The following is a 72,089-nucleotide window of genomic DNA, read 5'->3' as shown; positions in this document are numbered from 1 at the left end:
AAGCATCTAGATGACTGGCCAACAGGCTACACAGCTCCTTTTCCTGGGAAGGAGATAGGGAGGAGTTGATCTTTAACGTTCTCTCAGGGCCGAACTCCACATTTTTGACTCTGGGAGTGACAGGGTTGGTCGCACAAAGGTCCACTAAGGTGCTGGCTTGGGCATCCTCCACCAATTTATCTAAGGATAGTGCACTGGGAGGTGGATTCTGGATCAAGGTCTCAATCAAGTCATCCTCGGTTGGGGGGTCTCTTCTAGTGGTGTCTAGGGTGCATAAAGGTGCTGAGTACACCTCATCCTCTTCTCCTTCCTCCAACCAAAGTGGTAAGTCATGCTCTAATGAGGGTTGGGTAGGAGGGTATAGGACTAGCTGCTTGGACATAGGACCATTTTTGATGGTCATGTTTCCTGCACGACAGCTTATGTAAGCATCTGCAGTGGCTAACCAAGGCCTTCCCAAAATAAGAGGGTATCCAGTAAGCTTTGCCTTTGGTTGCAGAACCAAGAAATCTGCAGGGTATTCCCAAGAGTCAACAGAGACCAAGACATCCTCCACAATCCCTTCGGGAGTCACGGTGGAGCGATCTGCTAGTTGTAGGACTGTCGAGGTCTTCCTCAAGGAACCCTGAAGGTTGAGTTTAAGCATAGTATCCCTGGTCATCACATTAATGGCAGCCCCCAGATCAATCAAGGTGTGAGGTATGATGGTGCCATTGATGTGGACATCTACTACAGGACTCCCAGGATCTAGATACTTAGGGCAGATGACTTGTCCTAACATAAGGTCAGACAGCTGTCCTAAGACATTGATGGTTGAAGCATCTCTCTTTCGCCTGCCTGGGTGTCTGAAACACTTTTCCTTAACCAGTTTGTTGTATATCGGTACATCTTTGATGGCTTGGAGAAGTGGAATTTTTACACACAACTGTTTGAGCTCTCCCAGAAGCTCATCCTCCTCTGGGTTGGGTTGTGTGGTGGTAGTTAGTCTCTCAGGAAAGGGTGGAATAGCCTTTGGTTCACTTTCCTGTTTATCTTCCTCATCCTCTGGGGGAGGAGGTTGGCGATCCAGAAGAGTCTTTCCAGATCGAAGATTGATCTCCTAGATCTCCACAACATAGGTAGGGCATGATGTTTCCCCAGTATATACCTGTTGGGCCTGTCTGTTGTTGGGGTTCGGGTTCGGTTGAGCAGGTATTTGAGGTTGCCTTGGAGGAGCAGGAGGTAATGGTTGTGGTTGAGCTGGTGGTGGAGGCAGAATGGCGGGAGGAGTGTTGTATTGGGGCCTCCACCCCGATTGAGGTGCATTCCACTGAGGTTGTGGCTGGGCATGTGAGTGATACGAATGAGTAGTGGGTTGAGTATGATACTGAGGTGGGTAAGACCATGGAGGAGGCATAGACCAGGAAGGATGAGCAGGGGGACCCCAGGAAGGCATAGGAGCAAATTGGTTGGGGCTGTAATAAGCTTGGGGTGCTCCTTGCATCCCCTGCTGGTAAGGTCTAGGTCCTTGTGGCCTCCTTTGGTTGAGGAAATAGAGAGGTTCAGTGGGGGCTTCTGTCCCTTGATACATGGCTTTAAGCCCAGGTAAGGTTGGACATTGGTTTGTGGGGTGGTCCTCCTCACAAACAAAACACACTTCAACCGAATGTAATGGACATTCATTCTTGGGGTGTTTCCTTGTGCACCTAGGGCAAAAGATAGCCAAGGCCCTCTCAGCTTCTTCTTTCTTCTGCTGGATCCTGAATGTGTCCAGCTGCATGGCAATGGTCTGTCTCACCTCACTCTTGAGATCTTCTAATTGATTTGCAAACTCATGTTTGGAGAAAGGAGTACCAGCTGAGAAGAGGTTTCCTCTTCCTCTTTTCCGGGCTTCCCTAGAGTGGTTTCTAAATACAGTCTTTATATCCTCATAAGGCAGTTGGTAAATATCTCCTCCAGCTAACATGTGAAGGGTATCTAAAAGGTCTTCAGGGACTCCTCGGAGCAGGACCAACTTGAGGGATTCAGGGTCAAGTGTACACCTGGCCCGTTTATAGCTGAGTTGGAACCTTTCCTCGTAATCCTCTAAGGACTCATCATTTCCCATGGTCATCCGAAAGATTTCTCCCTTGGTTTCCTTGGACCTACAATAGTCCCGGTACTTGGTGTTGAAAGCTTGCTGCATCTGAGCCTAGGTGGTGATACTGTTCCCAGGTAAGCCCATGAACCAACGTAATGCTGCATCCTTAAGGGTTGAAGGGAAGAGTTTCAGCTTCTGCTCATCTTCAGTATAGTCATAGGTTCGACACAGGACAACAAACTCAAATAGGAAGGTATCAGGATCTTCAGTAGTCAGCCCATGGAAGTGAGGTAAAGCGGAGGGGCTAATATTCTTCATTTTCATGTCTCCATTGGTCTCTCGGATGGGGAAGGCACCTTCTATTCTCTCATCTTCTTCCCTATTGTCAGCCATAGCTTCAGATGGAATGGTCTCTAACTCTTCTTCTGCTATAGGATCTTTGTATATCTCAGGAGGTTCACCTATAGGTTCTTCAGGATCACTATCACCAAAGAAGAGAGAAGGGTGACTCAGTGATGTGGTGGGGGTGTTGGGTAAGAATTTGCCTGTTTTATCACAGTTCCTACGAGGCATAAAATGGAAAGACTTTTTGATTGCTTTTGCTTTTTCCCCTGGTACCTGCAAACCTAAAACAGATTGATCTACAACTATCTACTTTTGCTGAAAGGAAAATGCAGAATTGAAATGAAAGCAAGAAAGAACTAATCTACTTTGCTCAAATGAAATTGCAGGAAGTGAAATGCTAGTCTACGCTTGCAGAATTGAAATGCTAGTCTATGTTTGCAGAAATGAAATTGCGGAATTGAAATGTTAATCTATGAAAGCAGGAAATGTCTATGCTACTTTTGCAGAATGGAAATGAAATAAACTACTTAGAGGAATAAGAGAGTAGGAAAATAGAAGAAAAGCAACAATTACTAATACTCTGACGCTTCCCCGGCAACGGCGCCAAAAAGATGGTGGGCTCCAGTATTGTAGCAATAATGCTACAACTCCTGGAGCTTCCTTCTCTAGTTTTATCAACCCGGTAGTTCGTAACAAACTTGGAAGCGACAGTGCTGTATGCACAAGTACTAGCTCTTGTCGCAGCTGTCACTTGGTCAGCTGGCACAAGTCCGCTAGGGCTCAAGCCAACTTCTATATGTGCTCAGAAGAAGCTTTTTAAGTGATGAACGAAAGCTATCTCAAAGGAAAGTAACCTACTTTGCAAAAATAAACTGAAAGCCAACAGAACATGGAAACCCTAGTAAACCCTAATTCTACCTAGCTTAATCCTTCTGGTGCAATGGTGGGAATGCAACTTCTAAAAGTGATGTTATTACTTCTATTGAGATGATATGCATGTGTCTAAACTACTTTCAACTGAAGAGAACATGCTTTTGTATTTTTGCTCAAGTGGTTGGAGTTATTATGACTGTGCTTCTTACTGGGTCTTTGACTGTGCAGGGGTAAATCAAGGGAAGGAAGGCTTGGAAAGGGTCAGGAGGACTCTAAGAGGGTCTAAGGGATCCCTCACATCACCCCAGAGAAGTTCACAATGTTCAGATGCATGGCAACCGTGTTTGCAAGCTTCTACAGGATGTCTGCAGGGGATTCTACAGGAAGTTCAGGATTTCTACAGGAAGTCCCGTAATTTCTACAGGATGTTCTGCAGTCGGAATCTTGGGTGATGGATGAGCGAATGAGCTGTGTGGGAGGATAGGGAGGTAGGAGAGGAGCATGTGATGGCTTATGGACAGAGTGATGGGATGGAGAAGATGTGTGCAAAGCTGGTTGGTCTAGAGGAGGGTAGTAGTAATGGAAGGTCAAAAAGATTGAGCAACGTGGACAGTAGAAGGGTTGGAAGGCAAATGAGCTGAACAGAGGATGAGTAGGTGGCTTAGGCACGACTTAGAAGGATAAGAACACGATGAAGTGGTGCTGCGCAGTGTAAATGAAACAAATCACCCTTATCTTGCATGTAAACGAAAGTTCATCAACCTATTCTAACTGTTTTATTAGGAGCCAAAGAACAGCAATGTAAGTTAAAGGAAAAATCGTACATGGTGTTGAAACAAAGAGTCATTGCTCAAGATATAATCGTATGGGCACTTCTTCAACTGAAAACATTACATCAATACTTGCATGAATATGTAAAACAGTGTTTTTGGCAGTTGGCACGGTCTACACTTCCGGTCCCCAAACAGAGGTGAAAGTGAGCATGCATTCAACCTTTTTTTGGAACTCAATGTAACTTCAATCTCTCTACGCTAATTCTGAACTACTGAAACAACTGCATTCATGAAACTAACCTACATAACCAAACTGAAACAGTCAACTCAGCAAACTGTGTTTTCCAAGTGCATGTAAAGGAAAGAAATGCAATGCTAAAAGAAAGACAAGTAACAATACAAAAGAAGGAAGCCTTAGGCTCTCAGGTTGGGCCCAACCCTGAGAGCTTAAGCTCCTTTAAGAACTCAGAGCTGCCTCAAATCTGCCTGCTTATTCATTAAAAGATAATAGTCAAAAGTTTGATGACATGCCAAAAATGGCTTACAAAAAGCAATACAGAGCTATAGCTCGTAGTTCAAAATATGCAACAGAGGTTCAAAAGTTCAAAAAGCTCCCATCGAAGGCTACAGCCTCAATATTTATACATTATGAGGGCCAAGCTGGCCTCCTAAATTAGTGGAGCTTGGCTAGCCAAACTAAAAGAAAACTGTTGTTCCTTCAATACTTTGTTTGGCTGCCTTCTAGCTCGGTGGTGACAGCTGTTGGAGCTCGGAGTTGTGGGTGGAGAGCACGAGGAAGGCCATTCAATGCCATGGGCAGCCTTCCTACAAAACCCCAATGCCACCTTGGCTGTCTCTTAGCCTTCATTTGCGTGGTTTGCTCCATTAATTGTCAAAAAACCTGAAATAAACGTGTGTCAGCTACCTAGGAATAGTGTCTGCCCTTCATTCGTGCAAATAACATAAATATACTAAAGAATGATGCAAAAGCTATGAAAAATGAAGGGTTAAGCAAAGGTAGTGAGGCCAAATGAGCCCAAAATGTTACCAAATTTGGGGCTCATCAACCAGTAGATCAAATCATCACAAAATCTTTAGACATATGACCCAAACATTAAAGAAGACCCACCAATTGAGATAGAAGATGAGACTTCCTTGACCAAGACTCTTTTTCCATTAACCATTAAACAAGATAAAAACAACATCAAGACCAGAAGACCTCACAACCCAAGAGTGCGCAACTAGACAACGAATTCAACAACCAACACTCATCTTGCCATGAAAATGACCCAACATTTCAGGACCCCCATAATTCACTTCAAATAGGACTCACAAACCCCAACTTAAGCCTTAAACCCCCCAAAAAAAAACAAAACCCAATTCCAAATTAATAGATTGCTCCAAATAGAATCCTTAGACCAGAGATGAAAATACATACACAAAGATTTGTTCCCTAGAAACACATACTTAGACCCAATGAAACACCTAAATAAGGAAATCAAGAATTTTAGATAAATAACGTGGGATTTCACGCTACACTTGAGACTAGAAGCCCCCAATAACTCTTCTAGAAAGTAATCTCTTAACATCCATGAGAAAGACTAGGAATCCAGGGAACCCCAAGCATTCAAATTTCATTTACACTAGCCAATATGACCTCCTTTCCAACCTTCGAAACACACTACAACCCACAACACCAAGATTCTCACACACTCAAAATGAATGGAGGAGCTACACTAGGAGGCCAAGGACTTTACCTTGGTTCCTCTCCACTCACCACATAATGTCTCACCGCCCATCAAAGACCTTAAATAAAACCACCACCAACTGTGATACTACATGCACATTCATGCTGGCTGCACCCTCCCTCTTTAAATGCGTAGTGTGTACTCGGGGTGGTGGGCATAGCATCCTAGGCCCCCGCTCCATCTGCATTTACACTCCCATCGGGGAGTATATAAAATTTTAAAAATAATGATAAAATTGAAATCAATTTAGGATATCTTCACTATAATAACAATGAATACATTGAAATTTCCATGTAACCATCTCCCTCCCTTTCTCATCACATTTGAGGAGGGGTATGCATTTTGTCTTTGCTCATTGACTTGATCCTTTAGGGTTATGAATTTTTTTCCATTTGAACTATCTGTCATTGTGTGGACCAAATACCATGTATGGTTCCATTTTCATGTTTTCATTTGGCCCTTTTGAAAGTTTAAATAAACATGAAATTAAAATATTAGTCATATGATACAAATAAATACATAAGATTATGACCCATGGTTTCATATCTGAAGATGTCTCTTCAACTTCTCATGACTCTTTATGTTCAGTTGCGGCTTTTCAATTTCCACGCAAGTTATTACAATTTACATAATCCCCTATGGATTATGTTTCCAACATTCACGCCCACCCTAGCCTTGTATTAATCCAAAGGGTGTATTTGAGTCCAAGAAGAGAGCTAAAATATGAAGGTAAATAACAACCAATGGCTAGATGTGATCTATAAATCTAGTGGTTCAAGGAAGATAACAAATCAAACAGGGTAGAAAAAATTGCAATATTCTACTAGTGGTTGTTTAAGGAAGATCACAAATAAAAAAGGTAATAGAAGCCAAAGTCTTCTATCAATAGTAGTTTAAGGCTAGTCACCAACTGTAGAACTTGGCTTGATTCAATTCCTAGAGTAATTCCTAACCTGGCTAGAAGTTGATGTATTCTACTAAATGGAAGTGCTTTTTGATAATGGTTTAAAGATAACCACAAACTATTGAAATGGTGGTTTGAAGATGACCATAAGTTATATAGAAGAAGCAGTAAGTATTCTCCTAAGTGGTGGTTTAAGGAGGACCACAAACCAACATGTGGTTTTGGGATGACCACAAACCAAATTGTGTTCATGGAACATGAATTTGTCTCTAGCTACATCTTATACTCTGATTCTGGTTGACTCTAGCTCTAAGCTTTAACTACTAGCTTTGGTTCTGACTATGGCTCAAGCTCACTTAATATGACTTTGAAACTAGTAGCTGACTATAAATTTCGACCTTATCGGATACAAGGTGTGAGTAAGTGCAAAAGAAAAGTATGTGATTTGTAGCTTGAAGAGGAAGTTCTTATACTTTTTAAGGTTAAACACATCGTATGAAACATGTCACTAATTTTTATATTTCTTTGAGAAATCTATATAGCTAATCTAGTATTTATGCATGGAAAGTTTCCATTCTTAGAAGACAATGTGACGTGATGCAATCCAAGGTCTTGTAGCAGCCAAACATGAATTACAAAACCATAATTTTTGTTACAAAGTGCACAACCCCAACCATTTGGTTTTTGATACTATATTAAATTAATTCAAATTACTAAATCACAAAGCATAATAGAAAGTGTTTTAAGCCTGCACATGAGAAATCAAAATAGACTTCAGTGACTCATCCTTAATGACTCCTAATAACCGTTGTTGTATGCAAACTCTACCAAATGGAGATACTCTTCCCACTTTCGCTACTGATGCATCACATACATCCTCAACATGTCCTATAATATCTTGTTGACCCTCTCTGTCTATCGATCTGTCCGCAGATGATAAGTTGTGCTGAAGGTCAACTCTATGCCCAAATCTGCAAATAACTCCTTCCAAAACTTGGAAGTAAATTTCACATCCCTATCTAACACAATATTCTTAGGAACACCATTCAACCTAACCACATCTCTGATGAATACCTATGCCACATCACTAGCTGAGAAAGTAGACTTCACTGGAATGAAGTGTGCAACCTTTGTTAACCTGTCCATAATGACCATGATGGAATCATGCTGCTTCACTATCTTCGCAACCTTGTGATGAAATCCATGGAAATAACCTCCCATTTTCACTCTAGAATCGCGATCCACTGTAGCACTCCACATGGATGTTTACACTCTTCTTTCACTTGCTGACAGCCAAAACACCTCGCTACAAACTCTGCTACATCCCTCTTCAAATTCGGGCAATAGTAATATCTCTTCATTGTTGTAAGTGTCTTCTGATAACCTGGGTGACCTGAATATGGTTTAGCATGAAACTCCCTCAAGATCACCTTCTTGAGCTCACTGTTATCTAGTACATATATCTTGTCTCGAAACCTGACCAATCCATCCTTTGTAAGACAATACTCCATGCCACGTGCACATGCACCTATACTTATACTACCACCTGTACCTGTACCACTACATGTACATGTACCTGCATTGCCACCTGTACATGTAGCAATATATGTACCTGTAACTGCAACCTGTGCACAATCTCCATATACCTGACATCCTACTGCCCTGCCTGCAAGGTCCTATCCTGTAAGTTTGGCCCATAGGAGCTCATAGCTTCCAAGTGATGTACCTTTACGCGTTTACTGAGAGCATTTGCCACCCTATTCTCTTTAGCTTTAAAGTACTTGATCTCGAAATCAAACTCGCTGATCATGGCCAACTGTCTAGCCTGCCTGACATTCATATTTGGTTGGTCAAACAAATACCTCACCCCAATATGATCACTCATCAGTACAAATCCCCTGCCATGAAGATAGTGTCTCCACATCTTCAATGCATGTCTAATCACTGCTAACTCAATATCATGTGTTGGGTAGTTCTACTCGTGCTTGTTTATTTCCCAAGACTCATAACATACCACTTGTCCATCCTACATCAGAACTCAACCAAGCCCTCTCTCACAAGCATTTATGCATACCACAAACTCTTTGTCCTGATCTGCAATCTGTAGCACTGGTGCATGTGTCAAAAACTACTTAAGCTACTTGAAGCTAGCCTCACACTCCTCTATCCATTTGAACTTCTTACCTTTCCTCTGCAATGATGTAATGGGATAAGAAATCTATGAGAAGTTCCTGATGAACCTCCGGTAATAGCTTGCCAGACCCATGAAGGACCTCACCTCGTCCACCCTCTTAGGAGCTAACCACTCCACTATGGCCCTTATCTTCTCTAGATCTACTGCAATGCCCTCCTTGGAGACAACATGTCCCAAGTAGTGTACCTTGGTCTGAAAGAAATTACACTTGCTGAGCTTAGCATACAATTGATGCTATCTCAAAAACCTCAACACTACTACTAAATTCTCGGCATTCTCTTCCTCGTTTTTAGAATATACCAGTATATCATTAATGAACACAATAACAAACTTATCCAAATATGGACGCAACACACTATTCAGCAAACACATGAATGTAGTTGGAGAATTAGTTAAGCCAAATGGAACAATAACAAAATCATAATTCCCATACCTAGTCCTGAATGAAGTCTTGTAAATGTCCTCCTCTTTGATACGTACCTAATGGTATCCATATCTCAAGTCAATCTTTGAGAACATTGTTGCTCCCTTCAGCTGATTGAACAAGTCATCAATCCTCAACAAAGGGTACCTGTTCTTAATAGTCACTATGTTCGATTTCCTATAGTCAATGCATAATCTGAAATTACCTTCTTTCTTCCTTACAAATAATACCAGTGCGCCCCAAGGTGATACACCTAATGTATCCCTTTTCCAACATTTCCTTCAACTATAGATTTAACACAACTAACGCAGTTGTGCTATTCCTATAAGTTTCTTTCGATGCTGGAGCTTCCCCTTGCACTAACTCAACAGAAAATTCTACCTCCCTATGAGGTGGAAACTCTGCAATGTCCTCAGGAAACACATCCTTGAACTGTTGTAAAACTGGGTACCTGTTCAATACATCTACATCCTCAACCTCCTTACCCTTATCACTAGAAATGTGTACTACAAATATCTTGAACCCTTTCCCGTGGTTGCGCTTTTCTTGCATAGCTATCGCCATCCTAATTGATGTGTCTTTCTTCTTACCCTGTAAAACTCTTGGTTCCCCATTGTCATCAACAAAATCAATAGTTTTTTCATAACAGTCTACCTTGGTTCTATGAAGATACAACTAATCCATGCCCAACGACATATTGTATGAACCCAATGGTAATACATTCAAATGTGTTGTGATAGGCATACCATTTAAGTCAAATGCACAATATCTTACCCAATTATGAACTCACTTCTTTATACATGTAGCCAAAGCTATATAAAATTGGCACACAACCTAGTTTTTTTATGCCAAGACAAAACATATTAAAACCATCATAATTTCTGTGAATAAAGGATACACTCAAATGAAATTGAATTGATATAATGTAATACAAATGATAATGTGGTAGTGTTGACATGGCGAATTTTCGCTATACCAACAAGGGGAACTAGCTCGATCACAGACCCCAATTAGATCTGCTTTCGTTTGGAGTGGCTAATTCCAACAGGTTTTAAAGGACCCCGTGAACTGTTATAGGTGTTGAGAGATTGCTTCCTGGAGGAAGACTTCAATTAAATCAACAAAAGGAAACAGCTAACCTATATGTATCAAATCCTATCTATGCTACTTAAGCTAGTCCTAACTATCCTAATCTATCGTGCAGGAGCATAACAAAAAGAGGTTAAACATCATATATAAATTCCAACTCCAAATGAATCAATTACTGGTTCACATAAGAACAAGGCTGCATTAAATCAAATTGCAATCCAATTACTCATACAGGAATATAGATTCCTTTTCATACAAATAAATATTGCAACTGATGTCTAACATAGTTTCAAATCAAGGACTGCTCATGAGTTAACTATGATGAAGAATTACATTCAAACAACCAAGGTTAATCACAAGCTATATCGTTATCAATATGCACAAAAACAAAACACGTGTATTTATGCCAGCAACAACACCCTGTTTCAAAACACATAAAAGCAAAGGAAAATAAATCAGAAACCAAAGGCTCCTCATTCAACCAAACAGTCTTCTTTATTCATAATAAATCAAAGTTGTTCTCCTCAAACAAAAAGCCTTTTCCTCATCTACGAAGGTAATATTTATGCCTCTGGAGATGACCTTCCGTCTTTCCTTTCACCTTTCCCCTTCCACTTGGTGTTTTCAGTATACAAATCAAAATATACAGAGATAGAACTATCAGTGTAACTGCTGACACGCAAAAGACATATCTTCTGGAGCGCTTCATTTCCTGGGGAAATGGACAGATGTTAATTAAAGGGGGTGACTATGTTTCATCTCCCCATGATGAAACCTGGGACAACTTTGCCTTTAGAATACACAGGCTATGCGTGGAACCCTAACTAAGAACGCCCAAGGCCGGAGCTTTAAACAGAACATACCTGCATACTTGAACTCTTCAAATCTGCTCAAGTGTCTTTTAATCCTCGCCTACAGAGACGATTAGCATTAGCTTTATGATTATGAACATATGATAGAAATGCCCAAGAACAACTCTTGTCATCATTGAAACTTTAAAAATGATAAGGCGTAATGAAATCAAAAGGAGCGAGTGCGAAAGAATTGGCCTCTGGCTCAGCCAAAGTTGTGCTGCGACCGAGCCACAATTGCACATCTCAACGAGAAATCATATGCAAAATCACCCCTATCGGATATCCTTTGAAAACCCGGACCACGACATTTCATCGAATGCACAAGAAAACACAGGAAAACCACGACCGTACCCTAAGGCGGACTTCAAAAATTATGTACCAGATCTATAACCATCGTCAGGTCTGCCATATGGTATCGCACCTTATGCATGAGCACTAGACTTCGCCATTAGCGATTTGCAATGGGGCGGGGGTGGACCCGATAATATATATATTATGTTTAATAGGATCAGCGGGTTCTCCATATCACATATCGCAATATGCACAGGCCTAGGGCTCTGCCGATTGCGATATGTGATTAGGCCGGACTCGATATATATATATGTTATATTTAATAACACGGCGGGTCTGCCATATCACATTGTATTTTGTTGGGTTGTGTTATATTCTTTCCACGACTAGCCCACGTAGTTAACTGGGGGGTTAGAAGGGGGGAGGAGCCCCCCCTTCGTTGCACCGATTGTGTAGCAGGGGGAGTCACAGGGGGTTTGACGGGTGCAGGTAACCCCATTATATCTGGTCCGGGTTAGCGCCCCAGAAAATTTTGGTTTTGGACCCTGTGTTAGGTTGGGCAGACCTACTTATGGTTGTGTGGATGATTTTCGCACATGTTTTTTGGATGCGATGGTTTTCGGTCCATGGTATTGGATGCTTCGGCATGTATAAATATGTATTGTAACATTCAAAGGAACATAATGAAAAATCACACTGGTAGTCCTGGTTTTGGGATCCAGGGGAAAATCTCTATGTATATGTGTTTTATGTGTTATGCTCTCGCATTGTTTATTTTCTGTGTTTTAGAATTCGTATGCAGGTAATTTTTGTACAGGGTTAAAACCTACATTTGGTATCAGAGTTGTTTTGGCTTCAAGGGGACGCCTTTGTTGCTGAGGGGTTTCGCTCGGGCCTGTGGTAGACCCTGTTCAGTGGGAGATCTGCGAGATCGATTCTAGTGGTGAAAGAAGATGGCGAGTAGTGGAAAGATAGAGATCGAGAAATTTAATGGTCAGAGTTTTGAGTTGTGGAAACTCAAGATGGAGGATCTAATGGTGGATAAAGATCAGTGGATTGTGGTAGATCCGGGTACTAAACCAACAAGAGTGTCTGATGAAGAATGGAATAAGTTGGATCGGAAGGTAAAGAGCACAATACAATTGTGTGTCTCAGATTCAGTATTTTTGAATGTATCAGGGGAAGCTACGGCGAAGGCTTTGTGGGTCAAGTTAGGGACTTTGTACCAATCTAAGTCTCTAGTGAATAAACTCTTCCTACGGAAAAATTTGTATAGCCTGAGGATGAAAGATGGAAACTTGGTGACAGAGCATCTAAATGCGTTTAATACTGTGGTAAGCCAGCTATCGTCCGTTGATATTAAAATTTCAGATGAAGATAAGTGCATTAGTTTGTTGTGTTCTCTACCAGATTCGTGGGATAGTCTGGTTATTGCAATAGGTAGCAATGCAACTGCCTTGCAGTTTGATGAAATAGTCTCATCCTTGCTGACGGAGGAAATGAGACGGAAAAATATGGAGATCCAGAATGGTGATGCCTTGTTTGTATGAGGATGGTCCCAGAACAGAAACAAAAATAAGTCATCAAGTGGAAGGTCTAAATCTAGAGGGGGATCTAAATCTCCAGGAAAACTTGTAAAGATGGTGTGCTGGATATGCAGAAAGGAAGGGCACTACAAAAGGGACTGTAAATATAAAGCTATTGATAGAGGAAAGGGATCTGATGATGCTCCTGCTGCAGAGGTGAAAACCACCTCAGATGAATGTGGGGATGTGTACTTGGCTTCTTCAAGTACACATGTAGATCATGAGGCATGGTTGATTGACTCAGGTGCATCTTTTCACTTCACTCCCCATAGAGAGTGGTTCTGCGAGTATGAGAAATATGATGGCGGTGATGTCTTCTTGGGGGATGACAGGAAAGCTAGAATCATTGGTCATGGAAAAGCAAAGTTGAAGTTGCAAGGTGGAAGGGTTAGAACACTTCTGGGTGTTCTGCATATTCCTGCATTAGCCAGAAATCTGATTTCTATAAGCAAGCTAAATGATGCAGGTGTAAAAACAATGTTCGAGAAGGATACCTGCAAGATGGTTCAGGGGGCACTGGTATTGATGCGGGGAGTTCGAATTGGAACTATGTACAAGATGCAAGGTAGCACTGTTGTTGATGGGTGCAACAATTCTATGGTTCCTGAAAGTGGAGCAGAAAATCTAGTGGTATTTGGAGAGAAGACCATGTTGTGGCATCAAAGGCTTGGACATATTGGAGAGAAGGCCCTTCGAATACTTCATGGTAAAGGTATGGTAGAAGGTATGAGTAATAGCTCTCTAGATTTTGATTTCTATGAAAATTGTGTATATGGGAAGCAGAATTGGGCAAGTTTCCCCTCTGGTAGTAAGAGGGCGAAACAGATATTAGAGCTTGTGCACAGTGATGTGTTTGGACCTGTGAAGGTTCCATCATGGGGTAATTCTGTGTACTATGTATCATTTATAGATGACTTCTCAAAGAATACATGGATACATTTCCTTAAGAAGAAATCTGAAGTCTTTGACAAGTTTAAAGGATTTAAGGCTTTGGTGGAAAACTAGACAGAGAAGAAGATAAAGGTGTTGAGGAAAGATAACGGTGGGGAGTTTTGCGGTAAGGAATTTGAAGAATTCTGTAAGAAGTGTGGTATAGCACGGCAGAAGACTACTCCATATACACCTCAGCAAAATGGAGTTGCAGAAAGAATGAACAAGACATTGATGGAAATGGCAAGAAGCATGCTAAGTGGTGCTGGGTTAGCACAAGAATTCTAGGCAGAGGCGGTGGAGACATCATGTTACCTGATCAACAGATCACCTTCATCAGCATTGGAGGATAAGACTCCACAAGAGGTATGGACTGGTAAGAAACCATCTCTTTCACATTTGAGGGTATTTGGATGTGATGCATATGTACATGTTCCAAAGGAGAAACAAACCAAGTTGGATAATAAATCTGAAAAGTGCATCTTTATTGGGTATAAGGATGGTTTAAAGGGTTTTAAGCTTTGGAACCCGGTAACAAGGAAGGTTGTGTACAACCGAGATGTGGTGTTCATAGAGGTGAAAGATGTTATTAAACATGAAGTCCAACCAAAGGAACCTAAGAGGATAGAGTTTGAGCTAAAGGAGGAAGAATCAGATTCTACAGCAGAGGAGGAATCAAAAGATGAAGAGCCACAAACTCCGGGTGTGAGAAGATCAGTTCGAGAAAGAAGGCAGCCAGAAAGGTACAGTCCATTTGCTTTCTATTCAAATTTTTCTTTATCTATTACTAAAGATGATCCCAAAATTGTGAAGGAAGCAGTAGATTCAGAGGATGTCAAACTCTGGAAAGAGGCCATGGTTGATGAAAAGGCATCTTTGCACAAAAATGAGGCTTGGGATCTGGTGGAGTTGCCGCCTGGGAGGAAACCAATTGGCAGCAAATGGGTGTTCAAGAAGAAGACAAATGCAAAAGGAAAGGTGGAGGAATACAAAGCTCAGTTGGTAGCAAAAGGTTATTCCCAGGTGCCGAGAATTGATTTTGGTGATATTTTTTCTCCTGTTGTCAAGGTAACTTCAATTAGATTACTTTTATTTGTCGCTGCTGCTTTTGATTTTGTGGTAGAACAGATTGATGTGAAGGCAACATTTCTTCACAAGAATCTGGAAGAGGAAATATACATGAAGCAACCTGAAGGCTTTGCGGTGAAGGGTAAGAAAGAACTGGTATACAAGTTAAAGAAGTCTCTGTATGGGTTAAAACAGTCACCAAGGATGTGGTATCAGAAATTTGATACATCTATACGGGGACGTGGCTTCACCAGAAGCAAAGTAGATCACTGTTTGTATTTTAAATTAATTGGTGACCATGTTATTTATTTGGTCTTGTATGTGGATGATATGTTGCTGGTTGGAAATGACAAAGAAATTATCCAGGATTTGAAGACCCATTTGTCCTCCAAATTCGACATGAAAGATCTTGGTGCTGCAAACTATATTTTGGGCATGGAAATTAAAAGAGATTGGACAAAGAAGAAGCTCTAGTTAAACCAGAGGAAGTATGTCGAGACAATATTGCAAAGGTTTAATATGCAGGATAGTAAATCGGTGAAGGTTCCTATTCCTGTATGTGTAAAGTTATCTACTGAACAGTGTCCCAAGACACAAGAAGAGGAAGAGGACATGTCTCGTGTTCCATATGCAAGTGCAGTCGGTAGCCTGATGTATGCGATGGTCTGTACTAGACCAAACATTGCACATGCAGTGGGAGTATTGAGCAGGTTTATGTCAAAACCAGGGAAGGAGCACTCGATAGCAGTGAAGTGAGTTTTCAGGTATTTGCGTGGCACTAGTGATTATGGTTTGTGCTACCAAGGAAGACCAGGATTGGATAGAGTGTTGGATATTCATGGCTTTGTTGATGCAGACTGGACTGGAGAATTGGATCAAAGAAGATCTACAAGTGGGTATGTGTTTAACCTATTTGGAGGTGCAGTCAATTGAATGAGTAAGAAACAATATGTACTGGCACTATCAACTACAGAGGCAGAATACATGGCAGCCACTCCTGCAAGCAAGGAAGCAGTTTGGTTGCAGAGATTGCGTTCAAATATGGGGTTAGTATAGGGAGCTATAAGGATATACTGTGACAGCCAAAGTGCAATTTTCTTGGCAAATAACCTTGCATATCATTCAAAGACAAAGAACATTGATGTTCAGTATCACATTGTGAGGGATATGATAGAAGACAAGAAGGTGTTGTTGGTAAAGGTGGACACTTTGGAGAATATCGTAGATGCATTGACAAAATCTGTGAGCTCTGAGAAGTTCTCTTGGTGTAGAGAAACAATGGGTGTTGCAGGGCTGGCTAAATGACTAAGCTCCCTGTGGCCCCCTATGGAAAGAAAACAACAAGTGGGAGAATGTTGGGTTGTGTTATATTCTTTCCACGATTAGCCCACGTAGTTAACCAGGGGTTAGAAGGGGGGCAGAGCCCCCCCTTCGTTGCACCGATTGCACCGATTGGATGCTTCAACATGTATAAATATTTAGTGTAACATTGAAAGGAACATAATGAAAAATCAAGCTGGTAGTCCCGGTTTTGGGATCCAGGGGAAAATCTCTGTGTATATGTGTTTTATGTGTTATGCTCTTGCATTATTTATTTTCTGTGATTTAGAAGTCGTATGCAGGTAATTTCTATACAAGGTTAAAACCTACATTTGGCATTAGAGTTGTTTTGGCTTCAAGGGGACGCCTTTGTTATATATGTTATATTTAATAACACGGCGGGTCCACCATATCGCATTGTATTTATATATGATCCCCGGGTTTCGCCGATTGCGATATGCGACGGGCTCCTGACCCGAAATATATAAATTATGGTTTATAATGTCGTCGGGTCCGGTGCCTCATGGTACGCGTTGCGCGCCCATGTTGCATGCGATAAGCGAAAAGGAATGTTATGTGTATTTTGCGAAGTATTCCCATTATAAAGAGTTATGATGGGAATAAAGACACGATGGAAGATTTTGTGGGTTAAGCACACCAACGATTATAATAAGGGTGGGGGTGATTATATGCACAGGCATAAATGTACCATGAATGCTTATGAATATTGAAGAGTCTTGATGAAGGGAATGAATGAAGGGCTAGGCTGGGTCATGAATGAACCATGCAACAGAGGTTTATTCAAGGAGCTTAGCCATTAGGCATTGAAAATTTGACTCAGCAAAGAGTTAAAATCCATAGGATAAAACAGATCATTCGGAAAGATGAAAGATCAAACTTCTAGGGGACCCATTCAAAATTTGCTATCAGAGCATGTTTTAATAGGGTTGTGGTTGTGGCCACAACAAATGGCGAACCGCTCGGCGAACCAGTTATCTCTGTTTCCAAATAACCCTTATATCAATAAAACATCAGGGTGTTAAGATAAACTTGAAATGCAAACTATACAGATGAACAGGCATGGGTTCCACTTCAACATTAATTGTTTCAGGCGGGATAAAGACAAATAGCTACTACTTACTAATAGGGTTTTGACATGCATTCTCCAACGGTAATATTATGGAATTTATTGGCCTTCCTTTCCTTGTTTCCTACTTTCAAAAATCCTTCCGAGGACATCACTGGTCTGTCAATACCTGTTTAGGTGTGTACCTCATCTCTTTATTGCTCATCAAACTTGATGTAGATATGTTTATCTGCACTTTATATGAGAATTTCAGTGCTATATTTTCATATGATTGAATGGGGCACAGTCATGGATCATGCCATATTTTTAAACTGCTTAAGCAAGGTTGGGCTTGCTGTGTCAACCGGTACTTTGAGCCCAACAATAGTCATTACTCTAACCGGCTTCCCAAACAACCTGTCCTTCCAGATTGGCACAAGGACTTGACATTTCATTTTCTTTTAAATAAGTCCTTTCAGTTTCAGGCACAAGGACTAGAGCACAATTGGATTTGCCACATGGTATATGACAGTCAGTTTAGCCCATGAAAAGAGATTTACTTGTAGATAACAGGTATTGGACAATTTAGTATGGTGGATGGGACCGATGGAGAATGACTGCAAACCATATAGGCAAGTATAGGCTAGGTCTGAGTGGGATTTATTCAAAATGCAGTGTTCCTCCATGCCAGTCCAGCTGTAGTTACACATTTTTTGTTTTATAAAGATGCCCCTACATGCTCCAGATATCCAAGTTATCAACAGATCTTACCCAATTCCCAACAGATGCCAATGAGTGGCTTTGGTTTGAATTCCACAACTGATTTTCAAGTTCTCATGGGCTGATTGAAAATTTGTTTGATTTGCAAGGTAACGATGGATTTAGAATCAGCAAACTCATCAACAGGTTAATGAGGAAGGGAAAGGCTGAAGGTGGTGAATGAGGGCAAATCTGAGAAAGGTAAAAACAAGACAGGAGGACTGAATTCAGTTGGCTGAAAAAGGTTGAAATTCAAAACAAAAGGAAACTAAACTTTGCAGAAAAACAAGAATAGTAAACACGGAAATGGAACTAAGCTAACAAAAAAATGAAATGAAATCTAACCTATTTAGGAGGTAACCACCATGTGGTGGCTACTAGAAGTATCTCTTCAGATGTTGGCCATTAACAGGGAGTTTTTTAGTTTCTCCCTGTAAAGTTTTCAACCTGTAAGTTCCTTGACCAATTTTTTCCACAACTTGGAATGGACCCAGCCATAAGTGTTGGAATTTTGTGTGTTTACATTTTGGCTCATTCAACTTATCACATTTCAGGACTAGCTCTCCTATTTGGTAATCTTTATCTCCTGCCAAATGGCGATCAAACCACCTCTTCACAATCATTTGGTGATTTCTAAATTTATTTCTAGCTTTATCTCTCAATTCCTCCAACCACACCAGTTAGTTGATCATTTCTTGAAGCAAGGCTGAAGGGGTTCCTCTTGAAGCTTGGGAGAGATGTAAAGAAGGAAGGGTAATGTTTGGAGGCAAGATGGCCTCCTGTCCATAGAAGAGGAAGTATGGAGAGTTTCCTAAGGCTACTTTTGGGGTGACCCTATCGGCCCAAAGGGAATTTGTTAGAGCGTTGTGCTAGTTCCTTTGGTTTTCAGTGACAAATTTACGGATTATGTGTATGAGGTTCTTGTTTGAGGACTCTGCAACTCCATTTCCCTGGGGGTAATAGTTCTATGCATACCTTATCTGAATTGATTTATCAATAGAAAATTCAGTCAATTTCAGTGATGAAAAGTAAGAAGAATTATCGAATATGAGAGTGTCAAGGATGCCATACCTATTGATGATGAATTTCTCAATAAATGATATTACCTCATCTTCGTTTACCTTCCGAAGTGGGATGGCTTCAGTCCATCTGGTGAAGTAGTTGGTCGCTATGAGTATATACTTATGCTGTTGTGAAGAGCTTGGAGTGATCTCACCTATGACGTCTAGGCCCCATTGCTGGAATGGTCGATAAAGCATAACATGCATGAGGGGAACAATTGGCTTTCTTTCTCGTCCTGCGGCGGTTTTGTTGGAAATACTGAGAGGGGGGGTGAATCAGTATTTATTATTTTTCGTTTTAGTGATTGCAAAAAGCATATATAGATATGTATATGTATATACTGAACACAGAAATCAACAGCTGGAATAAATGCTTTTATTAAAACTCAAGACAATGCAATAAAATAAATACAATATATAGATGGTTACAATCAGTTGCCAAGCTCCAACTTGGACTTCAGTGAGACTCCAACCTCCAGAGCACCAACTCTGTTTTGCCAAGACACCAATCTTGGACTTAGGAGCACCAACTCCCAAGGACTTCAATCCTGTTCAATTCTGAGGCTCCAACCTCTTGGGCTCCAACCCAACTTTGGTATACACTGGTTTGCTGCTGCACTCTTTTCAGCTTCCGCTGCTTCTGCTGCCCCCTTTGCCTCTAGTGCTACCACTATCTCATACTTAGGTTATACCACACACCAACAGCTCCTTCAGTTCTCTGTTTTTGCTGCTTTTATACATTCCATGCCTCTGTCCATTCATTTCCTCTTTCTCGCTGGTTCTTTGGCTTCCTTTCTCCGCAGGCTCTTCGGCTTCCTCAACGCTCGCTTACCCTGTCAGATAACTCCTCTCTTGCTTGCTTCTTCGGCTTCCCGGAATTCATTTCCCTCTATCTATCCAACCGTTCCAATATTCACAGGACACGTACAGGAGGAAGAGAGGTCGCATACACCCAGTTGTCATAGCTTAACGGACAACCACATCCCAATCGCAATCATTATCGCCAGAGTCAGTCTCCTGAACTATCGGGAGCATTATCGTATGCATTTTTGCCTCAGAGGCGCGCGCAGGCCAAATATCAAATTACACAGGAAATATATGAAAAAACAGGCGACAGTGCTAAAGGGCGGACTTCAAGGATCATAGCACCCGTATCTATAATGTATCGGGTCCGCAGCATTCATCGCAATCGGCGATCGCAAAGGGCCGATGGCCAATGGGCCAATCCACTTGTGGATGCGATATTGCATTGAACCCTGTTTTATATGCCCGTCGGGTTCGTTCCTTTCATCGCTATCGGCGATCACAACATAATTGTAGTCACCAATGGCCGATGGCCGATGCGATGGACCGGATGCGATATATTATTCAATCAAACTTTGATATGCCATCGGGTCCGCGTATATTGTCGCAATCGGAGGCAGGGCCTTTACCACTCCCGATACCCGCTCCGAAATACCGGATGCGATATATTATTCAATCAAACTTTGATATGCCATCGGGTCCGCGTATATTGTCGCAATCGGAGGTAGGGCCTTTACCACTCCCGATACCTGCTCCGAAATGCCGGATGCGATATATTATAGACTGGTTTTAATAAGTCCATTGGGTCCATGCCTCTATCGCAATCGGTAGATTATAGCGTCATCCCTTATGTCTTGCGATCACTGCGGATGTGATATGATATTAAGCCACAGTCTATATTCCCGTCGGGTCCGCAGCCTTATCGTAATCGGCGATCGGGAGAGTGTCATGCCTTTGTGTATTGTTGCGATGGGCGGATGCGATATAGCATTCAACCATAACATAATTCTACATCGGGTCCACATTATTATTGCAATCAGAGGTTTTAGTGGTGGCACATAGCTGAACCGCCGATTAGCGATGTCGCCAATATACATATATATGCCTTTATATATAAACTTCTCCGCCGATAGTGTGTTTGTAATATGTGCTCGCTGATAGTTGTGAATGCATATATATATGGTTTTTAACCACCGATAATGTTAAAGCATGCATACATGGGTTTTACAAGCCCGATAACATATCTATATGAGTTCTGCTCCCGATGGCTCCCGATAGGCTGTTATGTGCATGTTTATATGATTTCTGGCCGCCGATAGTGTTATCTGTGGCATATATGGCTCTGTTTGCTGCATTTGCTCCTCTGATGGCTCCTCTTGCTCCGATATGTTCCGATAGCTCCTCTTCTTTGGCATATATATGGCATATATATATGTGGCTCCTCCGATATGTTCCGATAGCTCCTCTTCTTTGGCATATATATGGCATATATATATGTGGCTCCTCCTATAGCTCCTCTTTGCTCCAATGTGGCTCCTCTGGCTTGGTCTGCTCCTCTTGGCTCCATTTGCTCCTCTTGGCTCCGATATGCTCTGTCTCTTCCTCTTGAATATTGCCATATTGACATCAATGACAATCTGTGTCCAACAATCTCCCCCTTTGTTATTGATGGCAATATTCTTCTGCTCTCTCCCCCTTTGACATAATGGCAAAGGAATGCATACGAACTCCCCCTGTCAAACTGCTCCCCCTGTCCTGCTGCATCTTTATGAATGAACTTTAGTGATGATAAAGAAATAACCCCCATCTTTTGACGCAGATGTTCAAATGCTTCTCGAGGAAGAGGTTTTGTGAAAATATCAGCTATCTACTCCTTAGTACTGATATATTCTAGGACAATATTTTGTTCAGCTACTTGCTCACGGAGGAAATGATACTTGATCGATATGTGTTTGGTTCTTGAGTGCATCACTGGATTTTTGCTGAGACTGATAGCACTTGTGTTGTCACAATAAACGGTAATTGGTTGATCTGTACATATGTCGAGATCTTTTAGAGCTTCCTTCATCCATAGTATCTGAGAACAACAGCCTTCTGCAACAATATACTCGGCTTCGGCTGTGGATAATGATATGGATGACTGTTTTTTGCTGAGCCAGGATACTAAACAGTCTCCTAGGAAGAATGCATTTCCACTAGTACTTTTCCGATCATCTATACTTCCAGCCCAATCAGCATCGGTGTATGCAGTTACCATCAGTGTTGAGTCCTTTGGGTACCAAAGACCAAAATCAGAAGTTCCCTTCAAGTATCTGAGAATTATTTTTACAGCTAATAAATGAGATTGTTTGGGAGCAGATTGAAATCTTCCCACCATTCCTACTACTTGCATTATGTCTGGTCATGTAGCTGTTAAGTATAGGAGGGCTCCAATCATTGACCTGTAATGAGTTGCATCTACTAGAGGGGAGTCATCATCTTTTCTCAATTTGCAGTTTGTGGTCATAGGTGTACTCACGGGTGCACAGTCCTCCATTCCATATTTTTTGAGCATGTCTTTTAGATATTTGGCTTGAGATACACACAATCCTGCTCTGGTTTGAGATACTTGAAGTCCAAGGAAGTGGGATAGCTCTCCTATCATTGACATCTCAAACTCTTTTGCCATGCTTTGAGAAAATTCATGGCTCATTTCATCATTATTACTAGCAAAAATCAAATCATCGACATAAACAAGAGCAACTAGTAACTTACCTTGATCTGTCTTTATGTATAGATTGCTTCCAGCCACTCCCTTTTTGAAGCCTTGTTGTTGGAGATAGTTATCCAGTCTTGCATACCAAGCTCTAGGAGCTTGTTTCAATCCATACAAAGCCTTTTTCAACTTACAGACTAGGTCCTTTCCTGCTGTCAGATCAAAACCTTCTGGTTGCTCCATGTAGACTTCCTCTTTGAGTTCCCCATTTAGGAATGCTGATTTCACGTCCATTTGATAGATTTTGAATCCTTTTGAGCAAGAAAATGCTAAGAACATCCTGATAGCTTCCATACGGGCCACTGGTGCAAATGTCTCTTCAAAGTCAACTCCTTCAATTTGTGAATAGCCTTTGCAGACAAGTCTTGCCTTGTTTCTGATAACCTGTCCTTCCTCATTCATTTTATTTTTGAACACCCATTTGGTTCCTATTATGTTTTTGTCCTTTGGACGAGGTACCAGCTCCCATGTCTTGTTCTTCTCAATTTGGGACATTTCTTCTTCCATTGCTTTTACCCAATGAGGATCCTTACTTGCTTCTGCAAATGTTTCTGGTTCTATCATAGATAGGAGGGCAATGACTTTTCTCTTGGGTGTGATTGATATCCTTCTTCGGGTCTGCACACCTTCATCTTTATCACCAATGATCTGCTCTTCTGGATGATGTTTTTGGACATATTTCAACTTTGAAGGGGTATTAGGTGGTTCTCTTTCCTCTTCTTCTTCTTCTTCTTCTTTCTCATCTATTTCTTCTTTTGTAGGTTCTTCTTCTTCAATGAGAAAGTCATCTTCATGTTCTTCAATTTCCTTTTCTGGAAGATCTTCATCAACCTTTACATCAATGCTTTCCACTATTTTCTTCAGTCGATAATTGTAGCACTTGTAAGCCTTGCTCCGTGTAGAGTATCCAAGAAATATCCCTTCATCAACCCGAGAATCAAACTTTCCGGGTGAGCCATCATTTATTTTTATGAAGCACTTGCTTCCAAAGATCTTGAAGTACTTCACTGAAGCAGGTCTTCCTTTCCATAGCTCATAAGGAGTTTTATCACAATTTGGTCTCAATTGAGTCCGATTCAGTGTATAGACAGCTGTCCCTACTGCTTCTCTCCAGAATCTAGGCTGTAAGTCTGCTGCTAATAGCATGGTTCTTGCCATCTCTTGGACTGTTCGGTTTCGTCTTTCAACTACCCCATTTTGCTGAGGTGTTCTGGCAGCCGAGAATTCCCTTTTAATTCCATGAATATTACAGAACTTACTGAACTCGTTTGATGTGAATTCTCCTCCTCTGTCTGTTCTGAGGCACTTAATTTTTGAATCTTTTTCATTTTCTACAAGGGCTTTGAAATTCTTAAAACACTCAAAAGTTTCAGATTTATACTTTATGAAATATATCCACATCATTCTAGTATAATCATCAACAAATAACACAAAGTACCTTTCTCCTTGGAGTGCTTGATTTCTAGTTGGCCCACATACATCAGCATGGATGATCTCCAAGGGCTTCGATGTACAATGTTCCTTTGTCTTGTGGCTGGTTCTGGTCTGCTTTCCATGTTGACATGGACCACACACTGCTTGATTTGGTTTGAACAGCCTTGGGATGTCTTGTACAGCTTTGATCTTGCTGATATTGATCAGATTTTCGAAGCTTGTATGTCCAAGTCGCTTGTGCCACAGCCAACTCTCATCTGTCTTACTCAAGTAGCATTTATTTTCCTGAATCTTGTTCAGAATGTAAATATTGTCTGGTGTTCTCACCCCTTTTGCCACAAGTTTCCCTGAGGCAGAGTTCCTTATTTCATAGTCTTTGGTGCTGAAAACAACCTTATGTCCTTGATCACAGATTTGGCTGACACTCAGAAGGTTGTGTTTGAGTCCGTCAACCAGCAGAGCATCCTGAGCTTTTCCTTTTCCATTTATCAGAGTAACTATTCCTTTTCCTACAATTCTGCCAGATTCGCTTCCAAAAGACACATTCCCTTCCTTTTTGCTCAGTGAGACAAACTTCCCTCTGTCCCCTGTCATGTGTCTGGAGCACCCACTGTCTACAAACCACTGGTTTCCATTATTTTGAGCACATAGAGCCAGGCCGCATTTGTCCATGCTGGAGTTCTTGCTACTCGTCTTTCTTCCTTTGAGTGGGAAGTCTTGTTCATAGTGTCCATTATTGTAGCAAAAAGAGCAAATCAGATCAAATTTGGTCAAGGGATCAAATGAATTGAAGGTTTTGATTTGTCCCTGTCTTTTGGGGGCATATGAGTTGACTACTCGGTCCTTTTGCGTTGTCTTTTCACTTCTGCGAGCCATACAGTGTCTAGCTTGGTGACCGAAGTTTTTACAGTGAAAGCAGTGTCCAAGAAAGATGGTTTTGAAGCAACCACGGTTTGAGTCGATTTCCTTCCTGGGAATTACTCCTCCCTCGTTCTTTGGATTTTTGATGGGCCCACGGTGGAGTACAAGTTTGTATTTGCTGTAGTGTCCATGATTCGACTACATATTCTTCTTTGGAGTAATTATTTCTTCATTCTTGGAATCTGGGATGCACTTTTGATAACACACTTTTTCATCTTTTGGATTGCAGGAAAGTGCATCGGCATAGCTTTTCGCACTATTCTTAGTGCTTGAGGATTCTCCTTTGAAACCTATTCCAGACTTGTCATGTTGAGGTTTTTGATTTTTCAGAATAGTCTCAAGTATTTGAGAGCTTTTATAGCCCTTTTTAATTTGATCCAACTCCTTTCTCAGAGACACTATTTCGGCCTCGCGTTCCTCACAACTCTCTTCTTTTTCTTTAAGCTTTGCTACCAAGAGATCTTCTCTCCTTCTTATTTCCTCGTTTTCCACTTTGATAGAAATGATTTTGTTTCGTAGTTTCTCATTTTCTTCAATGGCGCTTATTAACAGTTCATCTACATTTCCTTCCAGTCCTGAGTCATCATCATCTGTGAGTGCCATGAATAATGCTTCTTGGCTTTCATCATGATCACTTTCCTCATCTGATTTCTTTTTGAAGACCATAAACTCATCCTCATCAGACTCATCTTGCTTGGAGAAGAAGTTTTTCTTATTGAACCCTTTCTTTTTATGTGCCATTCTTTTAGAATTTCCTTCATCATCACTGTCATGTTTATGAGGACATTTTGCTGCATAATGACCTATTTTACCACATTTAAAACAGATAAGAGGATACTTGCCTTTAAGCTTAGATCCTCTCTTCAGCTTTCGTACATATTGAGCCAATTCGGATTCCACATCTGACTCATCACTACAGGCATTCCTTTCTCTCACTTCCTTTGACTTTGAGGCCTTGAATGCTGCATCTTTGGAGCTAGGGCCACCTTTCCTCATTTCATAGGCAGTGAGAATTCCATGGAGTTCATCCATTTTGAGGGTATCTAGATCCTTTGCTTCTTCTATAGCACTTATTTTGGAGTCAAATCTGTCTAGAAGAGACCTTAATACCTTTTGAACAATGGTACTTTCTTCCACCTTTTCGTCCAATCCTTTCAGGGAATTTACTACTTCAACTACTCGAAGGAGGTATGCTACAATATCTTCTTCATCTTCCATCTTCAAACTTTCAAATTGTCTTCTGTGAGTTTGAAGCTTTGCCTTTTTTACTTTTGAGTCTCCATCGTACAAGCCAACTAGCTTCTCCCACATTTCTTTGGCAGAGGTATAGTGCATGATTTTTGTAAACTTGGAATCAATGATTCCACTAGTGATAGAGTTCATGGCCTTTGCATTTGCAATGTAGGCTTTCCTCTCGTCTTGGTCTATTGGAAGAGTGGAAGTCGCTTGGTATTCAGTTTGACAAAAATGCCAGACTTCAGGTCCAAGGGACATTAAGTAGTAAGTCATTCTTTTCTTCCATAAACCAAAGTTAGTGCCATCGAACAGAGGAGGTTTTCCTGATGCTTCATGATTTCTCATCATGGCTGCGGATCCTTCTTCAAGCTGTTAGGCTAGTATGAAGAAGCCTGCTCTGATACCAATTGTTGGAAATACTGAGAGGGGGGGGGTGAATCAGTATTTATTATTTTTCGTTTTAGTGATTTCCAAAAGCATATATAGATATGTATATGTATATACTGAACACAGAAATCAACAGCTGGAATAAATGCTTTTATTAAAACTCAAGACAATGCAATAAAATAAATACAATATATAGATGGTTACAATCAGTTGCCAAGCTCCAACTTGGACTTCAGTGAGGCTCCAACCTCCAGAGCACCAACTCTGTTTTGCCAAGACACCAATCTTGGACTTAGGAGCACAAACTCCCAAGGACTTCAATCCTGTTCAATTCTGAGGCTCCAACCTCTTGGGCTCCAACCCAACTTTGGTATACACTGGTTTGCTGCTGCACTCTTTTCAGCTTCCGCTGCTTCTGCTGCCCCCTTTGCCTCTACTGCTACCACTATCTCATACTTAGGTTATACCACACACCAACAGCTCCTTCAGTTCTCTGTTTTTGTTGCTTTTATACATTCCATGCCTCTGTCCATTCATTTCCTCTTTCTCGCTGGCTCTTTGGCTTCCTTTCTCCGCAGGCTCTTCGGCTTCCTCAACGCTCGCTTACCCTATCAGTTACCTCCTCTCTTGCTTGCTTCTTCGGCTTCCCGGACTTCATTTCCCTCTGTCTATCCAACCGTTCCAATATTCACAGGACACGTACAGGAGGAAGAGAGGCCGCATACACCCAGTTGTCATAGCTTAACGGACAGCCACGTCCCAATCGCAATCATTATCACCAGAGTCAGTCTCCTGAACTATCGGGAGCATTATCATATGCATTTTTGCCTCAGAGGCGCGCGCAGGCCAAATATCAAATTACATAGGAAATATATGAAAAAACAGGCGACAGTTCTAAAGGGCGGACTTCAAGGATCATAGCACCCGTATCTATAATGTATCGGGTCCGCAGCATTCATCGCAATCGACGATCGCAAAGGGCCGATGGCCGATGGGCCAATCCACTTGTGGATGCGATATTGCATTGAACCCTGTTTTATATGCCCGTCGGGTCCGTTCCTTTCATCGCTATCGGCGATCGCAACATAACTGTAGTCACCAATGGCCGATGGCCGATGCGATGGACTGGATGTGATATATTATTCAATCAAACTTTGATATGCCATCGGGTCCGCGTATATTGTCGCAATCGGAGGCAAGGCCTTTACCACTCCCGATACCCGCTCCGAAATGCCGGATGCGATATATTATTCAATCAAACTTTGATATGCCATCGGGTCCGCGTATATTGTCGCAATCGGAGGCAGGGCCTTTACCACTCCCGATACCCGCTCCGAAATGCCGGATGCGATATATTATAGACTGTTTTTAATAAGTCCATCGGGTCCATGCCTCTATCGCAATCGGCAGATTATAGCGTCATCCCTTATGTCTTGCGATCACTGCGGATGCGATATGATATTAAGCCACAGTCTATATTTCCATCGGGTCCGCAGCCTTATCGTAATCGGCGATCGGGAGAGTGTCATGCCTTTGTGTATTGTTGCGATGGGCGGATGCGATATAGCATTCAACCGTAACATAATTCTGCATCGGGTCCGCATTATTATCACAATCGGAGGTTTCAGTGGTGGCACATAGCTGAACCGCCGATTAGCGATGTCACCGATATACATAGATATGCCTTTATATATAAACTTCTCTGCCGATAGTGTGTTTGTAATATGTGCCCGCCGATAGTTGTGAATGCATATATATATGGTTTTTAACCGCCGATAATGTTAAAGCATGCATACATGGGTTTTACAAGCCCGATAACATATCTATATGATTTCTGCTCCCAATGGCTCCCGATAGGCTGTTATGTGCATGTTTATATGATTTCTAGCCGCTGATAGTGTTATCTATGGCATATATGGCTCTGTTTGCTGCATTTGCTCCTCCGCTGGCTCCTCTTGCTCCGATATGTTCCGATAGCTCCTCTTCTTTGGCATATATATGGCATATATATATGTGGCTCCTCCGATACGTTCCGATAGCTCCTCTTCTTTGGCATATATATGGCATATATATATGTGGCTCCTCCTATAGCTCTTCTTTGCTCCAATGTGGCTCCTCTGGCTTGGTCTACTCCTCTTGGCTCCATTTGCTCCTCTTGGCTCCGATATGCTCTGTCTCTTCCTCTTGAATATTGCCATATTGACATCAATGACAATCTGTGTCCAACAGGTTTGACACACCTTGCATTTGTGAGCGTAGGCATGCGAGTCTCTGAACACTGTGGGCCAATAATATCTGGCTCTTAATATTTTGTGAGCAGTGGTCTCTCTGCCATAGTGACCACCTACTGGGTCGTCATGCATTTCTTTCAAGACATGGTCGGCATCATCCTTTTCTAAACACCTCAGCCAGATTCTATCATAATTTTTTCTGTATAATGTGTTATTGGCTAAATGATACTGATTATATTTCAATATGAGCGCTCTCCATTGTGATGCATCCATGTGTTCAGGACATGACCCCCGTGCAAGATGAAAGTGGATGTCGTAATACCACAACTCAGGATCCAAAAGGGATTTTGACGTTTCTCACTCACACATCAGCGTTTCATTAATCCATAGGGGCTCCTCCATGAATTCCACTTGTGCATTCTGTAAGTTCTGTGCTTCTGGTTCTTCGGATGCCCCTACTTTCTCTACCAAGGCTTCTGCCGTGAGTTCACACAGTCCCTGCCCTCGAACTATCTACTCCAGATTAATCTCGAGGTCGTATTCTTGAAGTGCGGTTATCCAATTTCCTCTCCATTCACCCATTTATTTTTGCACGAAGAGGGCTCTTGCAGCAGGATGGGGAATGATCACTTTAGTCCTGGCCTTTAGTAAATAAGGACGGAAATATTTTATGGCTTTAAAAACCTCAGAGCCTTGTTTCTCCACATCTGGGTAGTTCAGCTCTAATCCCTGGAGATTAGAGCTCATATAGGAAATGGGGACTTCGTTGCCCTCATTATTTTTTTGAGTGAGGATTGCGACATATGAAAGATCAGAAGCAAAAGTGTACAAGAAGAATTCCTTGTCGAAATCGGGACTAACCAACGCAGGGGCTTCTGCGATGGCCTCTTTAATTTGCTGAAATGCTTTCTTGCCTTCATCACTCCAATTATACACCACGTCTTTCTTCATCATTAGCTGCATGGGGCACACTATTTCTGCGAAACCTGAGACAAATTTCCTAATGAAATTGATCTTCCCAAAGAAAGATTGCATTGCCCTTTTATTGGCAGGAGGTTGTATTCTCATGATGGTTTCTATTCTTTCAGGATCAATAACAATCCCTTCTTTAGAGAGGATGTGACCTAGTAGTTTCCCTTCTATGACTATGAAGACACTCTTCTTGGGATTCAATGATATTCCATACCTTCAGCATCTTTCGAAAATCTATTTTAGGTGATAAATATGATCCCTTTTGCGATAGGAATACACAGTAATGTCATCCATGTACACTACTACTAATCTGTTGATCAATCCTCGGAAAGCTATGTCCATGGCTCTCTGGAATGTGGCTCCCGCATTAATAAGTCCAAAAGGCATTTTATGATATGTGTAAGTGCCCCATTTAGTGTTGAAAGTTGTCTTCAGCTGATCCCCATTAGATACCAACACTTGATTATATCTTGAAAACCCATCTAATAGGGACAACATTTCGGACCCAGAAACGCATTGAAGGATGTGTTCCATAGAAGGGACAGGGTAGTTATCTTTTTGCGATGCTTTGTTTAGGTTTCTGAAATCGATACACAACCTGATGTCTCCATTTTTCTTTCTCACCGGCATGAGATTGGCTACCCAGCGGGTGTGTCTGACCGGGAAAATGATTTTAGCATCCAGTATTTTATTTAATTCTTTCTTCACCAACGGTTCTAGGCTTGGATGAATCTGGCAAAGCTCTTGTTGGTAGGGCTTATCCTCCTTTTCTAAAGGAATTACATGCTGCATAATGCTGGTATCAAAGGTTTTTAGGTCTCCATATGTCCATGCAAAGACGTCCTTGTATTCTTTAAATAGCTTGACAAATGCAACCTTTTCTTGTGGAGAGCACCCCAAGCCCAAAGTTACAGTTTTTGGGTCTTCTTTGGTTCCAAGGTTGACCGATTTGTACTTCATGGATGAGCTATGCATTTTGCAATTAGTTGGCTTCTTGAATTTACCATGCAGGTCATACAAGTGCTCCATCTTGACAACTGACTTGGGAATCATATTGGACTCATCCTTTTCCTCATCTTACCTCTCATTTATAAGCATGTCGCACTCTTTTTCATCAATGATTGCATTCTTGATTGTCTTCTCGCAGTGCAAGAACTCAAGGATTTGCTCGTTATCTTCGAACACCTGCCAATTTGAGATGCTATTAGGCACGGATGGTCTGAAAATCAATTCAACATAACATTTATTCTTCTTTAATCTAAAATCAGGTAAAAGTTTTGCAGCCATACCAGCCATCAGATCGGCATCTTGGTTTTGTCCTTGAGGTATGTATGTGATATTAAAAGAATCAAAAATGTCAATTAAGTTCCATACCTCATGTTGGTACCTTACCAGGTGTGGCGAATTGCAATGTATCCTCTTCCTTACCTAGTCCACAATTATTGGTTCCCTTGTGGATCAACGAGAACGCTCCTAGCACCTGCACCTTCAAGGCGGTTAGAGCCATCAAAATAGAGTGTCCAAAATATAGAGTCTAGTGTTACATCAATTGAATTGCTTCCTACGAAACTAGTTCTATCATCCACTATATTACAAGGTGGTTCATCAGTGGGATTATAGGGCAGAGCTTCCAACTGTGTGTTTATTGCAGTTTCTTCAATTGTTTCTGCATGGAATTCTCCAAAACAGGTTTCTGTGGCACAAACAATGAAACTATAATTCCCAAAGATAGAGTTGGTAAACATTACAGGTTCATTGGGACCCTTTAGCTCCGTCACTACATACTTCATATATCTTTCTCAATCAACTCTCTGCATATCACCTTTTCCCTTCTGAGGCAGCAAGAGATGGGACCAATCAATTGAGAAGTATCCATTCAGTTTTGCTGACCAGTCCCTACTAAGCAGCATTCCATAAGCCTCATGTATGTCGACTAAAACTATATCGATGACTTGTGTGTACTATGGTTTAGTAGTCATCCAAATCAATACATATTTCAATTCCCCATTACTTTCACATTTGTCCTGTCTAATTGCATGATTCGAGTTCCAGTTTTCTCAGGTATTGTATGAAGTCTTTTAGCAAAAGCGTAAGGCATCACAGTGGACGAGGCACCTGAGTCTACCAAGCAATTGTGTACGTTCATGTTGAAGATTTCAAATGTGATGAGGAAAGGGGGAGTCATGGATTTTGATTTCCTTCCTATCATGGCCACACTGACATCTTGGGGGGTTCGATTCATTTTTGATAGAGTGGCTTCCATGGCTGGTGGCTTTTGGGATGTACTGGAGGTACTAACGGGTCTAGACGCTGACTTCTGGGTTTGGCTGCTTGGGATGGTGGGAGTTTTGCAGTTCCACTCATTCATAGCTTTCAAGAGAAAATCTCTTTGCTGCGTTAATTTTAGCAAATCAAAGTATGTGATATTAGCCCTAGATTTCTTAAGATCATCCACAATATTGTAATGAATGTTATAAACAGGATAGGGCAGAGTAAACATACCAGTTTTTTTGTTCTTAGGTGGGAATTTACGATTTTGAGTCGCCTTCGTCGTGGTGGGAGGTATATTATCTTTCTCAGGATGGTTTGCCACTGGGGTATTCTTTTACTGACCACTAGGTCTACCCTTCTCAATAGGAACTTTGGGAGCGGGTGCTTTCAAAGGGTGAACATCTTTCTTTGTCTGGTCTACAGGCTTCAACACACCTGCAAGTGGCCCTTTATTTCGTGTATGGATTTCATTAGTGTGGATTTCTACCATACTATCTCCTTCGTCATCATCGTACTCGTTTGTGTAAAAATCCCACAGTACATTGATTTGAGATTCTTCGTCCACGGGCTCTTCTACTTGGTATTCTTCCTCATTTTCTTGTTCTGGCTCTAGCTCCACTATAGGTTCTTCTTGGTTAAGGAGCAATCCGATAAGAGCCAGCTCTTCTGTATTTAAATTCCCTTCATTGGGTGGGGCAGGCAATGCAAGTGGACCATGACCACCTTCTGTCCTTTTGCAGTAGAATGGTTTAAAAGGTCTTCTGTTGTTATAATCTCCTCCATTCCCACTTGTAGTCTCTCCAGAATTCCTTTTCATATCGATGACTGTGTTTGTCAATTTATTAATGATCCGATGCAAACCTTCCACATCTATGGTGTCCCTTTCTTTGCCCTCAGCCACTTTGTTATCACTCCCATTATTCTTCTTGGAAGACTGAGAGGCTTTCTTTTCTCTGGTTGTATGATGACATGATGTGAGACTGATCATTTCATTCTCGACTTTTACTGCTTCATCGATAGCACCCTATAAGGTTTGCGTGTTACTCCTCCTGACCCACATCGCAGTAGGGACAGGGAGAGCAGTGATGTAGAATTCCATGAGCACCTCCTTAGTAGGTCTAGCGTTAGCTGGGATTCTATTGAGCAAGGTGTTGAATCAGATGTTAAAATCCTTGACCTTTTCTTTGGTTTCCATTTTCAAATGGGATAGTTCTAAAACTAAGGCTGCAGGTGTTTTTTCATCACCATACTTGTCTAAGAAGGCATGTTGAAAGGCAGCCCACGAGGTGATCGGTCCTGTTCTCAAGCTAAAGTACCATGTGGAGGCCGCACCAATCAAAGTAAAAGGGAATAGGCAACATACTATATCTTCATCGGCTACCCCCAACATGTGCACGACCAAGAAGAAAGAGTGAATATTGTTATCAGCGATGTCTCCCTTCTCAAGGTCGAATTTAGGCAGTACTCTTTCTGCATTCTTGGGTAAGGGATGCTACTGCCCAGGTACCGCTACGACATCCTGAGCGAGCCAGGGAGGGAGTGCTCCCGGAGGAGGTGGGAGTTGATTTCCACCCGGTTGAAGCTGATTCTCACCTGGAAGAGGAACGTTAGCCATATTGTGGATAGAGATGTTCTGGTTGAAGGTTTCTTCGAGGCGTTCTTTATTAGGATTTCCCAAATTGGGCTAGGGATTACCTTCAGAGAGTGGATCTTCAGGAATTTCTTCCCAGGGAGTGTCAATACTTTGCAAGGATTCAAGCACAAAATCTTCAAGAGACAGGGCTGCAGATGTTTCTTCGTTTATGGAACATATCCTTGGCTTTTTTTTAGTTGTCAGAGGTAAAGAGTGAAATATGGGGAGCTGAGAGAGGGAACGAGCGTAAGCTCGAGTAAGTATTCTGATTGGTTGTTCCTGAGTGACAAGATACTCCCACAGTGTCTCTTCTTTGAAATGAGGCTTTTCCGAATGAGAGGAAGGGTCTTTTCGACCTTCACAATCCATGCATTAATCTTTCTGAGTCCATGCACGACATTTATAGATGAAATCATAAAAAGTTGTGGACAACAGTTCAACCCCTTCTTCTAGCACCAATTTTTTGACATGGCGAATTTTCGCTATACCAACAAGGGGAACTAACCCGATCACAGACCCCAATTAGATCTGCTTTCGTTTGGAGTGGCTAGTTCCAACATGTTTTAAAGGATCTCGTGAACTGTTATAGGTGTTGAGGGATTGCTTCCTGGAGGAAGACTTCAATTAAATCAACAAAAGGAAACAACTAACCTATATGTATCAAATCCTATCTAAACTACTTAAGCTAGTCCTAACTATCCTAATCTATCCTACAGGAGCATAACAAAAAGAGGTTAAACATCATATATAAATTCCAAGTCCAAATGAATCAATTACTAGTTCACATAAGAACAACGCTGCATTAAATCTGAATTGTAATCCAATTACTCATACAGTAATACACATTCCTTTTCATACAAATAAAGCTTGCAACTGATGTCTAACATAGTTTCAAATCAAGGACTGTTCATGAGTTAACTATGATGAAGAATTACATTCAAACAACCAAGGTTAATCACAAATTATATTGTTATCAATATGCAGAAAAACAAAACACGTGTATTTATGCCAGCAACAACACCCTGTTTCAAAACACTTAAAAGCAAAGGAAAATAAATCAGAAACCAAAGGCTCCTCATTCAACCAAACAGTCTTCTTTATTCATAATAAATAAAAGTTGTTCTCCTCAAACAAAAAGCCTTTCCCTAATCTACGGAGGTAATATTTATGCCTCTAGAGATGACCTTCAGTCTTCCCTTGCAGTTTTCCCCTTCCCTGTGGTGTTTTCAGTATACAAATCAAAATATACAGAGATAGAACCGTTAGTGTAACTGCTGACACGTAAAAGGCATATCTGCTAGAGCGCTTCATTTCCTGGGGAAATGGACAGATGTTAATTAAAGGGGGTGACTGTGTGTCATCTCCCCATGATGAAACCTAGGACAAATTTTCCTTTAAAATACACAAGCTATGCGTGGAACCCCAACCAAGAATGCCCAAGGCTGGATCTTTAAATAGAACATATCTGCATACCTAAACTCTTCGGATCTGCTCAAGCATCTTTTGCTCCTCGCCTACAGAGACGATTAACATTAGATTGATGATTATGAACATATGATAGAAACGCCCAAGAACAATTCTTGCCATCATTGAAACTTTAAAAATGATAAGGAGTAATGAAATCAAAAGGAGCGAGTGGGAAAGAATCGGCCCCTGGCTCAGCCAAAGTTGTGCTGTGACCAAGCTATAATCGCACATCTCAACAGGAAATCATATGCAACATCACCCCTATTGGATTTCCTTTGGAAACTCGGACCACGACATTTCATCGAATGCACAGGAAAATACGGGAAAACCGTGGCCGGACCCTAAGGCGGACTTCAAAATTATGTACCAGATCTATAACCATCGTCGGGTCGTGTCGCACCTTATACATGAGCGCTAAACTCCGCCAATAGCGATTTGCAATGGGGCCGGGGGAGGACCCGATAATATATATATTATGTTTAATAAGATCAGCGGGTCTACCATATCGCATATCACAATATGCACAGGCTTAGGGCTCCGCCGATTGCGATATGTGATTAGGCCGGACCCGATATATATATGTTATATTTAATAACACGATGGTTCTACCATATCACATTGTATTTTATATATGATCCCCGGGTTCTGCCGATTGCGATATGTGACGGGCTCTAGACCCGAAATATATAAATTATGGTTTATAATGCCGTCAGGTCCGATGCCTCATGGTATGCGTTGCGCACCAATGTTGCATGCACTAAGCGAAAATGAATGTTATGTGTATTTTGCGAAATATTCCCATTATAAAGAGTTATGATGGGAATAAAGACGCGATGGAATATTTTGTGGGTTAAGCACACCAACGATTATAATAAGGGTGGGGGTGATTATATGTGTGGGCATAAATGTACCATGAATGCTTATGAAGATTGAAAATTCCCGATAAAGGAAATGAATGAAGGGCTAGGCTGGGGCATGAATGAACCATGCAACAGAGGTTTATTCAAGGGGCTTAGCCATTAAGAATTGAAAATTTGACTCAGCAAAGAGTTAAAATCCCTGGGATAAAATAGATTATTTGGAAAGATGAAAGATCAAACTTCTAGGGGACCCATTCAAAATTTGCTATCAGAGCATGTTTTAATAAAGTGGTGGTTGTGGCCACAACAAGTAGATACATAAACAAGCCTCTTGGGAGTACTAAATTTAAACTATGATTAATAAAATGGTGGTTGTGGCCACAACAAGTAGATACATAAACAAGCCTCTTGGGAGTACTAAATTTAAACTATGTAAAAACACAGTTGGTATTCTAGAGAATTCATTTCTCCATTAGTAAGAGTGATAAAATTAATTTGAGAAATGTTATTATGCCAATGCATTATTATTTCCAACGCATTCTTTTCTACTTAAAAAAAATATAGAAATTGCAGTACTTTCCAATGGGACTGTGAATGAACACGCTTCCTTTTCTTTGGGATTTGGTGTCATCTATTTCTTCTCCTCGCATATACAAATTTAGATTTCTTTATTTACAGATTTGAATTTCTTTATGCAGTTACTTGTAAGTATATTGTATGAACCAATGGAAAGAACGTTGCAAGTGTTTTTCATTACTCCAGGACCAAATTGTATAATTATTTTACACAGTATGGCCTTTGTAGATTGTTGTGAGAAGATGTTGGTTTGTGCAGTTCAACGAAGGCAATATACGATGAATATACTTTTGTTGTTACGAAGGCAATATACGATGAATATACTTTTGATGTTTCAAGATGCGCTGGACCGATAAAGAAAGCTTTAATATGCTTTTCGTATATTGTAAAAAAAATTAAGTGCCGCGCAAGGTCGGGCTTTAGTGGTTTTGGTCTCCATCCAGAATTAAATAGCAAGTTGAATCTAGGGGTCTGCATGAACAACCAATTCCCATTGGATGGGTATATTTTACTTTATTATAATAGTTTTTAATTTAACTTTATTTTCCTAAATATATTACAGAGTAGTTGATAGATTTTAGATGTTAATAAAGTGACTTGAAAGTATACGAAGATCTTCAATGAGAAAGGATTTAAACAATATTATTCTTCAAAAGATAGATAATCTCTTCAAAAATATAATTAAGGGAAAATAACTAAATTAATAAATATATATATATATATATATATATATATATATATATATATATACGATATCAATTTATGTATTTATAATATAATAATTCTTATATTGTTTTCATTAAAAATTTAACTATTAAAAAAAATTAATGATTATTTATGACCTAAACATTCCATAGTTGATCATTGTATAACTTTAAGGTACATTATTGAAAAAGTTTGGGAGAAAAAGGAAGAAGTCTTTTGTTGCTTTGTTGATTTCAGAAAAGCATTTGACACAGTTTCTAGGGATAAAATTTGGCACAAAATGGAGGAACTTGGGGTTCTAAACATTTGAGAGGAGCTGTGCATAGGCTATATGAAGAGGTGAAAGTCAAAATTAGAACTTCAGTAAGCATTTCTAAAAGTTTTAGAAGCGATATCAAGGTCAAGCAAGGTTGCCCATTGTCTCCTACCCTTTTTGGTTTATATAGCGACAAGCTTGAGGAGTGGTTAAATTCGCAAGGGGGTGACGGTATCTATTTGGGAAAGTTTGTTATAAGGCTTCTTTTGTATGCAGATAACTTTATTCTGATTGCTAAATCGACTCTTGGTTTGCAAGAGCACTTACTATCCCTTGAGCATTTTTGTAGAAGTGTGGGGACGCAAGTCAATATCAGCAATGGTAGGTTGTGTAATCTGACTCAAACGGGCATTTTGATACCACCATTGTGTTGGCGTCAAATTCTGGGAACCAAGGGGTCATGAAGAGCCCTATGTTGCCCCAGAACCATTAAGTATATATTCATTTTCTTGAACTATGTTGAATTTGACAATAAAAAACCCTTTGGAACATAAAAGGATTTCACAAGTTGGTGACCAAGCAACAAATATCCATTGGTGCAAGAGATCATATTTGGGTCAAAACCCATTAAATCTACATATGACTGCTTTGTTAAGAAAATTAGAGTACAGCCTCTTTACCTCCGGTATTGAGACTGTGAAGGAAGGGTTCTGAGAATTTTTCTCCACTATGTAGGGCCCTGGTAGTTCAAGTGGTAATGCTGGTTTGGCTTGAGATTTTTCCTTTCCTTTGACTACGTCCTTGAACGTGCTTATGCCCTTTGAATTGGTACCAGAGCATCCACCTTGCAACTGCAAGTTGACTATGATATTCGAGTCTGCGTCAATACCATAGTCTTGTAGTGTGTAGTTATCTTGTAGGGTGTGTCTTGAGTATATCAGGTTTTGCATGCTTTCTGGAATGCCTAAGTGAGTTTGAATTCACGTCTTAGAACTTGGATCCCTCTCCCTCTCGCGATTCCCCTGCAAATATTCTTTCCTTTTGGCGTTTTAATGAGTATTTGAATCAGAGCCAGGTCAGGGTTGAATGGATCTGCCTAGTGTAGGTCTCAATTTACTACCAAAAAAGACGAGGCTAATGGATCTGGCCCAATCACTTCCCCAACTAGTGCTTTCTTCTCCATATCTGGGCTGTGGGCATATCTCACCCTAGCCATCCTGCCGCTTTCATGGATCATATCCAGATCAGGATTGTCTGGATTTGCCTGGTATAGGGTTTGCTCTGTTGCCTTGGCAAACGAGGCTGATGGATCTGGCCTGATTAGTGCCCCAAATGGTCCTTTTTTCTCTGGATCTAGCTAGTGGCTATATCTAACCCTAGCCATCATTCCGCTTGCATACTTGGTTTCCAGTGCACACCTCAGAGAGTCAACGGCTTCAGCGAGGTCATGAGCCTTTAATGCAGCGTTGCCTTTTAGGAGCAGAGATTCCGCATCATCAGGGGCTATAGGGAAGGGTTCTTGCTTGACCACCGCTGCTTCTCCATTAAAGGGTTCTTGCTCGACAAACGCTGCTTCTCCATGACAGGGTTCTTGCTCGACACCCGTTGCTTCTCCTTAACAGATCTCTTGCTCAAGAGTCACGGCTTCTCCGTTATAGGGCTCTTGCTCAGTAGCCTCGTCTTCACCATTACAGGTCTCTCGATCAGGAGGTGCAACTGTCCCATCCGCACTCCCATTCATGAGCAAACCCTCAACAGGGGAGGCTCCAGCAGTAGCGTCATTGCCTTCGCTTACCCATGTTCTAGCCTCTGGGTAGTCTGGGGTGCCAAGTTTGGCGGCACGAACAATACTATTTTCCACGGGTATGCTTTGTTTCTCACTCACGATCGAAGCCGAACCGTTGACCGCAGTAGGCTCCTTTGGATTACCGGCTTTCTCAAGGTCTACAAACGAAGACATGGCTCCCTCTACAAAACCACAAAAAAAACCATTTATTATCCCAATTTATAATAATAATAATAATATTAAATTAATTTAATTATAAATTATAAATTATTTTCATATACTTTTATATTTTCAAAAATAAAATTTTGACATAAAACTTTAAATTTAGAAATTAGTTGATGTTTCTTATTATAATGAGAATATTCTCATAACATTTTTAATATAATTTTTTAATCTAAAACTTTGATATAAAATTTCTATTTTGGAAATTAAGACCGTAATGCACCTTAGAATACTTGAATGACATAATCTGAAAATTCCATATAATATTGGAAAATTTTATTTCATAAAGATCGTAGTGCACCTTAGAATACTTGAATGACATAATCTGAAAATTCCATATAATATTGGAAAAATTTATTTCATACTCAATTTAAAATTGCTCTGAATACAATAGCATTGTAGGAAAACATTGGGAAAGATTTGATAAACAAGTTTCATTAATTAATGTGTATAAGAAAAACCTTTATACAAACTTTATCAAATCAAGACCATTAACATCTTGAAAATCATAATCTATTCCAGTGAATTGGGCTTAGCACTTTCTGTTTACTTGTTGTAGGTCATGTGCAATTCTTATTATCTTTATTTTCAAAAAAGACAACTTAAATTCGAGTATGCAACTCTCCTTCCTTTATCACCAATCATTTATATATATATACTTAAAATTTAAACCTTTACACACCATATTTCCATTGTTTTTGGCAAATTTTAAATATCACAAAAGATATAATGAATGTAAATGAAATTTGAATATCAACAAAAGTTTTGAAGATAAGATAAACAAAAAAAATTTAAACAATTTTTTTTTAATTTATTTATAAAAGAAAAAATCTCAAATTTTCAATTATCTAATCTATAAGAAGAAATTCAAAACCAATTATTTCTCATTCATATATATATAACAAAGGTAACTTAATAACTCGTTTTGAATTTCTTCTTTTAGATTAGATAATAAGATATAAAACAAAGGTAACTGTGTAATAACTGGTTTTGAATTTCTTCTTTTAGATTAGATAATAAGATACGCAATTAACATATATATATATATATGAAAAACTACCTTTTTATATAATTACTATGAATTTGTTATATATACTAACTTTTATATTTCTTTAAGATAAATAAAGTTTATAAACGTAATAATAATAATGATCATTTAATTTTAAGGTCATGACCAAGCTATATACTAAATTGGTGTAGGAGACCCCTAAAAAAACCTTGTAATTATCTTAAAGTTTATATACCTTGGGTTTATAATATTAATCCTTTGTTTCATTTGTTTTATAATATCTTGGGTTTTAGTATTGATTCGTTAGGTTTATAATATCAGTCCCATAGGTTTATTAATCTAAGGGTTCATATTCCTAGGGTATAATATTATTCATATGGTTTATAATATTAATCCTGGGGTTTAATATAAATTCCTTGAGTTTATAATCATGGTCAACCATAGTCCAATGTCAAACTGAGACAAAGATTGTCTCAATATGAAATCAACCATGGTTAACCATGATCAACCACAATCGATCACGGTCAACCACGGTCCAATGTGACATTTAGACAAATATTTTCTCAATATGAAAATCAACCATGGACAATGATGGTCAACCATAGTTAGTCACGATCAACCATTTTCAACCATGGTTAGCAGTGGTTAACCATGGCCCAACGTTGCATTGTGACAAATATTGTCTCAATATGAAAATCAGTCATGGCCAACCATAGTGAACCATGGTTCAACATCGTATTATGCAAAATATTGTTTCAATATGTAAATCAACCATGATTAACCATGTTTATTTTAGCGTTTAGAATATTTATCTAAGGGTTTATATACCTTGATTTATAATATTTATCTTAGGTTTTACCACAGGGTTTTATGAATATGAAAATTAATCAAGGTCAACCATCGTCAACTATGGTCCAATGTCACATTGTGAGAAACATTGTCTCAATATGGAAATAAACCATGGTCAACCATGGTCCAACATCGTATTGCGACAAAGATTGTCTTGACATTAAAATCAATCATGGTCAACTATGGTCCAAAGCTGCATTGTAACAAAAAATGTCTAAATATGAAAATCAACCATGGTTAACCATGTTCCAATGTCACATTGTGACAAAGATTGTCTCAATATGAAAATCAACCATGGTTAACCATGGTCATACTGTGACAAAGATCGTCTCTTGGTCCAACGTCACATTGTGACAATCATGGTCATGGTCATCCATGGTCAACTATGTTCCAATATCACATTGTGACAAATAGTCTCAATATGAAAATCAACCATGGTCACATTGTGACAAAGATTCTCTCTTGGTCCAACGTCACATTGTGACAACCATGGTAATCCATGGTCAACCATGTTCCAACGTCGCATTGTGACAAAGATTGTCTCAATATGAGAATCAAGCATGGTCAACCATGGTCACATTGTGACAAAGATTGTCTCAATATGAGAATCAACCATGGTCAACCATGGTCACATTGTGACAACATTGTCACTTGGTCCAGAATCACATTGTGACAACTTGGTAATCCATGGTCAACCATGGTCTAACATTGCATGTTTAAAATAACAACAATAAATGTTAAAAATAGCATCAAGAAAAATCCTAATTTAATTTATCCTCGAATTAAATTGTAACTCAATTCTCATAGAAACTTGTAGCAATTAACTAAGTTAAGTTGACTTAGTTGGCTCAGTAAATTTGAGTTGGAAGTCTATCTAGAGTCATGTAGAGTGATCCATAAAGTTTAGGGGCCCAGGTTGAGTTCTTATTGAGTTGTAATTATTTAATTCAATTTAATTGAGTTAAATTCAGTTAAACTAGTTCTAATTGTTGGAGGAACTAGTGAGAGGTCAAGTGAATTAAATTGGATTTAATTCACATGCAATGATCAATCAGATAATTGATTATTCACTCAAAATAGCTCGTGCATGTCAATTCAGAGGAAGACCCAGTTGAGATTAGAGTTCAGAGATAGTGTACTATTAGTTGTAAAATCATCTAAATTAAACCGATGATGCATGCAATCAGAGGAAGGCCTATGGATGGATTTTGCAGTTATGAGTGAGGAATTTCCTAATTAAATATGGGTTAATTCCCTAGGCAACTACACAAGGATGTAGGAGATTGGCAGGTAGCAGATTTGGCTAAGCATTGGCTTGAGCTGGTTTGTGAAGCATTGAGATAGTTTGTACTTGTGCAGAGATTGTTCGGATTTAACAAGCATTGTATTTTTTTTCATATATTTTAGTTAATGCAATATATAGATAGCGAGGCTTTTGTACGTTGCTTTCCCCAAAAAAGTATAATTTGTGTTGTGTGATTGAAATTCTTCCTTTTCTGCTTCGTGAATTCATCAATCAATTTTTGTTTTCGCTGATGAGTAGAGTAGATTCAAGTATTTTGTTATAGTATATTACATAAGCAGTTTGAATCTACATTAAAATTCTACATGATATTGGAGATGAAATCACTATAGAAGAGGAGAATACGAGTTTGTTGTGCAGGTGAAATCAAATTTGCAGTTTCATACTTCAGAGTCAGTAGGATATCATTCTACGGTTTGAGACTTGAGTATGCCCTAGAGGGAAACTTGAATTACATTGCTTGGAAGGACAGGATGGACGAAGTGTTGTAAGATAACAGGCTGAAGGAATTCATAGATCGTGATATCCTAAAGCTTCCAACATCTGATGCTAAAGATTTGGCTGAATGTAGAAAGTGTGTGGCAAAGACGAGAATGATTATCCTAGAAGGAGTTAGAGATCATATTGTCTCAAATATCCATGGTAAGGAAACACCACTTGCAATGTGGAGGGAATTGACAGACCTGTTTCAATACAAAAGTGACCATAGGAAGCTGGCACTAAAGGACAAACTCAAAACGATCAAGATGGAGAAGGGAAACTCAATTTCTAAGTACTTGATCAAGTTCATCCAATGTCGGGATGAGTTTGGAAGTGTCGGAATTACTATTGAAGAAGATGATCCGATGATACTAGCACTTCTAGGCCTTCCCAAGAGCTGGCATAGTTACCAAGACTTAGTTAATTGGAGGTAGAATCTACCAGAGTGGGAGCGGCTGTGGTCCGACTTGGTATAAGAAGAGATTTGGCGGAGCACCAGAGATGGACCTCATCGAAAGCAGTGGAAGAGGAATTTGTGTTAATCAAAAAAGAAAATAAATCCAAGTGAGAGAAGTCCCAAGGTGAGGAGGGCGACAAGAAGAAGAACTTGTCAAACATCAAGTGTTTTCATTGTCACGAGTTTGGGCACTATGTCACAAAATGCCCACAGAAGAAAGAAAGCAAGAAGGAGCTTGTAGTAGTAGCAGTAGGTGAAGCTCTCGCTCCACAATTTGAACTTGATTTCACTCTCATTGCATGCATGACAAGCACTGTAATGGGAAGCATGTGGTATCTCAACAACGGTGCCTCATTCCATATGACGAGGAACAAAGATCTCTTCAGTGACTTGGAGGGGAAAGACCTCAAGCAGAACATAGAGTTTGGAGATGATGGGAGGTATAGCGCGATTGATACTGGTATTGTTACTGTTACTTTTCAGAGGGATTCTAGCTCCCCTCTCAGACTCACGGATGTGATGTATGTTCTAGGAATAAATAAGAATCTTGTTTCCATCACGGTACTGGAAGGCCATGGCTAGGATGTTATTATTAGTAAAGGAAAGATTTTCCTTAGACACATCACCACAAGAAAAGTGAAACAGATCGGTGTGCTAGTCAAGAACCTGTATGCACATGAGGTACAAGATGCATGCAAAACCTTGAGGAGCAAGGCAAAGGTTAGAGACTTGGTGGTTGAGAGGGAGCATGAATTACCTCTCAACATGTAGCCTCAGAAGCAACCTCAACAAGTTGTGGAGAAACCACAATTGGAGAAGCGGAGAGGAGACCGAGTGGAGACGTCCACTCAAGCAGATACCTCCAGTAGAGGGAAATTTCGAGCCATGTGGGCAGAGGGAGCACATGTAGCCATACCTCCCGGTGAGAGGTGGGGCAATGTGAAGCAATAGTCCCAAGAGTTCAGAAATTGGGTAGGATCCATTGAGGTGTTTTCTTGTCTCATGGATCATTACCTTGCTACAGGAGCCCACAATATTCAATAACAAGAGGATCAGTGTCAATCAGATACTGAGGAGTGAAGAGTAGTGTTGAAAACGAAGTAGGAGGCTCAAGAGTAGAGTCAGTAGCAACACAATTTTCCCAATAGATAGTTGCAAACACAGTTGATTCAGCTTATTTTATTAGGATGTCGTTTTTATTGCAGATGTTGCAATACCAACAACAACAATGAAAAGTGTTGCATGCAAAACATTCCAAAGGTACCAAATCGGGATAGAGTTGAATTCCTTTCTTGTTGAGAGGGAGTGTTGAAAATAGCAACAAGAAATGTTAAAAATAACATCAAGAAAAATCTTAATTTAATTTGTCCTTGAATTAAATTAGGAATTAAATTATAATTCAATTCTCATAGCAACTTGTAGCAGTTAACTAAGTTAATTTGACTTAGTTGGCTCAGTAAATTCGATTTGGAAGTCTATCTAGAGTCATGTAGAGTGATCCCTAAATTTTAGGGTCCCAAGTTGAGTTCTTATTGAGTTGTAATTATTTAATTCAATTTAACTGAGTTAAATTTAGTTAAACTAGTTCTAACTATTGGAGGAACTAGTGAGAGATCAAGTGAATTAAATTGGATTTAACTCACATGCAGTGATCAATCAGATAACTCATAATTCACTCAAAATAGCTCATGCATGTCAATTCAGAGGAAGACCTAGTTGAGGTTAGAGTTCGGGGACAATGTACTATCAATCAGAGGAAGTCCTATGGATGGATTGCGCAGTTATGAGTGAGGAATTTACCAATTAAATATGGGCTAATTCCCTAGGCAACTGCGTAAGGAAGTAGGAGCTTGGAAGGCAATAGATTTGGCTAAGTATTGGCTTGAGTTGCCTTGTGAAGCAGTGAGATAGTTTGTACTTGTGTAGAGATTGTTTAGGTTGAATAAGCATTGTATTTTCTTCTCAGATCTTCTAGTTAATGCAATATACAAATAGCGGGGATTTTAGCTAGTTCTTTCCTACAAAAATATTGTGTTATGTTTGATTGAAATTATTCCTTTTCTACTTCATGATTTCATCGATCAATTTTTGTTTCCGTTGATGAGTAGAGTAGATTCAAGTCTATTGTTCTAGCATATTACATAAGCAATTTGAATCTACAGTAAAAATCTACATTGCATTGTGACAACTATTTTCTCAATACGAAAATCAACCATCGTCAACCATTGTCCAACATCACATTGTGAGAAATGTTGTCTCAATTTGAAAATCAATCATGGTCAAGTATAGTCCAACGTCACATTGTGACATAGATTTTATTAATATGAAAATCAACTATGGTCAACCATGTTTATTTGAGGGTTTATATACCTTTGGTTTATAATATTTATCCCTTGGGTTTAATATTATTCCCTTGGGTTATTAGTATTAATCCCTTGGTTTTATAATATTTATCTTAGGGTTTATATACCTTGGGTTTATAATATTAATTCTCTGTGTTTAATATTATTCCCTAGGTTTTATAATACCTTGGGGTATTAGAATTAATCTAGTGGGTTTATAATATCAATCCCTTCGGTTTATCAATCTAAGGGTTCATATTCCTAGGGTATAATATTATTCATAAAGTTTATAATATTAATCTTGGGGTTTAATATAAATCCCTTGGGTTTATAATCATGGTCAACCCATGCACAACCATGGTCCAATGTCACATTGTGACAAAGATTGCCTCAATATGAAAATCAACCATGGTCAAATTTTGCATTGGGACAAAGATTGACTCAATATGAAAATCAACCATGGTAAAAACATGGTCAACCATGTTTATTTTAAGGTTTATAGTATTTATCTTAGGTTTTATATACCTAGGGTTTATAATATTAATCCCTTAGGTTTAATATTACTCACTTGAGTTTATAATCCCTTAGGTTTTTAGTATTAACCCTGTTAAACTCACATGGACAGAAAGACAATGTGAAAGATAAATCAGTGAGTGCATATTTTTATTAAGATAAGATACACATTTATAGTACAATAGGTGACTCTTGGGATTCAGATCCCAAGGTCTCTTGGACTGCTTTGTCCATTCAACTTCCACGCTAACCCTTTAGGATTAGGTGTCCAACATTCCCCCCCTTAATCCGAAGGGTTATGTATGAGTCCAAGAAGAGAGCTGTAATACAAAATGTGCAAAAAATACATGGCAGCACTAGGCTGAATGTGCTCTATGAAATGTTGGTAAAAAAGGGCGGTGGTTTAAGGATGACCACCAACACTGGAACGCTTAGTGCAGTTCCCGGAACTCTTCCAAAACTGGCAAGAAACTGAAGCTTTCTGCTAGAGGAAGTGATCATATTGTTTTAAAGAGGGAAACCTTCAACCATAAAAGGGAGGTCTCACCCTGCATAAAAGGTAAAACTTCAACCTGAAAAGGGAAGTCTCAACCTGTGATGGTTTAAGGATAACCAACAACTCTGGAATGCTTAATGCAATTCCTGGAACTCTTCCAAAACTGGCAAGAAGCTGGTGTCTTCTGCTAGAGGAAGTGTTCTCAATCTGTGATCACGGGCATCTATGTCTCTGGCTGCAACTCTGAAACTGGTGTGGCAGGTTGTGGCTCAGGCTCGCTTGATGTGACTTTGAAGCTTGTAGATGACCATCATTTTCCCCCCTGTCAGATACAAGGTGAGAAGATGGAGAAAACTCAACTGCAAGACTGTTTAATATTCTGGAACAAGTTCTGACATGTGTTTGGAATATCTTCTTGGCTGTTGATGCCCATTGCCAAGAAGCGATCCATCCAAGATGAATCTTTGTTCTTGCAGGACGTTTGTTTTTGAAGCATCTGTGTGAAGAATGGCTGGTTTTATGACAGTGCTTACATGGATGAAGATCAAAACAGTGATCTTTCAAATGGCCAACTCGATCACAGTGTTGGCATTTCACGATCTGTTGTTGTTGTTGCTGTGGAAGAGGGGCAGAGTCTGGAACAGTTGAAGCTGAACTGTCATTAGGAGCAGGTGAACCGTCATTAATGAAACCAGCACTCTGAAACTGAATGGGCTTGGCATAGTCTGGAATATGAAAGGACAAGTCCTTGTCATATCCAAGACCGGTTCTGTGCTTGTTGTGGACAAGCTGTTCCCAAGGTCTGATGATGGGCTTGGGAAGTGCAGAATGAACCTCTGCATCTGCATGTAACTTTGCTGCTTTATCTGAATGAACTGTAACATTATTGACTTGCTGTTTATGGGAGTCTGCTTCATTGTTCTGAACAGAAACAGGTTCAGAATGATGACTCCACTGGTGTAATTCTTCCTGCTGTAGCTTTGTTTCCAGCTGCAAAAACTCAATATTTTCTTGTACATTTTTCAAATAGATTTGAATGTTTGCGACAATGGCTTTATCAATCATAATTGTATTGTCCGTGGTAGAATGTATTAGAGTGTTCAGCAATTCTAATACAACAGCCATTCTATCCATTTGACAATAATATCACTGCAAAAAATTGATTGGTGTACCACTTTGTCTTCAAAAAATCTTCAAGTATGTAGCTTCTCAATATACTTCCATATACAATGCAATTTCATACCATGAACATATTCTGTGCAAAATTACACAGAAAAAATATCTTAGCCGACAAATTGTAATAAAGAAGTAGCTGAGAAGTAGAGAACCTGGTTACACAATGAGATCTCTTCAAAAATCTAAATCAATATATGACAACCCAAACATTTGCAGAAGTCATAACACTTGTCTTATAACTTGAATATCTATGTATTTCAGCCGTCAGACTTGAATTTCAAAAAAACCCCTTCAAATAGGAAGACCAGTGTGAAGCTTTGAGTCTGCTAAAAGAAGCTCCTCCAAATGTGTCTGCAGTTCTACCAAAAGATCCTATATATTTGTTGTCACTGATTTTATCTCAGTGTCAAAGTGAAGATCTCCTTCAAATTGAAGATGAATGCATTCATAAAGTGCCAAAGCTCACTGTTGCTATTATGAAAGCATACAGATCAGCTGCAGAGAGTTCACAAAGACATTATTACAGCAATCTCCTAAGCCATGCATTGGAAGTGATTTCATATGTGATTCATAGGCTTACATCTACTGATATTTGGGAGGTTCTAACCACTCTAGATGGCCTCCTTACCACTGGTGATTCAACCTTGGATGAGGCGCCAAGAGAATTTAAACCAGCACTTGCTTCATTTCTTGCAAGTTTAAGTGCGGTGGAAATACCTGAAGATGAAGGAAATGCTGTAAGTAAGGCAATTTGGCAACTATACCATCTAGTATTGAGAGAACGACATTGGGCTGGTGTTCATCTTGGTCTTGCTTCTTTTGGGTACTTCGCTGCACGAACTTCCTGCAATGAATTGTGGCGCTTTGTACCTTTGGATGCAGCTGAAGAGGTACTCCTCCGGTTTCAGTTGTCACCAGTCGTGCTTCTAGCAGAAAGTTCTCATAAATTTATATCTGAAGCTCTCTTTTACATCAACATTGGAAGCTTGGATTACATTTCTAACTACTTTCTCCGTGACTCCAAAGTTTCTCAGCTCTATAGCGTTGCCGAATATCAACAGCAACTCCTCAGAAGGTTTGCAGATCAGTTCAAGAAATTGTATGAGTTGGGAGCGAGAAAATTTCTAATATCGAATCTACGACCTTTAGGCTGCACACCTTTAATGATTAGTTTAGAAAATCTTGATAATGGAAGCTGCGTCGGTTACGCCAATGGCATCATCTCAGATTTCAACATAGGCTTCGAAAATATGGTTAGAAATAAATTGCAGAATCAGTTTTCTGACGCACGATTTGTTCTGAGCGACAACTACGCCATCTTCAGTGAAATAATCAACAATCCATCTGCATATGGATTCAAATATGTGAATGAGAGCTGCTGCGGACTGGGACACTATCTCTTGTAGTGAAAGAATCGATGTTTGCAACATCGACTTTGCTTCATCAATTACTTCAAACCCACAAGCGCTTGGATTTTTTTTGCTGGCAAGTCTTTCTCTGCGTTATTTCCCTTGGGATCCCTGCTTGAACATGATATTAATAGCCCAAATTCTTCAATGCAAAAACCCAACTTGCAGCAGAACAATCCCAATAACCTCAAATTTTATTCGACAAAGAAAGAAGGATATCTCATCTGCCAAATGGGCAAATCACGTTGGAGGAGCCATGCAAGATTGCTATGCAGAGTCCACACAATTTTTTGATTTGCTTACCGTTTTTAACTTCTGCAATTTCAGTGGTAGAGATTGAAAGTATGAGCAAGACGATGACGAAACAATTGTAAATTATGGGGAGTATATATTGGGTACGGCAACCATTTGGTTTTGCGTTCAATGTGAATCAATTAAGAAATTGGGTTACATCAGATATTCAGATTGAATCATAAAACCTCGCGAAAATACAACTGGAAAATTGCGGCAAAGCATGGCTACAGCTTTAATATCATGCAATGTAGAAGCCCTTGTAGTTGCAGGAAATGGGAAGATCAATATAAAAATGCAGCTCTGGGATGGAACACATTTACATTCTCTGCTTGTTTACATTCCCCTCAAAAGAATCCGCAATTAAAAAACTGTGAAGAGGAGCAGAGGACCGGTGCTGGAGCAGCATATATATTTTCGCTTGCGTTCTCCTTGCGGTCTCTTCTGCAAGAATGGCAGTGGCTTCTCTATCAAAGCTCTGGTGTTGTTCGACGTCAAGCAGTTTATATATCTCCTTTGAGACGTGTAAATCAAGCAATCTGCTCACCACTGGTGCGCAAGACAGTGCATTCAAAAATATAAAAACGACAGCTGAGTGCCTTGCAGATGAGCTTATCAATGGTGCAAAAGGGGTCTTCAAACAGTTATGCAATCAGAAAACAAAAAAGGAGTAAGAGGCGTGAACCCAATTCTCCATGAAGGAACCCTCATTCAGAATGGCGAGAGAAAAAAACTATTTGTCATAACAGTGCAAGAAACCGAAGGTCACATTCAAGAGTTTCACATTCAACAGTCACTGCACAATGTCAGATTCAACAGCGTATTCCATGCTCACTGCACAATGTCAGATTCAACAGCGTATTCCATAACCGATACATTCAGGTATGCGCAGAGAGGGGCAAACGTTTATAATGCGCAGTCTCTGGCAGTCAGAGAGCGCAGGACATTCAATCAGAAACGTATTGCAGTCAGGGAATCGCTATTTCTGGGACCTGGGCTCAAGTCAGAATGACAAAGGCCAGTGCTCAGACCAGTGGCACAAAACTACGCAGGCCACACATCATGGCTCTGATACCATGTTAAACTCACATGGACAGAAAGACAATGTGAAAGATAAATCAGTGAGTGCATATTTTTATTAAGATAAGATACACATTTATAGTACATTAGGTGACTCTTGGGATTCAGATCCCAAGGTCTCTTGGACTGCTTTGTCCATTCAACTTCCACGCTAACCCTTTAGGATTAGGTGTCCAACAAACCCCTTGACTTTATTATTCCCTCCATTTTATAATATTAATCTATTGGGTTTATTAATCTATGGGTTAATTTTCCTAGGGTATAATATTATTCATAGGGTTTATAATATCTTTAATCCTTGATTTTAATATAAATCTATTTCATTTATAATCATGGTCAACCATGGTCCATCGTCACATTGTGACAAAAATTTTCTCAATATGAAAATCAACCTGGTCCAATGTCACAATGTGACAAAGATTGCCTCGATATGTAAATCAATCATGTTGAACTATGATCAACCATGGTCCAATGTCGCTTTGTGATATAAATCATCTCAATATGAAAATGAACAATTGTCAACCACGATCAACCATGTTTATTTTAGGGTTTATAATATTTATCTTAGGGTTTCTATACCTTGTGTTTATAATATTATTCCCTTGGGTTTATAATACCTTGGGGTATTAGAATTAATCCCTTCGGTTTATTATTCCCTTGGTTTTATAATATCAAACACTTGGGTTTATTAATCTATGGGTTCAAATTCCGAGGGTATAATATTATTAATATGGTTTATAATATTAATTCTAGGGTTTAATATAAATCCCTTATGTTTACAATCATGGTCAACCATGGTCAACGATGGTCCAATGTCACATTGTGCCAAAGATTGTCTCAATATGAAAATCAACCATGGTCAATCATGGTCCAACGACACATTGTGACAAACATTGTCTTAGTATGAAAATCAACGATGGTAAACCTTGGTCAACTGTATTTATTTTAGGGTTTGTAAAATTTATCTTAGGGTTTTATTATCTTGGTTTTATAATATTTATCCCTTGGGTTTAATATTATTCTCTTGATTTTATAATCCCTTAGGTTTTTAGTATTAATCCCTTGGGTCTATTATTCCCTTGGGTTTATTAATCTAATTGTTCATATTCCTAGGGTATAGTATTATTCATAGGTTTATAATATTAATCTTTGGTTTTAATATAAATCCATTGGGTTTATAATCATGGTCAAAAATGGTCCAATGTCACATTGTGACAAAGATTTTCTTAATATGAAAACCAACCAATGTTGCATTGTGACAAGGATTGTCTCAATATGAAAACCAACCTTGGTCAACCATGGTAAATCATAATAATCATTATTATAGGCCTTCAGCGTATATCAACCATATTTACTAATGTGATTTTGCATGTGATTGATATAAGCCTTTGACATATGTCAAATGCATTTACTAATGTGATTGTGCTAGCACAACCACATTAAAAATAAAACATGGTTAGCCATGGTCAACCATGGTCACACTCTGACAATGATTGTATCAATATGAAAATCAACCATGGTCAACCATGGTCCAATATATAATTGTCACAAAGATTGTCTTCATATGAAAATCAATCGTGGTCAAACAAGGTCCAACATCACATTGTGACAAATATTGTCTCAATATGAAAAGTCAACCATGGTAAACCATGGTCAATCATGTTTATTTTAAGGTTTATAATATTTATCTTAGGATTTGTATACCTTGGGTTTATAATATTATTCCCTCAAGTTTATAATCCCTTGGGTTTTTAGTATTAATTCCTTTGGTTTATTATTCCCTTGGGTTTATAATGTCAATCCCTTAGGTTTATTAATCTATGGGTTCATATGCCTAGGGTATAAAATTATTCCTAGGGTTTAGAATATTAATCTTGGGGTTTAATATAAATCCCTTGTGTTTATAATCATGGTCAACCATAGTACAATGTCGTATTGTGAGAAATATCATCTCAATAAGAACATCAAGCATGGTTAACCATCGTCAACCATGATTAACCACAATCAACCATGATTAATAATAATAAACAAATATAAACATTATTATTGTTATTATTATCATTTATATTTTTCATAAATAATATTAAAATTTAATTAATTATTTTATAATTGTTTAGTTTGATTTTATACTTTTGTGATCCATATTTAATTATTATTTTTAATTATAATTATTTAGTTTGATTTTACATTTTATCAAAAATATTTAGTTATTTAATATTATTTATTATTTAATTTAAATTTATTATTATTATTTAATAATATTATTAATTGATAAGAGTAACAATATTAATTAATAACAATAATTTTAATAATAACCATTATTTTAAAATGATAATCATTATTTTTTTCCCCTGGAAAAATCGTAATTTTATTCAATATTGAGTAAAATTACATGTTGTAGATGCTGTAATAGCATATGCTGTAACAAAACTTGTCCTGCTAAGAACAGGATCTAAAAATTATGTAGTTGTCTATCTATGCTTTCCTACCTTTCTTTTTTTCCACTTTTCACCAACCTTCGTGTTGGGTGTGACTGTTACAATAGTCATTTGTACTTCGTTTGTGGCAGCCACGATTTCTTTTTCAGAATCTGAGCTTGTTGTAGAGTATGCTCGCTTGCTGCCTCCAATTTCCTGGCCTGGGTTCTCATATTGCTGCTGTGGGTTACTTGCATTTGGATCTGTTGCATATTCAATCAGATTTTCATTATTCTGTAAGTGGTGTGGAATGCTTTCTTTGCTGATTTCTGGGTTATTTCTTCCATCTTCGGTTTCTTGAGGTATACTGGTGGTTTCTGCATTCTGTTCCTCTTCTATATCCTCTGCCCATGTGGCTGTAAACTGCCATCCTTTCGGCTTTGGTGGTTGTCTTCTTTTCCTATCTTTTTTTATTTTGTGGGCATGCACTCTGAAGATGACCAGTTTGTCGGCATATGTAGCAACAAAAGGCAGTGTTTTCATGATCTAGTGGTTGTGCCCATTGCTTTCCATTATGGAGTAAGAGGATGTGATCTGTTAAGCCTTGACTGAGATCAACCTCCACACAGATCCTGGCAAAAGTGTAGATATCCTTAGATAGGCGCTCATTGTCCACTTTTAAGAATGTCCCCAAGGCGTTGCCAATTTCTTCCAATACTTTGTAATGCCAAAAGTGTATAGGTAAGTTAAATAATTTTACTCATACTGGCATTTTGGAGACTACCGTGCTGTTTGGATTGAAATCCGAGAACCAAGATTTCACAAAAAGGCTTGCGTTGCCCCAGAACCATGGTCCTTCGTTCAATGCATAATCCTTGTCCTTTATGGTGTCAAATTTGACAATAAAGAATCCCTTTGAACAGAGATGGATATCACGGTTTTCTGTCCATATGGAGTAAATCCATTGACGAAGGGCTTCTGGTTTGGGCCAAAAACCATTAAACCTACATATCACTGCTTTGGTTAAATAATCAGCATGTATTTCATTTACCTCTGGTATGGCGATTGTTAATGCAGAGTTTTGTGTTGTCTGCTCAACAATGTAGGCCCCTGGTGTTGTAGCTTGCTGTTCTGTTTTCATTTGTGGTTCCATCTTCCCTTTTACTGCATCTTTGAAAGACGCAGGTCCTTTTGAGCTTGTGCCAGAACATCCTCTGCAAAGTCTTGTGCTAAGACAGATTTTTGAGTCATTTCCTATACCATATTCTATTAGCTTGCGCTCCTCCTGCAATACTTTCCCTGTGTAAAGAAGGAGTTGTTTGCATTGTGGGATTCCAGTCCTTTCTAGTATCCTTTGTTTGAGTGTTTTTGTCGCCTCCCATTTCCCTATCCTGATGCATATTGTATTCCCTTCCATGGATCTCATAAAGAGAGTACTTTTTATTCCTTCACGCATATCCAATACGGGTGTTGTTTGGTTCTTTTGCTGATCCGTCGTAATCATCCCATCTCTCTGTTCTCTGCTCTGATCTATGATCTGAAACTGTGATCCAGATTTGTGAGGAGCCTTTTTGTTATCAGGCATCCAGATCTGAGTTTGTTGTAGATTGATTTGTATATTAGGTAACAAACCCATTTGGTCAGTGATGGATCTGTGGTTTTTACTTACATGCTGTTTGCCGATCTGGTCTTCTTCAGCGCATTTGACCTGAAGCTCAGACCAAAGGGGTATTTTTGCAATTTCGCGCCCCCAGATCTGTACTGCATACTGTGCTTCATGGTCAAACAGAGGCTGTTTGTGAGCAGGCCACTCGTCCCGTGTCCAATCACGCTCATCCCCTTCCAACACGATAGCCAATCTCTTGCCTTTGCGCTTGTGTTCGGCTGGTTGGTAAGCTCCAGGTTCTGGCCTTGCATCAGATCTATGTGCCGCACCTTCTAAATCACCCCGTTTCAATAGTAGTGCTATGGCAGCGCCCCTCTCTGTTCCAGAAACCCATAAACAGAGAAAAAAACTAGTAATCAGCACAGGGTATTTTTCTACAAAGTTCTGCGGCGGCTTTTCTATCCCCAAAAGGCCGGCGTTTCCGTTTTCATCAGTTTCTGCCATAGAGAAAACTGTCCGGTGCCCGATCTGCGGGTGTTTCAATAGCATATCCAACCCATTTGAACCGATCGGGGGTTTATCAGCTTTATGTGCCGCCTGTGAAACCACCGTATGCAGCAGATCTAGCCGGATTCGCACCTTCGATCTTCTTCTAACCCCTAACTGCAGCAAACAACATGAAACCCTTACTCTCGGCAGCGCAAGGATGACCAGTTCTAGTCGTGCGGATTCAAGCTTCTGGCTTATGGAGTCACCGAAAGTTTGGCAGACGCGGGTAAGGCGAAGCAGAGCCATTGCCATCATAGAGATCGCCCCTCCAAAATCTCTCCCCAAATGATAATCATTATTATTATTATTATATATTTAATATTATTAATTAATTAATATTATTATTAAATAAATAATTTATATTACATAATTTAAAATTTAATAATAATAAATGACATTTAATATTAAATAATAATAATTATTAATTATAATGATAATAATAATATTTTTATTTCAATAGTTTTTTTTGTATTATTATTATACTGGCTGAAAGCAAGCAGGGTTATAATATTTTTTCTTTTAGTAAAATAGATTGACTTTCTATTACTTTTGAAATTTCTAAATAGATTTTATAAAGTTCATTAAAGTTTTGAACAAATTAAATATTAAACTAAATATTTTGAAAAAAAAAAAAAAATTGAAAATTTTCAACATTGAATTTCTATTTTTTGATTGGTTCATTTATACAAAATGACTAATTTCATGGTGTTTAAAATTGAATTGTAGGAAAAAAAAAAAAAAAATTAAAACAAAAAATCAAAAAAATCTTGTATGCAACCAAGTGTCATAACATTTAATAAAGAGTACAACTATAAAATATAAATATTTATGAAAATGAATTTTCATTGTATGAAGTACCAAACCAAGTGTCATAACATTTAATAAAGAACACGCCTATCAAATCTAAATATTCATACTTAGTAATTTATTTTTACACCACTTTTTCAATATTTATTTTTACTATATAGTTTTACTAATAAAAATGTACAAGACAATAAATATAGTTATTCATATGTTATATTATTTTATTTTTAATTTAACCATTCTTAATTTTTTAGTTAATAATTATATAATGAATTTAATATAAAATAAATAACAACATATTTTTAAGTTACAATAATCATTTAAATTAATTTATTTGCATAAACTATTTAGATTTCTTTTTAAATATTATTTATTTATAATTTATTTATTTAGAAAATGTTTAATTTATTTATTTATTTTTATATGAAAAATATTGATGTTGCATTTCAAAATTTATATATTTATAATTTTTAGTACAATTTTTTACATAATAATAATAATAATAATTTAATTTTGAGATATATAAATATGATATTATATGTGAAACTATTTTAAATTGAGGTTTATGATTACTCTCTCTCTATATATATATATATGGTTTTGGAGGTTTTAACTCTATAAACATTTAAATTAATCTAAAGTAGCTATCAATTACATTTTACATAAGGAGGTACTAAGCAGCAACATTGAATATTACACTTGTTTATTAATTTATTTAATTTAATTGTTGTGGTTGTTGTTTTTCTCATATTTATAATAATAAAAGAATATTAATAATGTTTAGAATATTATATCTATGGACATGTTTGTCAATAAAATATTTTTTAATATAATACTAATTTCCATATATATATATATATATATATATATATATATATATATATATATGTTGACATTTTTGCCATAATTTGTTTTAATTATTTTAAAATATTAATATATTTTTTTAGTATCAGAATTTTGAAATGGTGTATCAAAAGTTGAGTTTGTCATTTTTATAAATATGCATGATTTATTAGAGAGTCTCAATAAATGTATTATTTTCTTAAGGTTTGATAAACTACATTGGTCTTAGTGGACGTTAATCATTATCATCATCATCATTAACATCTATTAAAGATATTCCATTATAACAATTTGTCACAACAATAATTATAATTTTAATATAACTATGTTGTTGTTGAGATCTTCTGGAATACGATGTTGCAACACTATGTGTCGACGTTTCAGGCAAACACTTCACTCATCTTTAGCGACAGAAAGCTATGTTACTGATACAATGAGTGCTAGGCCAAGAATAAATACATCAAGAATGTGAGCGTTAAGGGATGTAAGGATATTTGATGAACGTTATTGAAAACTAAAAAAATAATTAAAACTATAAAGGAAGAGATCAACTAAGATTAGTAATAATAATTATATAATTAAATCAAATCCTTAGTTTCGGAATAAATTAAATTAAATTTAAAAGGTTAGTCAAAACGACAAAAAAGGGAGGTAAATGAATTGAATACAATATAATCAATAATATGACTAGTTAAAATTAATTAAAAAAATAAAGGGAGGTAAATGAATTGAATACAATATAATCAATAATATGACTAGTTAATATTAATTAAAAGAATAAGGTTAATAAGAAATTTTGGTCAAAATAACGATAAGTTACAAATATTAATTAGAGAAAGGCAAATTAACAAATTAATAAAATAAATAATAATAGTAAAATATCATATATGAAAAAGATGATGGTAAAAGTAAAAGGTTAAGAATTAGGTCAAAATGAAAAACCAATGATAGAGATAAGGTTAATAAAGAGATATTATAATTAGCAATTTCCCTAAAAGGTGCAAAGAGAGGGCGATAGGATTTTTAAATTGTGATAATTTCAAAGACATTTACATTTGAATTCAACTTCCCAATATTATCAACGTTTCAAGGGAGAATATATCACTATTTAATAAGAAATAAAAAGTGGAATCATAACCCATTAATTGATTATATCAAATTGAGAAAAAGTTGAAACATCTTTTTAGGTGATCTTTTTCAAATTTCAATGTGAATTTAGAAATATTTTTGGTTGTAGCCCAAACTGTAATAAACCCATATATATCGTTATATAACTTCAATAAACCCATACATACGGTTATATAACTTCCTAAGAAGTGTTGGTTAGATCATTATAAATATCCTTATATGTAGTTCTGTAACTTCTCATAAAGTATTGGGGAGATCATTTTTAAGAGAGGTGGATTAGAAAAGTATCTCATTTATCAAGAAAGAAATTTGCAACTTTGAATCATTTGTCTCCAAAAATGACTAGGAAGCATGAGTATTGCTCACTGGAGGAAATTATCATAAAGGGATTCCTGTTCGGCCCATACTGTGACCTCAATTAGAGTCTCCACAGATGGAGACATGCCTTCCTACATGGCAATCACATGTCCAATAGCTCTCACACAACTATACTACCAAGCCCTCATTTCATTTTCCAGTGTTGTTATAAGGAGTTAGTTTCGAACTTGTGACTTCATCATGGCCCTTCGTAGCGTTGTTAGTAGTCAATAATAGGGGGTTAGTTTAGAACTTGTGAATTCATCGTGGCCCACTCCAAGTTTGGCCAAGGAGGATGCTTGTTTGAATCACAAAAATTTGAATATGTTCTCAAAATACTTCATATTCATATTATTTAATACGATTGGAAAGAATGGTTTCCCCCTTAGATTTTTCAATTGTAATGTTTATTTTCCTTGATGAAAATGGAAATACTCTTATAAAGGAATTTTATATTTCAATTACTAATTTTAAAAAATAAACCAGAAATAAATATGCCTAAATTCTACTAGTGAGGAAAAACCTTCGCGAGTTTACATTATGTGTTAAATCCTAATTTGTCAAATATATATATCAATGTCTTTGTACGTATTTCATATTTCGATCCAATAGCTTCAGAAAAGAGTTAAAAAGAGTAAAACACAAACACATGGTAACCCTAAAGGAAACGCTATAGCCATTGAATATCAAAAGAATCTCGCTTTTTACACCAGTACGAAAATGATATGATTGATAACCTCTAATATTTTACTTGTGTTTGTGTGTGTATTAGAAAGAATGAAAGAATTAATGTAATAGAAATGAATCAAAATACTTGGAAGGAAAGAATCGGTGGAAGGGTATGGTATCCACTGAATTCAATGGAATGGAATTGAATCGAGGGGTCATTTACATTCGGGAGGCAGCCCCTAGGGGATTCTTTTGGTGTCTGCACAGTAATCGTAGATCATGTAGTTCTTTCGTACCCACTCGAGCCTCTGCTCTTGGTTCGATTCCAAAGCCACCTCCTCTGCAGCGGCGTCAAAAGAAGAAGTAGCAGCAGCATTGAAATTGCGGAAGGATGCAACAAAGGGAGCTTTAGTCTAGCCCCTTTTCACAAGCCCATCCTTGGTTGCCCAATCATCTGCATTCCAAAGGCTGGAGTAAGCCCTCATTTCTTGGCTCTTGGGATAATAATAATTTCTATCCACTTTACCCAACTCTGTCTCCTTATTCTTAAACACTCGAACAAGACTCCCGTATACAAAAAATATGAACAACAAATTACAAGAATGTCAGCGTCATGAACTAGTTTGAGAAGTCACTGTATTGTTTTATATTGAAAGAAAAAGAATGAATGCAAAGAGTGATCAGAGTACGTACATAATTTGGTTTTCATCTCTGCTATTCAAGCATGAACTTGTGGTCTGCCCATATCCATTTCCTGCAATTGTTGCCGGGATTCTCTAAAAATCCGTTGAGAACAAAATAACTCCGGGAAAGTTAAAGAAGATGCTTTTGCTTACAAGAGCCTCCGTGAAAAGGAATTTTTTAAGTTGTGGAAGCAGGCATGGAGCGAGCAGCATGAGGAAGAAGAAATGGAGGTACGTAACACCGAGGCAATTGGGGAAGACAAGACTTCTGCTGGAGACCGTGGGGAGGAAGACGAAGAAGAGGAGGAAGAAGTCAAGAGTGATGGAGGCACCGAATAACAACCCATGAAGACAGAATCGTCTATGAACAAATAATGAAGGAAATCATGGATATGTTGGCCGAGGTCACCAGAGAAGTGAAGAAAATGGTTGAAACATTTGAGGCCTAATTGAAGGCATTTCTCGGGTCGAATTGAAGGATTTGCTGATCAGTCACTTAAATTTGGAAAACGACAATTCCAGATCTTAATATTCACATCTTTTACGTCTTAAATTCTGTAGCAGTAATAAAAAATTTATAATGAAATGCTATATAGATTTTTGGTTGACTTAATGGGATATGAACTATATTCATAAAAAAAAATTGATTTGGTCTGGTCTTAAGATTTTAATTGTTTGAATGATTCTAAAAAGGACTTTGTTAAATGTGTGTGTTGTACTGCAAATTTTGGATTAAAAATTTCGAGTAGAAATAGTGTATGTTTGAACGATTCTAACCATGTCTAGTTTTCATTCAAACCATGTGCAGTGTTTATGTAAGACTGTTGTATTGCAAATCTTAAGTTTTTGATTTTGGATTTGAAATTGAGTTTTTAAAATGAAGTAATTGGGATTTCTCACAATACTGTATCTATATGGTAGTGTGCAAAATATAAGGATCTCAGACAGGTTGCCCAGAAATTCAAAGTCTATTTCATTGTGTTTGGGACCTTGAGATGATAGCTACAAAAAATGATAAAAACAACAAAAACATTTTAGTCGAATTTATACCTTCAGTCTAATGAACTAAGGTAGTGCTAATTAATTGAATTCATATAAGGTAAAAATAAGGTGGAGTTAAGCATGGAGCAGTACAGCGCAGCAGGCGACTGGTTTCAATTTACAGTATGGGCCGAGAAGAAAGACATTCATTTTTCAGCTACCGCAGTTATTAAGCAGCGCAGTCAAGGACAAGAAGGACAACCTCGAGCAGTCCACAGCATGGGACTCTATCTTTGTTCATTAAGTCATTTTAGATTTAGTGTTGTATAGAGTTGTAGTCAGTAGTGTGTGTGGGTGCAAGCTATGTAGAAGCGCAGCAGAGCAAGTGAATGTTTTTTGTAATACGCAGCAGCGTAGAATGTGTTTGAATATGAATGAATAGAGTAGCATTGTGTTTTCTCTTTGTAAATCCCTCAGAGCAGAAGAGGAAGAATTTTGTATCAGGCTTCTCATTCTAATGAATACATATATTAGTTTATGGGTGTAATACTCAGTTCTGATATATAATTCTTAGCTTTCCGCTGTGTGAAAATTCTGGAGAGAAACAGAGCATTGTCTTTGTGTTCATTTTATATTGTGTTTTTGGGATTTTGACAGAAAAATCTCCAACAGTGGTATCAGAGCTAAGTTCAGGCTCTTTGAAGGGTTCAAAGAAGCTGAAAGAAGGTTTCTTTGCTGCAGCAGCTCTCCAGCAGAGTGAAGGCTCAGGCAAAAGAATCCAAGGTACTTTTCTAGTGATTTTTAATACATAGTCAAGTATTGTAAGAATGGCTGGCACCAGCACCAGCAATAGCATGGGTATGCAGCTCCCACTATTTGATGGCAAAAACTATGACTATTGGTCAATAACAATGAAAGCCTTGTTTGCATCCCAAGACTTATGGGAAATAGTTGAAGATGGTTTTAAAGAACCAGCAGATGAAAATGAGTTTAATGCATTAACTCAGGGAGAGAAAGATTTGTTAAAGAGCTGCAAGAAAAAGGATTCAAAAGCGCTTTTCTTCTTGTATCAAGCAGTGCATGGAAGTGTGTTTCCAAGGTTAGCAGCAGCTAAGACATCCAAAGAAGCATGGCAAACTCTCAAGACAGCCTATCAAGGCATGGAGAGAGTGAAGACAATAAAACTACAATTGCTGAGGAAAGATTTTGAGAATCTGAACATGAAGGAGTCAGACAATATTGACTCATTCTTCACTCAAGTAATTGGCCTGGTCACACAAATAAGATCTCATGGAGAGATACTTGAAGAAAGGAGGATTGTGGAGAAACTGTTGAGGTGCCTACCCTCAAGGTTCCATGTGATAGTCACCACCATAGAAGAGACAAAGGATCTCTCAAACTTCTCAGTTGATGAGCTTCATGCATCACTGATAACACATGAGCAGAGGTTGAGTAGAAATGAAAACTCATCTCTAGAGCAAGCCTTCAAGACCCAAATGTCCTTTGGAAGAGGAAGAGGTCAAGGCAGAGGAAACAAGAGAGGAAGAGGCAGAAGCCAGAACAGAGGTGGAAGGAACAGTCTAGCAAATGCTCAAGGAAGAGGCAGCAATCCAAATCAGAACCAAGGTCAAGGCAGCAGCCAACAAAGTGGACAGCATCATGCTCAAGGACAAAGGTATGAAAAATCCAATGTCCAATGTTTTTATTGTAAAAAATATGGGCATTATGCCAGTGAATGTAGGAAGAAGCAGCATGATATGAACAATAGATCTAGTGCAAATATTACTAGAGAAAATGTCAGCCAAGATAATGTGTTGTTAGTGTGTAACATGGCTAAAACGAATAGTGAAGATATATGGTTTCTAGATTCCGGTTGTAGCAACCATATGACAGGAAACTTAGCCCTGTTTTCTGCTTTAGATCAAAGTGTGAAGTCACAAGTCACACTTGGGACAGATAGTAAAATTTCTGTTATGGGTAAAGGAGAAGTTAAAATATTTACAAAGCAAGGTGAAAAGAAAACCATTGCAGATGTCTATTATGTTCCTGGAATGAGATGTAACCTCTTGAGTATTGGACAGCTTGTTCAAAAGGGGTACAATGTTTTCTTTGAAAATGATGTATGCACCATCATGGATATTCCACCCAGCAAGCGATGCATTTCTGAAGTAAGGATGACGAGGAACAGAATGTTCCCTCTTAAAATAAGAGTAGAATTGAAAAGCAAAAGTGAAATTGCAGCAGTTACGCAAGAGGCTTTCCAACACCAACCAAAGGATGAAAGTTGGTTGTGGCATTTGAGATTTGGACATCTCAACTTTGGAGGTCTTAATTTGTTAAGCAGAAAAGGAATGGTTAGAGGATTACCATTGATAGAGAAACCGGACAGCCTTTGTGAAGGCTGCATATTGGGAAAACAACACAGAGAAAGTTTTCCAAGCGGGAAAAGCATAAGGGCAAAAGCACCTTTAGAGATTGTCCACTCAGATTTATGTGGACCGATGCAAAATCAATCTTTAGCTGGCAGCCAATATTTCCTAACATTTATTGATGATTTCACAAGAAAAACCTGGGTTTATTTCTTGAAGAACAAATCAGAAGTGTTTGAAAAATTCCGAAATTTCAAGGCATTTGTGGAAAACCAAAGCGGGCTGCACATTAAAGTTTTGAGAACTGACAGAGGAGGTGAATATATCTCCAAGGAATTCCTACGATTCTGTAGAGAAAATGGAATTCACAAGCAGTTTACAGCTAGGTACACCCCACAGCAAAATGGAGTTGCTGAAAGGAAGAACAGGACCATCATGGATATGGCGAGGAGCATGTTGAAGGCAAAGCATTTGCCAAATGATTATTGGGCTGAAGCTGTAAATTGTGCAGTTTACATTTTGAATAGGTGTCCTACAAAAGCAGTGTTGAATAAAGTGCCAGAAGAAGCATGGAGTGGGAGAAAGCAAGGAGTCACCCACATGAGAGTTTTTGGATGTGTGGCCTATGCAAACATACCAGATCAGCTAAGGAGGAAGTTGGACAGCAAAGGGGAGAAATGTATCTTCATTGGATACAGTGAGGAATCCAAAGCCTACAGGTTGTATATCCCATCCACCAAGAAGTTTTTTGTCAGCAGAGATGTTCAATTCATTGAGGAGGAAGCTTGGGATGGAAGCATAGAGAAAACAGTGAATGTTAAAAGCTGTTTATCTCATGATGAAGATGATGAGGAGGTGGCTGAATTACATCCTCAAACAACAGCGTCAACACAAGGACAGCAAGGAACACCCTTGAGAAGAAATGAGAGTGCTTCTCCAAGCACACCACAAGGAGGAGATTTAAGTGCATCTTCGAGCACTTGCACACCAAGTGAAAGAGGTAAGAAGTTCAGAAACTTAAGTGACATTTATAATGAAGGAATGAATTCCTTATTTGCCTTGTATTGTCATGTTGATGATCCTATTCATTTCGAAGATGCAATTAAATACAAGAAATGGATAGAAGTTATGGATGAGGAGATGAATGCCATAGAAAGAAACAAGACATGGGATTTGGTTGAGCTACCAAAAGGTAAAGAAGTCATTGGAGTCAAATGGGTCTATAAGACCAAGTGCAATGCTGAAGGCAAAATTGAAAGACACAAGGCAAGGCTGGTTGTTAAGGGATACAAGCAGCAGTATGGGAGAGATTATGAGGAAACTTTCGCACCGGTTGCAAGAATGGAAACCGTGAGAGCAGTGTTATCCATAGCAGCGCAAAACAAATGGAAAGTTTACCAAATGGACGTGAAATCAGCATTCCTAAATGGAGTGTTAAAGGAAGAGGTCTACATTGAGCAGCCTCTAGGCTATGAGAAGAAAGGCCAAGAACACAAGGTTTGCAGATTGAAGAAAGCTCTTTATGGGCTGAAGCAAGCGCCAAGAGCGTGGTACAGTAGAATAGATTCCTATCTACTGGAAAATGAATTTGACAAATGTGAAGCAGAACCCACTGTCTACATCAAAGAAAAGGATGGTAAGATTTTAATAGTTGTCTTGTATGTTGATGATGTTATTTTTACAGGTAATGATGACTACCTCATTGAAAATTTTAAATCAGTCATGAAAGAAGAGTTTGAGATGACTGACATGGGCTTGCTGAGATACTTCTTAGGGATAGAAGTAGATCAAAATGAAAATGGAATCTTTATCTCTCAAGCAAGATATGTAAATGAAGTGTTGGGCAGGTTTAATATGCAAGAATGCAAGGCAGCAATTACTCCCACAGTAATGGGATTAAAGCTCAGCAAAGAGGACAGCAGCAAGGATTTTGATCCTAGCTTGTATAAGAGCATAGTTGGCAGTCTTATGTATTTAACTGCAACTAGGCCGGACATAATGTATGCTGTTAGTTTGATTTCCAGATTCATGGAGAGGCCAAAAGAGGCACATTGGCAGGCAGCAAAAAGAATTCTGAGGTATGTCAGAGGTACTAAAACACTTGGAATATTATATACTACTTCAGAATGTTCAGATTTAGTTGGATATACTGATAGCGATTGGGCTGGAAGTGTGGATGATCGGAAAAGCACTTCCGGTTATGTTTTTCACATGGGTTCAGGAGCCATTTCATGGGCTTCCAAGAAACAGCCAATTGTGGCATTGTCTACAGCAGAAGCAGAGTACGTGGCAGCTACAGCAGCAGCATGTCAAGCAGTGTGGATGAGAAGAATGTTGAGGAGCTTAAGCCAAGAGCAGGCAAAAGCAACAGTGATTTATTGTGACAATAGCTCAGCTATTGCACTGTCCAAGAATTCTGTGTTTCACAAACGAACGAAACACATTGACACAAAGTTCCATTACATCAGAGAATTGGTGAATAATGGAGAAATCAGTTTACAACACTGCAGCACTCAGGAACAGGTAGCAGACATCTTGACAAAGCCATTGAATCAGAAAAGCTTTGAATTTTTAAGGAAGTGTTTGGGTATGATTGAATGCCCGACAGTTGAAATTAAAGGGGAGTGTTGAAAATATAATTTCAACTGCGATACAGTTGAGCCATGCAGCAACATGAGGACAATAAACCATGCGTTTCACCAAAGATCGGGAGAAAAATTGCTTCAAAATTAAATTTGCAGGCTTAAAGATCCGCTTTAACCTCAGCCGTCAGATCTAACCGATCAACGGTCTAGATCGTATCGGCGTATCGGCAAGTCGGCATATCGGCGGGTTGGAGCATCGGAGGCAGGCAGCGGCAGCGATATGAAATATCGCCGATGAGCGATCGCCGATATCGCATTGGCGAAGTCGCAGTGGAGGACTTACAAAGTGGTTTTGTTTTTGTGCGATGAGCGATCGCCGATATCGCATCGGCACATCGCTATCGGCAATGCCATATGGTCGGGCCTTTAACATGAGTTATGTAGCGATGCGATGGATCGGACCCGATGGGTTTCCAAAGCCAAATTGCATAATGGTTGAAATCCGCCCAAAGGCAAATTTTTTGTATTTTGCAGCGTTTTTGTATATTTTCAAATATATGATGAAACAGAGGATCGGTCGACTGCGATATGCAATGCGACCCGAAAGGCGGACCCGATAGAAAAGGTTTTGCATGCATTGATCATTGATGGCAAAGGGGGCAGGATTTCTCAATGGCGCGGAGTCAGTTAAAGCAAGCATGGAGCAGTACAGCGCAGCAGGCGACTGTTTTCAATTTACAGTATGGGCCGAGAAGAAAGACATTCAATTTTCAGCTACCGCAGTTATTAAGCAGCGCAGTCAAGGACAAGAAGGACAACCTCGAGCAGTCCACAGCATGGGACTCTATCTTTGTTCATTAAGTCATTTTAGATTTAGTGTTGTATAGGGTTGTAGTCAGTAGTGTGTGTGGGTGCAAGCTATGTAGAAGCGCAGCAGCGCAAGTGAATGTTTTTTGTAATACGCAGCAGCGTAGAATGTGTTTGAATATGAATGAATAGAGTAGCACTGTGTTTTCTCTTTGTAAATCCCTCAGAGCAGAAGAGGAAGAATTTTGTATCAGGCTTCTCATTCTAATGAATACATATATTAGTTTATGGGTGTAATACTCTGTTCTGATATATAATTCTTAGCTTTCCGCTATGTGAAAATTCTGGAGAGAAACAGAGCATTGTCTCTGTGTTCATTTTATATTGTGTTTTTGGGATTTTGACAGAAAAATCTCCAACATTGAGAAAGTTGTGGCGAAAATGTGTGATCGTGCAGGAAAATGATCGTGGCAAGCGGGCACCAATAGAAAACTACCAAATCGTTGAGATTTTGACTATGTTTATGACATCTAAGGACCAGTAGACAACTTTTTTTTTGGCATTTTGATGATTATGATGTCTGAGGATGTGAAGTTGTCACAACATTTATTTATGTTTATCGATGGCTACTATTTCTCATGAAGAATGGGAATAACAAACGTCTCGCTGCAAGAAGCATGTACTAAAATAAAAGGAAACTGGCCGAATCCGAATCCAACAACAAAGGGTCCATCCGTAATCAACTGGAATCAATGGTCCGGTATCGTGCAATTTCAAATGCCGTGTGATTGTAAATGGAAATTTGGATGATGGTTGTGCGTCTTTTGAATTCAACTACTCTTGCGAAATTGAAAAATCAACAATTATCAACACTATCAGATTTGATTGACGGTAAAAGATTATTTGGTGTTGGGAATTTCTGATAATTCCAAACAAAAGGAACAGAGAACAATGCTTTGTTTTAACCACAGGATCAAAAATTTGTTTGCTGAAGAAGAACAGAGTTTTTCACACACACAAAAACTTTATATTTATTAATAAACACTGTCTGTTACAAACTTCTTCCTCTTCCTGAGAGATTACATCATGAACGCTTCAAATGCAGTTCCAAAACCTTCACTGTCTCTCATAAAACAAATTACTCTGTCTCAGCTGTATATTTTCACACTGCTGTGTGTAAACAAAATCTTACATTTACTGCTGTAAAGAAAAATTTCTTTTACATATGCTGTTGCGCATTACATTTCATATATAACAAAAATTACATACACTGCGTAAAAACATTTCATTTCATTTCATTGAACAACAAAAAAAACATTCCCATTTCAACAAAAACTTGATATATTTACACTGTTGCGTATTTCATATTCCCCTTCGTTTTTCAACGGACAATCAACAAAAAAATCGCTTCAAATGCAGTTCCAAAACCTTCACTGTCTCTCATAAAACAAATTACTCTGTCTCAGCTGTATATTTTCACACTACTGTGTGTAAACAAAATCTTACATTTACTGCTGTAAAGAAAAATTTCTTTTACATATGCTATTGCACATTACATTTCATATATAACAAAAATTACATACACTGCACTGCTGTGCGTAAAAACATTTCATTTCATTTCATTGAACAACAAAAAAAACATTCCCATTTCAACAAAAACTTGATATACTTAAGCTGTTGTGTATTGCATATTCCCCTTCATTTTTCAACGGAGAACCAACAATCTTGAACAACAAAAAAAACATTCCCATTTCAACAAAAACTTGATATATTTAAGCTGTTGCGTATTGCATATTCCCCTTCGTTTTTCAACGGAGAACCAACAAAAAACTCCTTTGGCGCTGCTGCAAGCTTCACATTGCAAGTTTATTGCATATACAACAAAAAAAAATATAACAATACTATTACCTATTGCCATACTCCCAACAATAATAAAAAACATTAAAATTAGAAGTTTTAATCATATTTACCAACCCATAGTAAATTTCATTAAATGTTTACTGGTGGTCAAAATGAAACTTATACTCGACGTCAATTTCATGTTGCAGGCCTGTACATTCAATTTTGGTTTCAATCGATGGTGGACAGCCTTGATTTCAATCGAACGGTTATCGCTCGCTCAATCCACACAAACTTGATGCTTCGATGAAAAACCACTTTTGCAAAACTACAAGCCACGTGTCAAACGATGGATGTTATCGCTACCATTTGAGAAAATACCACCAACTTGTGAAAAGCGGTGCGATGGAGGACTGGTTGTTTTCGGAAATAATTACGTGGCAAATGAAATTACAATTTCAACACTCCCATTTAATTTCAACTGCTGGGTTATCAGTCATACCCAAAAATTTCCTCAAAAACTCGAAACTTTTCTGTCCCAATGGCTTGGTTAAAATGTCTGCAACCTGCTCCTGAGTTCTGCGATGTTGTAAAATAATTTCTCCATTATTTACCAATTTCCTGATGTAATGAAACTTTGTGTCAATGTGTTTCGTTCTATTATGAAACACAGCATTCTTGGATAATGCAATAGTTGAGCTATTGTCACAAAAAATCACAGTTCTTTTTGTTTGCTCTTGGCATAAACTCCTTAGCATCCTTCTCATCCACACTGCTTGACATGCTGCTGCTGTAGCTGCCACATATTCTGCCTCTGCTGTAGACAATGCTACAATAAGTTGTTTTTTAGAAGCCCATGAAATGGCTCCTGAACGCATGTGAAAAACATAACCGGATGTGCTTTCCCGATCATCTACACTTCCAGCCCAATCACTATCAGTGTATCCAATTAAATCTAAACATTCTGAAGCAGTATATAAAATGCCAAACCTTTTAGTACCTTTAACATACCTCAGAATCCTTTTTGTTGCCTGCCAATGTGCTTCTTTTGGCCTCTCCATGAATCTGGAAATTAAGTTAACAGCTTGCATTATATCGGCTTAGTTGCAGTCAAATACATGAGGTTGCCAACTATGCTCTTGTACAAACTAGGATCAAAATCCTTGCTGCTGTCCTCTTTGTTGAGTTTTAATCCCATCACTGTAGGAGTGATTGCTGCTTTGCTCTCCTGCATATTAAATCTTTCCAACACTTCATTAACATATTTCGCCTGTGAGATAGAAATCCCATTTTCATTTTGTTCTACTTCTATTCCTAAAAAGTATCTCAGCAAACCCATGTCAGTGATTTCAAATTCTTCTTTCATGACTGTTTTGAAATTTTCAATAAGGTGATCATCATTATCTGTGAAAATAACATCATCAACATATAACACAATAATTAGTAATTTACCATCCTTTTCTTTGATGTAGAGGGTGGGTTCTCCCTCACATTTTTCAAATCCATTTTCCAGTAGATAAGAATCTATCCTACTGTACCATGCTCTTGGTGCTTGCTTCAGCCCATAAAGAGCTTCCTTCAATCTGCACACTTTGTGCTCTTGGCCTTTCTTTTCATAACCTAGAGGTTGTTCAATGTAAACCTCTTCCATTAACACTCCATTTAGGAATGCTGACTTCGCGTCCATTTGGTAAATTTTCCACTTGTTTTGTGCTGCTATGGACAGCACTGCTCTCACGGTTTCCATTCTAGCAACCGGTGCAAAAGTTTCCTCATAGTTTCTCCCATACTGCCGCTTGTATCCTTTGACAACAAGTCTTGTCTTATGTCTTTCTATTTTGCCTTCAGCATTACTCTTGGCCTTGTAGACCCATTTAACTCCAATGACTTCTTTTCTTTTTGGTAGTTCAACTAAATCCCATGTCTTGTTTCTTTCTATGGTATTGATCTCCTCATCCATATCTTCTATCCATTTCCTACCTTTAATTGCTTCTTCCAAATGAATAGGGCCATCAACATGACAATATAAAGCAAACAAAGAATTCATTCCTTCATTTGCTGCCTCTTGTTCATAAATTTCACTTAAATTTTTGAAATTCTTACCTCTTTCATTTGGTGTACAAGTACTTGAAGAAGCACTTGAATTTCCTCCTTGTGGTGTGCTTGGAGAAGCACTTTCATTTCTCCTCAAGGGTGTCCCTTGTTGTCCTTGTGTTGGTGCCGCTGTTTGGGGATGCATTTCAGCCATCTGTTCATCATTTTCATCGTGTGACAGAGTTTTTAACATTCACTGTTTTCTCTATGCTTCCATCCCAAGCTTCCTCCTCAATGAACTGAACATCTCTACTCACAATAAGCTTCTTGGTGGATAGGTTATACACCCTGTAAGCTTTGGATTCCTCACTGTATCCAATGAAAATACATTTCTCCCCTTTGTTGTCCAACTTCTTCTTTAACTAATCTGGAATGTGTGCATAGGCCACACATCCAAAAACTTTCATGTGGGTGACTCCTTGCTTTGTCCCACTCCATGCTTCTTCCGGCACACTGTTCATGACTGCTTTTGTAGGGCATCTATTCAAAATGTACGCTGCACAGTGTATAGCTTCGGGCCAATAATCATTTGGCAAATGCTTTGCCTTTAACATGCTCCTCGCCATATCCATGATTGTCCTATTCTTCCTTTCGACAACTCCATTTTGTTGCGGAGTGTACCTAGTGGTAAACTGCTTATGAATTCCATTTTCTCTACAAAAACATAGAAATTCCTTGGAGATATACTCACCTCCTCTATCAGTTCTCAGAACTTTGATATGCAGCCCGCTTTGGTTTTCTACAAGTGCCTTGAAATTGTAAAATCTTTCAAACACTTCACTTTTGTTCTTAAGGAAATAAACCCAAGTTTTTCTAGTAAAATCATCAATGAATATTAGTATATAGTGGCTGCCTGCAAGTGATGGATTTTGCATCGGTCCACATAACTCTAAGTGGACAATCTCTAAGGGTATTTTTGCCCTTATGATTTTCCCAGATGGAAAACTTTCTGTGTGTTGTTTCCCCAAGATACAACTTTCACAAAGGCTGTCTGGTTTCTCTATCAATGGTAATCCTCTTACCATTCATTTTCTATTCAACAAGTTAAGACCTCCAAAGTTAAGATATCCAAATCTCAAGTGCCACAACCAAT

The 72,089-nt window shown here is 38.7% G+C and overlaps 1 protein-coding gene across 1 annotated transcript; it reads left to right on the top strand.

Annotated features, from left to right (window-relative positions):
* Positions 1 to 48,961: 48,961 nt before the first annotated feature.
* On the top strand, positions 48,962 to 49,891 carry LOC149200797 (GDSL esterase/lipase At4g26790-like). Its single transcript, XM_089401072.1, has one exon. It carries the CDS (start codon positions 48,962 to 48,964, stop codon positions 49,889 to 49,891), a length of 930 nt encoding a protein of 309 aa, XP_089257198.1.
* The last annotated feature ends 22,198 nt before the right edge of the window (positions 49,892 to 72,089 follow it).

The sequence above is a fragment of the Pinus tabuliformis genome, chromosome 2_1, assembly GCF_031772625.1.
Source record: "Pinus tabuliformis cultivar Carrire ecotype Pingquan chromosome 2_1, CPIR1, whole genome shotgun sequence".
Lineage (NCBI taxonomy): Eukaryota > Viridiplantae > Streptophyta > Pinopsida > Pinales > Pinaceae > Pinus > Pinus tabuliformis.
This window is presented reverse-complemented; position numbering and strand designations above follow the sequence as displayed.

Bases quoted from the DNA above. Each gene is read 5' to 3' on its own strand.
- LOC149200797 (XM_089401072.1), top strand. From the start codon at position 48,962: ATGAAAGCATACAGATCAGCTGCAGAGAGTTCACAAAGACATTATTAC.